Below are 71,191 nucleotides of genomic sequence, written 5' to 3'. Positions count from 1 at the left end.
ACCCCGTTCTTGGTGCTCTCGGGGATGGTGTAGTTCTCGGGGAGGGTGTTGAACGACTGCAGGTGGACCAGCATTTGGTCGGTCTGGTTGATGCTGTGGCGTGGGCGCGGAGAGGGGGGAGAAATGCAGGAGAGGATTGATCAGATGAGAAAAGCGCAGTGTTCAAACTGTGTCTGAGGGCCTGGGGGGCTGCCCAAGGTGTGTGTGTGTGTGTGTGTGTGGGGGGGGGGGGGGGTCATGCATACGACACCTTTTAAAATCAAACTCTATAAACACAAGGCCATGTATAGTGTCCTGGCTCATGACTGTTGGCTAATAGTCCATAACAAAGAACCAGGCAGACCTCTGCAGAGTGTTCCAGAAGCGCCGGATGACGGCGGTGCGGTACGGGCTGGTGATGGGCTTCCTCTGGGTGCAGCTGATGTCGTGCAGGATGTCGTAGCTGCCCTCCATGGTCACCTCCACCCGGGTGGTGCGCTTGGCCGGGTCCAGGGGCCAGGAGGCGACGGCCAGGTACTCGATGCGCATGTTGTGCTTCCACAGGAGAACCAGCTTCACCTCCAGCTGAGCGCCACCTGTGGTGAAGACCGACCCAAAAAAAGGTCGTACGAAACGGGAGACGGGATCGTGTATCTTGCGGGGGGAAGACAGGGTTGGGGCGTTTGGCGGGACCGTACCTTTGGTGAGGTTGATTTCTCGGATGGTGTAGCCCTCTCGGAGCCGGACGGACACCACGCTGACCAGGTGGGCGTGCACTTCCTTCTCCGTGTGCTTCTTCCTGCGCATCACCAGCGCCGGGTTCCCATTGGCTGACACCAGGTGCTCGTTAAAGAGCTTGTGGTCGGACACTGGAACACAGCGCGTACGCCCTGGTGAATACTCGGGCGTCAGTTCCCTTTGAAAAGCTGGCATGGCTGTCCCCAAAAACCTTTCCCCTCGAACCAAAATAGTACTTTCACATCACATTTGCTGGGAAATGTACTCCCACCTGTTATCGGTCTGAACATCAATCATTTTCATTTTGTGCTGCACTACAAAAATACATAAAGGAAAGGAGCTATGTCACTCAAACCAGTACCATTATATGGGCTGTACACATCTAAAGGCAAAGAAGACTAAATTAAACAAAAATACTTTGCAGTCTGAAGACCTGTCCAACCGGCTATTACGTCTGGCACTTTCGACATAACATGTAATCAACCTTTTCAAAAAGAAACCACTGACTGACTGGGCAAGGCAAGGCTCAAACAAGAGGTGGGCTTCTTTGTGAAGCTACTTTTTGTCTGAGCATTTGTTCAGCAAAAAGCCCAGGTAATTGGCCTGTCCTTAAGCAATCCTCCTTCTGTTTGTGAGAATGACGCACAGGCAGCTCAAACAGCTTTGCACTCATAAAGCAAAAAGAGCAATGCAATTTGTGGTGGTATGACATTCAAAAAACGTCCAATAATAATACCCAGCAACCACGCCAAACATGTTTTCTGCAATGCCGAAATGGCTCTTACTGCAGTAGTACTCTGGGTTCATGGACTCGTTGGTTTTCAGGAAGGAGTAGGTGAGGAAGGCCTTGTGGTAGGTGTTCATGTCCTGGCTGGCCGGGTCTGGCTCGAGACAGCTGGACATGTAGGAGCCAAACGTGGCCAGCGACATGAACTTCATCAGCTCCACGTTGGGGATGTACCCGAAGCTGCAGTCGTAGGAGTAGGCTCCGCCCACCTGAGGGGGGGAGGCACGGGGGAAAATGCAGCGGATCAAACGAAGGATTGATGGCCGAACTTTGACGGCGAGACGGTCCACTCATGCCTGTGCTTGCTGACTGGAGATTGACCAGCCACATGTAAGCCTGAGAGTACGGCCCTGCTATCTCTGTACCTGCACAAAGGAGCAGGAGATGGTTCCACTCTTCAGCTGGTTGAGGAGGGTCTCGCACACGGCTACGTCAGGCACACTGGTCACTCCGTCCGTGATTATGATTATACCTGCCCGAAAAGGCGACGGAAAAAGCGATTAAGCCCCCCCCCGACACTTCCGAATAGCGAGGCGGCGCGACATTTATCACACAGTTCACCGATTGACCCCGTCTCGATTGGGACGGTGAAGATATACAGTACTGCGGAAGAAGAAGAAAAAGTACGACGACAAATTGAAGAGATCGAGCGAGCCCACCTGCGCTGGAGTTGGGCGGAAGCAGCTGGAGGGCCAGGATGCCCTGACGCACCATGCTGACCAGCCCTACGTCGGCCGTCACCATGGAGACCCCCTGCTTCTTCTGCGGCTGCTCCTCGACGACGACCTCGCCCACGAGCCCCGGGCTGGGTACAGAAGACTGGAGGGAGGAAGGAGCACCGTGACTGACACGTCAGAACCCAGGAGAGGGTGACGAGGGTGCAGGAGGGGGGGGGGAGACGTCTCGTCGGAGGGACGAGCGGGGGGGCAGGTGAATGCGCGAGGGGGCAGGTGAACGTGCGTGGGCCTTGCCTGGCCGTGTTGCAGTTGGAGGACCTCGGCTATGTTGTTCTCCACCGCCCGGAGCTGTTGATAGATCTGCTGCAGGAACTGGTCCAAGTCGGTCCGGTCCAGCTGACAACCCTGTACCAGCACCTACACAACAAAATAAATATATAAGCCCGTACACTCCACACTTCAGTGTGGTTTCTTTTCCCGTTTCGGACTCTTAACACGGGTACGGGCACTTGTCTCCAGGAGAAAATGGTTCAAGCTTATCTTACTGTGCAATGTAAGTACATTGGTATACAGGACAGTAGCACGAATGCTGTACGCACCTGGTGTGAACTGAGCCCGATGATGGAGGAATACGCGAGGATGGTGATGAAGATCTCCGGCTGGAAAACGAGATCTGTACCGGGAACGTGGAAGGGTCGGACAAGGCCGGCTAAGCACCGTGACAGGGCGTGGAAGACTTCATCGAAGATCATCTCCCCTGTGCTGTCGTCCTGCGAACCAAAAGACAAGACGGCGTATGTTATGCATCTTCCTGCCACATTTATTTCCTTGTCTGAGGGAGTCAGGGAGTCAGATGGCTGAGCGGTTAGGGAATCGGGCTATTAATCAGAAGGTTGCCGGTTCGATTCCTGGCCGTGTAAAATGACGTTGTGTCCTTGGGCAAGGCACTTCACCCTACTTGCCTCGGGGAAACGTCCCTGTACTTACTGTAAGTCGCTCTGGATAAGAGCGTCTGCTGAATGACTAAATGTAAATGTAATGTCAACTTACATGGCGAATAAAACCCATTCTGATTCTGATTACAGGTGTAGAAACGGCCATGCAAGCATCATTTAAAGGATGAGTACATGACTACATCTTGGCAGTCAACCAAAATAGCCATCCCATTCGGGGGTGATATTTGTCACAGGACTGTGAAAAAGGGATCGTGGTCATTCACCAAGGTATACCCTTCGCAGTCCACACAGTGAAAACGTTAAAATACCACTTGAAAAACATCCATACACTGGAGCTGTGGTAGCGTTGTTAAAGAAGTATCCAATCTTACCACGATGCGAGTGGAGGGGCTGAGGTCCAGTTCGATGATGAAGCGGTACCTCCGGGCCAGGAAGGAGACCCGGGTGGAGGGCACCAGCAGGTAAGGGAGGGTGGAGGGAGCAGAATCTGCCAGCCATCCCTTGGGCAAGATGCTGAGCACGTCCAGCTCATTCTCTGAGTTTAACTACGTATGATGAAAGAACGTATTGGTGAATTGTACTAAAAAAACCACCAATGTGTTTAAATAACATGGCTTGAATCATGTATCACAGACTTACCAGTTCAGACTTTGATGCCGGCCAGATGACTTGATTGAGTTTGCAGAGGAACCAGGCTAGACGCACATTTCTGGAGATGCGGTACTCTTCCTTCATCAGCAGGTAAACTTGGCCTGCCTCCTCCACCTCATAGAAAGTCAAGAGTCAAAATCATCTCAGTCATAGGGTATCGTATTGAAGAATACCTACGAGGTAACTCCACAGGGTTTACATACACTGCACATGGTGAGATAGGAGCATTTGCCTTCAATGTCTGTCTTTGGGACCTGCCTGCACTTTACCTCTAAGGCCAGCTTAAATCTGATCAAACTAATATACTGTTGATGTTTCTCTTTCAACAGGGGAAGTATCATGCTCAAAAGTCTAGTTCATGCTAGACAGTTACTTTCATGTTTATACTGAAAGGCACTTTTCCAATCTACTGTATATCCATAATTCCGTGATGAGCACAGCATATATTTAAGGGTAGTATGAAAGCTATGACATCTACAACCCCGAGAAACCAAAATCAACTCACTGCATAAGCCATGTGACGCAACCTGACACTGCACAATCCTTTTCCTGGCTTGAGCTACGACCACAGACCAAAATAAACATAGCCTGTTATTCTGTGCGAATCCCTCATAAAGCATGTCACAAGCGCATGTTATCGTTGAACTGCTGTCTGTAGAGCTAACTAGCTAACCAGCTCACGAAACTGCCGTTGCATCGGCAGGAAGCATTGACAGGTCAACTAGCTAGTCAATAGGCAAAACTCGTGCACATTCAACAATGTGATTTGCTGCTAACCTCATTGTCCTGTCTCTCTGCCATGCTTTGTATGGCATAACTTGCACTTTCGATCCAGGCTCCGAGTGTATCTGCAGTATTTGGTTATGAAATACGCCACGTTAATTCGGTTTTCATTAGGGATGTGTGGTTCGGCGCTTCGTTGTTGCTGTATTTTGTTTACTATTTCTTGAGACCCGGAAGCGTCTTCGTGTTGCGTCTTCGTTTCTCAGCCGGTTGAACACTAGCTCGGTTTGCGTCCCACGATACTGGCACTGAGTGTTGTGTATCAACGGACCAGTCTATTAATACTTATTTGCATGCATTTTGTGTTCATTAAATGAACACGTAATAGCTACGTATTAATTACAAATTACATTAAACCTAAAATCGTTTTCTTATGGATACGTCAAAGTATGTGGAACAAAAATTGCTATTCCCTTTGCTCAGACAAGCGACTACTGTAAGCCTCGTTTGGTTTACTTCCGAGATCATCATTTAGCTAGCTAGCTAGTTGCTGGCTAACAATATCTGTCGGTTTACGTTGGTTAACTCATAGAGAAAAGTGGATAATAATAATAATGCAGGTGAGTGCCACTCGATTATCTAGGCTATACCTAGCTAACCTTTTATATACATATGTATATTGTCATAATAACGTTACTGAGTCATTTTAGTTCTGCTTTACGGTGCATGCAGCTAGATTAGCAACTGTATGGTAGGCTTGCTGTTAACTAATATTCTTGATAGCCAGAAAGCTACTGTACGTATGTGATCTTTATTTGATTACTTTTATTCTTTTCCGTCAAGCAACGGGAAGAAAAGCAACTGGAAGCATCGGTGGAGTCACTTATTTCTCGCGTTGCACATCTGAAAAATGCTTTACACAATTTCATTTATAAACTGGAAAATGAGTACGATCGTTTGACATGGTAAGAGTACTTGTACATATCTGGTACTGACATCCCACTGCTGTTTACTTAACAGAAACATACAATTACAAAAGCTTCAATTATAATGTTTTGTCTATCGTGCAGGCCCTCGGTGTTGGACAACTTTGCCTTGTTGTCCGGCCAATTAAACACCATCAACAAACTGTTGAGGAATGAAAAGACTCCTTCATTCCGCAACCAGGTTATAATACCTCTCCTGCTGTCTCCAGACAGGGACGAGGAACTAGCAGTAAGTATCTATATTGTGGAAGAGGGTGGCCATTTCGTATTTCCATCTCTTGCACCTGTGGTTTTCCACAAGGGCCTTTTAACTCGAGCCATTCTCTGCTGCCAATGTACAGAAACTGACAGAGCAACGCGTCCCAGTGTTCAGCCATGAGATAGTGCCGGACCACCTACGGACCAAGCCCGACCCGGAGGTGGAGGAGCAGGAGAAGCAGTTGAGTGCAGAGGCCGCCCGGATCGGCCCCGAACTTGCTCAGGTAACCTTTTCATTGGTGATCGTGGGATTGTCGGGTCAGGAGAGATGTAGCAGACGTTGCTCCTTTTTATTGGGATGAAACGATGTCAGTCCTCTCCTTTGGTCCGAACATAACTCTGTAGAGACTTACTTTCACCCCTCAATAGAAACAAATCCAGACTTTGAATAAGCTCTGTTCAAATCTGCTGGAGAAGCTGAACAACCCTCGCGACGACAGAGACGCCGAGAGTGCAGGTAAACCGTCGGCGGAAAGGGTTTCTAAGTAGCCCGGTGTAAACACGGGGAACAAACGTTTATGCTCTGTACCTCCTGTGCCCTCCCTTAGCGATACGACAGAACAAACCATCTTTCAACCCCGCTGACACCAACGCCCTGGTGGCCGCTGTGGGCTTTGGGAAGGGCCTGTCGAAATGCAGGCCCCCGGGACCTGTGGCCCCTGGGCACCCCGGACAAGGGGCCATGATGACAGGTGGCCCCACCTTACAGCAGGTCACTATTGGGGGTGCTCCAGGGCAGGCTGGTATGGGAGGACCCCCACCCCAGCAACAAGGACAGCCAGGTATGCAGACTCGGTTAGACGTGGCTGTATGAAATGTATTTAAACAACTCTCTAAGGAATGTTTTGTTTGTTTGTTTCCAAACAGGAAAAATGCCCAGCAGCATCAAGACCAATATCAAGTCAGCCTCGGGTTCAATGCATCCCTATAACCGATAAAATTATTCACGGTGGACGAGATCATGTTCTGATATCATTTAAACATTGATTAAAAGCCATTCAAGTATTATGTGTCATTTGTCTTTAAAACGAATAAACAATAGCTTATTATGTGATTGTTAATGTTATCTTCACTTAAATTGTTTATATATATACAGTACTGTGCATAAGTCTTGGGCACCCAAGATTTTTTACACAAATAATGTCTTATACTGTATTTCTTCAATTAAATGCTACAGCTTTTCTTGAATTACATGTTTCAATGAGGGCGGTGTGTACACGAGGGCAGCTTTTATTATTATTATTTAATTCGTAATTAAGAACAACACAGGAATTGCGCAATGCAGTTTATTAATTAGTAGGCGACATCTCTGGTATCTCGTCGGTGAGGAGGCAGATGAGGATACTAATAGTGATGCAGAAAGTTTTGTACCGTACCTATTTGTAGTTAAAATAAATTAGAATTATAGTAAATCTAAATTTAATGTTGCTCCATTTTTTCGTTTAAGTGTATCAGATTTTAACCCTCGTGCTGCCTTCGGGTCACATGACCCAAAGGTTCATAACGAACCATCGTTGTGTTTACCCAATTTTACCCAATACAAAAACAAATTAAAATAATTTTCTTTTAACCTTTGCAATGTGGGGGGTCTGAGACAGCCCAACGGTTAAAAGAAAATGCTTCACTTTGTCTTTGTATGCGGTAAATCTGTCGCAATACGACGGTGGGTCACAATGACTGATGGGTCAGAATGACCCGAAGATAACACAAGGGTTAAGGCAACGTTTAATCAAAGAAATATATGTAATATAATTTTTTATTTGTGCAGCAGTATAAAAGTGCAATTTTGCCAACGGTTTTGTTAAATTTTTTAATTTCATTATTTCTTAATGAAATTAAATATATATGAGTTGATTTTCAAACACTAGTGCATAGTGCCTGTGATAAAATTGGTGGCACACACACACAGATTCCTGGTATTATATATAGGGCACAGTGCCCGCGATGATGTCGGACACACAGATTTCTGGAATTATAGATAGTGCAGTGCCCCTGATGCAGCTTCTGTTGACATTTCCTCTCAATGGTTTTGGTACCTATATTTCTCAGATCACAATTTACATTTTAGTCATTTAGCAGACGCTCTTATCCAGAGCGACTTACAGTAAGTACAGGGACATTCCTCCGAGGCAAGTAGGGTGAAGTGCCTTGCCCAAGGACACAACGTAATTTCGCCTGGCAGGGAATCGAACTGGCAACCTTCTGATTACTAGCAACCCAGGGGACTTGAAGGCCCGATTCACAATGAAATAGGACTCAGACATTTAGCGTTAACATAAATTGTCCTTTAATAACAGATGTCAGGGTAAGGGTAGTGGGACACACTTTAAATCAGGATTCTTCCCGTCCGGGGTCTGTTGGCCTTCATGGGATGTGGTCCTGTGGGGGTTAAAAGCAGAGCGAGAGGTCAGTCTTTTTCCAGCGAGTCTCTTTGCTGAACAACGCTCCTCCAGGGTTGTCTCTCTGGTCCTTTGTCTCCCTGTACGGCCTTTGGCTGGCTCCCTTTATGCCCTCCCCTGATCACCTGATGGGCTGCAGGTGTGACCAGTGCCATGTGCCAAGTGGCTGCAGCATTTCAACAGGCAGATAGACTCCTTCTATCACCTCCCCTAATTTAAGCCTATGGGCCTGCCTTCTGTGCCGGACTGGCTGGTCTGATTCCCCTGGTTTGCTACAACACACACAGATTTCTGTCATTATTAGAGATATAAGACATTCAATACTATAATCTTCAATAATCTTGAAGGGAACGATGCTTTTATACTTTGACCACAAGATGTCAATGTTCTGCAATTTCCGTTAAATGGTTTGGATAAAATCAGAATAATAGTCTGTGAGTGGAGGCAGATTAAAGTGATCAAACAATGAGTTACATTTTTATCTTTAGAAATTACAATTTGTATGCCTGGATGGATCTTTACATCGATCGGCTGGTCACAATCATTTTGGTTAAAATGGTGATAGCGATGTGTCCTTTTGGGGGGGGATTATAGGATGAGTAAATCTGTCTATCGGCATTACACTGAACAACTACCATGAACCTGTCCTCCAAGCTGTTTGAGTAGCATGCTTTGGCTCCTCCTGCACTGCTCTAACATTAAGCCTATATTATGAATAATGGAGCAACGGTGAGAGTAATGTGGCTGGACATAGCTCTGTCCGCCCTGATAACGTCAAAGTGGTGAAGGGAGGAGATGAGAAAGTTCATGCTGACGCGTGGGGGGCCTCTCTATGCCCGTGGTCTGTCCACTCCAATCCCTGTCCTGCCGGGCCAGCACGGCCAAGGACAATGACCGCTGTGCTGTCACACGACGTAGGTCGCTGGATGACCTACATACACCCTCTGTCCCCAAGCGGACATCTTGCAGTGTCAGCCACGCTGGTCACAGGCTCTGCTGAGACAGCTCAAAGCTGCACAGGGTCACGCCGTATCTCTAGATGTGTTCAAACGCAAGGCCTAATGGACATTCTCCTGCCTTCAGAACAAAGCGTCTGTTAATCCACTCATCCTTACATGACAGGGAATTGAGCGGAACTGCTCTGTGTTGAAAAGATTAATTGTCTTCTTCGGGTGTTAGGTAAAAGATCGCACTTTTCTCCCAGCGGAGTTGGAAGACAAAAAGTGCTAACAAAGTGGGTTAAGGATGGGGTTGACCTCTGTAGACATCCAATTAGCATTTTATAGAGTATTATATTACGTGATAAATGAATTTCTCCTGTTAAATGTTTTAGTAATGTGTACTGAAAATTAGTCACAAGATTAATTGCATAATGTGCGGGATGTTTCCTCATGTGTAAACTTAATAAGAAAGTCTCCTGGTGCATAAGGAAGAGTTTTTTTTTGTTTAGAGTAGGCTATTCTCAGTTTTATAATTTCCTTATGTTTACTCGAATTCTTGGGGTGAATAAAAGCCTTTTAGTGTACTCAACAATGAACTCGGCAACAACCTCTAGGGCAATCGCGTTGACAGTGACAAACACATTTAACGGTGTATTTTCACTATAAGCCACAGCACATTAGCTGCAGCACATGTCTTTCTGCTCAATTGCTGACAGTAGGGTTTACATGACGGATACGCACAGTGCCTCTGTACAGAACAAGGCTAAAACTGGCCATGAGGGGTCAGCAGTGTTTCACAGCAGACTCCGAGGCCACTTCATTTCTTTCTACAAGTATATACCAATTGCCATACTGTAACTTCTTCACAGTGCTCGTAATCAAATCAACATTGACATGGCAATGTTTCAGTGTCTTTTATTATGAATAAACTACACACATTACTGTATAACTTGACATGTTATGGCATGTGTTAGTCTTACATGATAAACATGTAAACTGTAAGTAACATAACAACCTTCAAGCACAGATATCTCAGTGGGGGGCTGGGGCTTATGCATGGTTTTAGGCGCTGAGCAAACTTGCGTTTGGGGTGGCAAGTAAACTCAACATGACAGCCGCCTAACGCCCTCATTTCCCCATCATTCTCTGAAAATCACCCCAGTTCACCAGGCGATACAAACTTGGGGACACACACTCAATTCCCTCTGAACCCAAAAAATTAAATGACAAATATAATCTGCTGCTCTTTTCTAATAAATGCAATGCAATGTCTTCCCCCATGTAATGGGCACGTTTGTTTTACAGTAGGTCTATGTATAGTCCTAGTTGCCAACCCTTACCCACATAAAACATAGTATTGGCTTGGCTCCCTATACAATGGTGCCCTTTTTAATTAGTAGTTGTTTTGAATGTATTCATGAAATTGAACGCATTTGAATGTATTAACAATTTTAACGCTGAACATTCTATTCCATGGGCAGATTGTGAAGGGATTGAATGGGGGATTGCAATACTGTTGAACTACATCCATGCCCTTAATCATCGACAGAAGAAAGTGTTTTGCATTTCAGTTTCATTTCGGAGATATGTTACATAGAGATAATTTGGTTTTGATCTATGTTTGTTCTAAGAATGTCTTTGGGCACAGTTTTCAAGCAAAATTTGGCCCACATGTTTTGAAAAAAAAGATAAGGTCCATATCTGGCTCATTATGGACGCTTTGGGCAAACATCATATAGCACTCGACAACCTCTAACTCCTACACCAACATTTTAATGTGTTACACGGTTAAAGTACTTGAAAGGCTATGATGACACGCATAGATCTGTGAAATCTTTTCAAAATGTCTCCTTTATGAAACTTGGAGTGTGAGAGGCTTCACAGGAATTCATTAAAGATCTGTGGGTGGCAAAGGCATCACAAGACCAAGGCGTTCCAACAAAATTCAGCTCCCAAACGAATGCCAAACTGAACAGTTTCCAATTCTTCTGAAATTCTCTTCGAAAATTAAACCCTCGTAGCAGACTTGAAACCTTCTCGCCGTGTATTGCGACGCCCCACTGTAAACTTTCTTGAGGTACACGAGTAACACAGTTCATTTGTTTGCTCTCGAATGCAATCCACCAACATCTCCATAACGAGAAGGTGATCCAGTTCCATTCATATCAGCCCTTCCCTGCTGGATCACTGATGACAGGGCCTCCCTTAGCTGGCTCCTTTGATAGGACAAAGGAGTTCCATTATCTTGTGCCTTCCAGCCAGACCACAGTCACAGCTAGCACTGCCTCCGCTTCAATAGCCATTCCCCCAGGCCTGCATCTCTTCATGGGGAGGGATGTGTATTGTGCTGGCAGGGATTGATACGGTTGAAGCACATTATGCACTGTGTGAATAATGCCAGCGTCAATACAGGCAGTGTGTGTGCATTGTGTTGAAACTGATACAGTGCGAGACAAGACCATGGGGGTAAAGTTCATGGGTAAACCTAGAAACGATTTCCAAATCTTGGAGAAGTCACTTGTTTAGTCATATGAGCGAACTCTATTTCATTGTTACTGCCAAATCCAACATGTACATCTGCATTTTGGCATAGGTGAATTACAACACATTACATTAGTTACAGTGAATTACTATGTAGCCTGTTTGTCAATGAATAAAGCAATTAAATAGAATGAAGCGGAAATTTTCCACTCGGTATGGGATTTAGACCTTCCTTAAGGAACTGGAGAGAACCAAGTAATTACTAAATCTCACAACTCCTTTTGGTTTGTATAGCAATGGTTTGAACAAATTACCACATGCTTGTCCGGCAGTTCATCCTTTTCATCCCTGGAACAGAGCATACAAGAAACCCCTTTGAGAAATCAAGCAGGCATCCCCATGTAATTATATTTGATCATGTTTGCATGTCACTCCCACAGTATCTGTCACGCTCTACAATTTGGCAACCCTGATGCTTTGGAAAGCCCTTCCTAATCCAAAAGTTCGGTGTTTCAACCCCTTTTCTTCTCTTTCAGTTGAGGGAGAGAAGAAAAAAAAGAAGAAAAAAAACCAGATGAATTGGAAGAGTGGAATCAGACATCCTGTCTCGTTTATCTGTGCGAGAGAGATAAGTGTGCACCCCGCCTCTCTCAGGGAACGCACATTAACCGTGCCTTAGAGGGAGTGTTGGGTATGGGGGGGGGGGGGGGGCAGAGCTTGCCTGCCACGAGCACACGGCTTTCACTCACTTCAAAAAACTGAGAAAACGTCCCCCCTCACACTGTTTGGAGCTCGACCTAGAGTGAGTTCTGATGCCGTGTTAGCAGTGAGAAAATGCCCCCGATAGGATTGCAAGTTTGGAAGTGTGATGTGCATGCGATCTTGTCTAGAGGTCGAATGGAACGACAAGTCTGTAAGGTGTAAACTTGTATCCTACAGTAGCTTGTGACCCTGACCTTATATTCCAAAAGTCTGGAGGAGAGAAAAAAGTGATGAACTTATTTGTGACATGCCACATAAAGTATGTGTTCTTTGTGTGTTTTTGACATAAATATAAATGACAACACTTCCAAGTCTATGCAACAAAAGAAACTATTTATTTGGAATATGCATTACCAGTACAAATTAAGAGACCATAAAACCTACACCATGTTAGCTATTTTCTCCACAGAAAACAGGTTTTGAATCAGAATTAAAAAGACAATAGTTTTCCATTTTGTATACCTTTTTTACATATGCAGAGATCTTAAAAGTTAAAACCGGTCAAGAAAAAGGCTCCACGATTTCATTCTGAAATCCTTGTAAAAAAGAAGTAACATTCAAAAAACACTGCAGTACGGTATTTTATTGAAGAACAAAAAACATGCAACAAATAAAACATTTGATGTTTTACAAATTTCTTTAGTTTCTTCTTTCTTTTTGTATATTTCTTTTCCTTTTATATTCAAAACTAAAAGCATCATTACATGAAGCCTTTGATAATACAGTGATATTGGACAGGCAATATGAAAAGTAGAGTTTAGCATTTGAGGGGCACTGCATCACAAAAGCAAACCTTCTGCTTGCCACGTGGCAGAAATGCTCTCATCATAATAAGGAACTCAATTAAAAGGACAGGCATACTTAAACATCCCAAATTATGACAGGTCTGGAGCCCCTGTTGTGCCCTTCAATTGGAGAATGAATTCGGGGAAAAACAAGTGACCCATTTTAAACGATCGAAAATATCCACCAAAATATAATGTTGTTTGTCACGTCACACAATGTCGTTCCTCCCTGGCTGCAAAGGTTTATCAAATATAAAATGCGCTGTTTTGTTATGAGAACCATTCAAAATGGGCTTGTAGTAATCTAGAACAGGTGTTGGTAGGGAAATACGTTTTATTTCAAAGATGTTGTAACGATTCGATTGAGCTAGAACACTATCACATCACATGGCAGTGTTAACACTAACTGTTTTGCGTCCACTTTTAAAGACAGTACCTATTTTAGAAGCAGGATGGTGTCAAGGCTGGAAAAATAAGAGAACAAGCAGATGATGTTCTTAATCGTAGAGGACATCCGTCCTTCTTCATGTCGATCAAGGTTTTTGAAAATGCACACAATAAAAGGAAAGAAAAAAGGTGCATATCTACATTTATAGAGCATTCTTGAGCGAATTCACATGTTATGCTAACAACAAAAAATAAAATATATGTCCTTTAACCAAGCAATAATAAGCCACATGAAAGAAAAATAAGAATGGTGTGAGTTATTCACAACACAGAGGACATAAAAATATATCCAAACATCTTCATGATCTGTGTGCCATCAGGTTGTTCGTACCCATCTCTATAAACACTATTGTATTCGAACTGTCTTTTTTTTTTTCTTTTTTTGGTTTACAGTAGAGTACCAGAACATTCATGAGACGTTCATTGGTACTACAGATTTCACACAAAAAAAAAATACTTTTGATAAAGCTGAAACCAATGTAAAGAACAAAATATTTCTGCAGTTTTATTTTTGGTATCAAAGTTGTGTCAGGGTGGATATGCTGAAGACTATTTGTAATTATGTATACGTGTTGGACCAAATACTACAGTATACTATACATACAACAAAAATCACAAACTGATTTTCACATTTTGGATTTGTTTGTGGATTGTATAAATGTGGTTTTGGAAGTGTTCTTGCAGTGTGTCGTAAGATGCCAGATTCAAACTGGAGTCATTGTGGAACCCAAGTACTTAAGTATGAACAACTGTGACATAGGAAAATGTAAACCTTGATGACGAACATGAACACACTGGGAAATGAATACCCATATAAATGGTCTGAAATGCTGTATCAATACTGATTAAAACTGAAATAACAACAGGGAGATATTAAATACAATAGCAACGGCAAAGCACCAACTGAAAAGAAACATTTGATTTGTGTTCATTCTGAACATCAAATGGTTTTGATTATTCACTGACAGGGAGCCACCCAAATCTGTAATAAGATGTTCAGATGCATTTTTTTGCACACAAGTGGTTTTGGTTACCAGCAGTATTTGGCTATTATGAAAACACTGATGTACAGTGATAGTGTGTAACTGTATACGTTGTATGTTCTGAATGTTCATTACTTGTTCTATAAATGTATAAGGACAATATCAAAGTCTTATTCAAGAGGTTTTCTCTGTCATGATTTCTCGTTGACATGTACAAATGTTATCCTTCGAAGGTAATCACTTGAAGTTACTGTGCTTAAATTCATATCGGCTTATCATAATTTCTGCGAATGTTGTCATTGATTAAGTGTTCCAGGCCAATGTTTTCGAATGCAGGTGACTTGTCTCTGAATGCTGCGCACACAACAAGCAATATTTCAAGAGTGGAGAACTGATTCCTGGAGCGAGAGCCACCGGGAGCCATTCTTTCCACACTGACAAACCCCCCCAACTTGATCTGTGAATCCTACAAAGTCGTATATGTTTGCTAATGTATTGTTGACCACACGCTGGATGTAGTAGGTGCACGATAAAGGAACCTACAGTATACCAGTTTTCGTCTTATTGCCTGCTTAAGAGGGTCTGAAACAGAATGCCAGGAATACGGAAGAAAGCAGAGGCCGATAAAGTCGATATTGACCACTAACATGAAATGTTATTTCACAAAGCACAGCAAATGCGTGAGAAATGCAGTGTATGAAGTATGATGTCGTATCATAAAAATTCACCTCCAAGGTTGAACTTTGGCACTATGGACAAAAGAAAAAACAACAACAACAAGAAAACGGTGGATGAAGCAAGACGTTGACGAAAGATAACTTGTCACAAAGGCATAAAATTAGCCATTAGACAGGACATGGGCAGAGTGGGTGCGAATGTTAAATACCAGTAATTACAAAGGTTTAGAAAACATGGGATTTTCCTTTGTCGTTGTCGGTTGTTCTCTTGTTATTTTCAATAGAGGTAGAGTGAAAGCGTTTAGTCTACAAGATAAGGGCCATTTGTACGTGTGTTTTCGTGCCAACCGTGTTTTAGCATGAGATAAATACAGAGAGGCAGTCTGTATGACCGGCGGACGGGAGACCTATCAACAGGCTGACTGTGGCGTGGCGGTAGTAGAGACGGGACACAGGCGACGTGAATCCGTGGAGGTGGAGGCGGTGGAGCTGGCGTCCTCCTTGTTCCCCCAACCCCATAGGTCTGAACGCCCTGTGGCCGGTGTGCCACCTCCAGTCCTGGTGGAGGTGCCTGCTCTAGGGGGAGGTGATGCTGATCATGTGGGGGTGGGGGGTGGTGGTCATGGGGGGGGGGGGGGAGATCAGTTGGAGGTGTCAGAGTGAACGCTTCCGGGTCCTTCCGTGGGTGAAGTCACTGATGAGGGGGTCGTGGCGTCCTGCCAGCCGCCGTTTGCCTGAGAGAAACACAAAGACAGACTGAGTCCTGGGGAGCCATGCAACATTCCCCCTAAAGAGTTCCCTGTGCATCTTTCAACTGTGTATAATGCGCTAGTATTGAGACACCGTTTTTTTTTTTTATGTCCTGAAGGCTGGATCCGGCAGGAACTCTACTCTCGATGCATGAACGCCCCTGCAACAACCCAGGGGATAGTCCGCCACAGCCCCAAGCCAAATCTGCATTAGGAAAGCAAAGCTAACCCTCCCAGATGAGTCTTCATATGTCCAAACAAAACTGTCACAAAAATTGCACTTGTTGGAGCACAGTGGGCATCCTACCAATCACGGACATCTCTATCGCATCACATTCTGAGGACTAAAATCCATCTAATGAAGAAAATGTTGGGCAAACAAACGCCGCATCAGTCTTTCCCTCTCTTGGTTGAGCCGGGGTGAATAGTTGTCTCGGTAAATGGCATACATGATAATTGTGGAAATCAAATAAAAGGGCTCATAAAAGAACCACAAGAGGATTCAATGGAGGCAAATGATGACACTGGAGATTGAATCAAAATACAACAAGAGACTCGTAAGCCATTTCAAATCCTGGAGACAGGCTTGTGAAAGAGCTTTTGGGATATTAATAGTAAATTTCATGCCATCAGAAACTGGAAATGGTCCGCGACAGCCTTTCATTTCAAAGCCTGTTATTTAAGGCAGTAGGCAGTCTGTAATCAAAAATGGAAGGAGAAAAATCTTCGAATGTCTGACACTGGTGACACTCTCTGTCTATTTCCAAACTGTAATTACTGCCCTAGTCTACCACAAAACGCATTATGTATCTGCTCAGACATCGTCGGCCATGCAAGAAGTCTTTCATCATCTAGATAGGAGATTTTCCTGACCACTCAAAACCTCGTCCACTGTCTCTTGGCTCTCTGTCTCTGGGCTGGACAAAAAACAAAGGGTGACGTTCGATTTGTGACAGTTTTGTTTCGTCAAAGAGATGATGTACATGAAACAGAAGAAACAAATCTACTGTGACAATATTATAGGTGTATAAATCCTCAGCACACAGACTTTTCTTTTTCAGAAGGACATTTGCTCTTTTGCTTTTCTTGTGTGCGCAAAGTGCACAGAATAATCCTCAGGAGGCGGAATAAATCAAAGAATATTTTGAGCAAACTGTTCAATATAACTGGACAATAGCTTGCCATTCCTTCTTCTCTTATCATACGCCATACACGGCACAAGTGGAGAAAAAGCCGACCCACGACAGCGGTTACAAAACGCAGAAGCGTGCGACCCAGGGCAAGCGTATGCGTGAGGTCAAAGCGCGGTGTGAGAACGGGGGGGTCGTAGTTCCCCCTGCTTCTCAGGGTTCCCCCCCCCAAGCAAAGCGCAAGGAGGGGCGTCGGGACGGCGCGTCCGCGTTTTGAATCCGGGCGACGTGTCGTCTCATTATCATGTGGCCATTGAGGCGCGGAGGGGGGCCGGCGGAGGGGGGGGGGGGGGGCGGCGGTGACCGTCCTCGTCCCTCTCTCGCCGCGGCTCGCTGTCAGGGCCATTAGTGCGGCGGGAACGTGATCCGAGCAATGCGCTCGGATTGCTGTCCCGAGTCCACACTCCGCTCTCCCCGTGTCTGTCTTATCGATTTTCCCCTTTACGACACGGCTTGTCGCTGGGAATTTCCCTGCTGTTTGCCGCCGGCAGCTAACTACCCCTCCCCTTTCCCTCGCCCCCCGCCCCTGCCACACACACCCCCTCCACCCCCCCCCTCCTCACCCTCTCAGCCCCCTCCCCCCCCCCCCCCACCACCACCAACGCAAGACACACACACTCTTGTCTCCTTCCAAAATAAGAACAGGCGGAAAATAAAAAAAATACGAAAAACAAAGATGGAACCACACTCCCTTCTGGCATCGATGTGTTATTTTTAGGGCCACTCCGGGGCCTCTCTCCTGGCAGGGCCTCTGATGGCAGCCTCTGGCCCCTGGGCCTCTAATCAGGGTCAGGTGGGTCGGAGGCGAGGCGTCGCGGGAGGTGTCACCTGTTTTGCGGCGCCCCCCCCCATCCCCTCGCGGCCGACGGTGCGTTGCTGCAGGTGCTACCGTGGGAGCTGATATGACGTGACAGGCTCAGACGGCGGCGGTGAGTGCACGTGCGGCCCGCCTCCACGTCGGCATAGGGCGGGCAGTGCGCCGCCCGTGGCGAGACCGATACAGAAGCAATCAACTAGGTGACCGCAGAGCTGAGACAAGTCTTACTAAGTGGCATTCTGCGCCCTATGGCTTTGAAATAATTGGTTGGGGGAAGGAAGGAACAACAACCCCCCTCCCCCAAAAAAAAGAGATTGTTTTTTTTTGTGCTTTTTCTTACATTGATGCCCTGCGGACTGTACATCTGGTTGGCCGTGAGTCCGTCACTGTATCCGCCTGTCTGACTGATAACATGGCGAAGGGTATCCACCTGAAACACAGAGGACCACAAACAAAGCAAGGTCAGACTGAGCCGCCGAGACCAAAAAGCACAGCAGGAGACAGATAGGCAGACGAGAGGAATACAATACTGTGCACACACACACACACAGCACGCAGGGACGGCAAACCACACCACACCCAGTCAGACACATAGGCATATATGCATAACGTCCCACCCCCCCCCCCCAAAAAACAAAAAAAACAAAAAAAAAACAGTGCAGAATGACATGATGGAATTTTCAATGTGATCATATTGAGCAGTGTTCGGTTTTCTAACAACCCCCTTTTACGGCGAACACGTCAGTGGAATTCCAGCTTAAAAAGTGCAATGTCTTTCCCCTCATTTTCCCAAGACCCAGACCCATAGTAACCTAAAGGGGGAAGTGAGCCTCTACAAAAGGCCACAGTGGCGGGGGTTAGTGTGAGTCCTGTACGGGGAAGTGGTAGTGGAGGTGGTGGGGGGGGAGGGTCTATCCCTGATGGTATCTGCTGCAGCGCTGCCCCCCGGGACCCTACCTGTGACTGCACGTTGGCTCCTACCTGAGCCCCCTGGTACGAGTCCCCATTGAGAGACTGCACGCTCATGAACAAGTCGCCCGAGTTTGACATGTTAAAAGAGCCGGCAGAACCTGGAAGAGGAGAGAGGGAGCACCGATTCACAGAGAGAAAGAGCAAAGAGCAAAGCAAGGGGGGGGGGGGGGGCTAGGACTGGTCCGGGAGGGGGCTGAGCCCCGGGAGAGCAGGCATGCAGAGGGGTTAGAGGGGCTGCTAGAGGCCGTTAAGAGCCGTGCGGACAACAAGGAACCAGAAGGTGGAACCGGAACGCGGAAACCGGAGCGGAGAAGACAGAGAACGGGGAGCTGTTAGAAAGAGACCGGGCCGGCACAGCCCCATACTGTATCCTGTCAAAACACAGCTGGCGTGAGCTGAGGGTCGTACCGTCGATACGACAGTTGACCGACCGCTAATAGCACAGTCTTTTCTAAGACCCAAAAATGTATCTGGAGGTTAATAAATGAATGGCATGCTGATTTGTTACAGAGCAGCAGGCACTAGGTTCAAACATGAAAGTGTTTTAATTGAAAGAAAAAGGAAGTAAGCATGGCTAAACTTGGTATGGGGGCCCAGGTTTCTAATCTTGTAGCCACGGGCTTCTCCCGTAAATATCCCCTTCCAAGCAGCGAGAAATCAATATCTCTGCATGGTTGCAGATAACAGGGACTGACGCCACTGAGCAGTTAGTGGGGGAAAATGGACCGTGGCTGTCTCACAGGGCCTAGCGTTGGTGAGGGGGACCCCAGCACGACATGGACGTGTCGGGTAAACAATGCTCTGGCTTTGGCCTCACCTGCTGAGTTGGGAGTGGAGGGCGAGTTCGCCTGGCTCCCGTGAGAGGAGACGTTGGCGGCGGTCACGGCGGTCTTGGCAGCATACATGTTGGCCTCCTCCTGGAACTTCCCGATGTTTTTCTTGTAGCGGATTCGTTTGTTTCCGAACCAGTTGGAAACCTGCGAGCGCGATAAAAAGACACGCTCAGACACCCCATTCGTTCCGCACAAGGTAAATTCGCACAGATATTCCTAGGTTTTTTGGCACGGCCCCTCGCCACTGAAGACAAACTGAGAGGCCATGTTGAGCGAGCTACATGGACCAGTGCTGTGAATCCACATTAGTGCCAGAATGGAATGATTGCCAATAACAGTCTCATTATGTCACCATGACTGCAGCTATCATCAGAACTCATGCTAGGACCAATCAGTCAACATCCGCTAACACCCATTAAGGCTAATGGACTCCCAGATGAAGCTACGGGGATAAACCCAGTGCTAATGATAAACAACATTAAAATGAGAACCAAATCAATCCCGCAAAGTTTCCTCTCAACAGAGTAGGTAAACATGTTCCTTTAATACAGGGAGAGAACCGACATCTAACACATCATCCTGCCTCTAAGCAGGTTCCTCCACCATGCTGCATCCTCAAACCATTTTACATAAACTAATGAAAGCCTTTCAGACAACAAGCCATTACAGGAGGATGAATTCCAAACACGCATTTTCGGTTGATCTTGGTATCGTCTGTGCAGCGGTAATCGAATCGATGCCACAACCTAGCCAGGACACGCTAAGGTCAAAAGTCCATTTCAAATCATGTATTTTGTATTTATTTTGAATTGACGCTGACGCTTCTGGCTGGTGAGTGGATGTGCTGCGGTCCTCCAGCAGGAAGAGGGCGCTGTACTGTACCTGGGAGACTGTGATGGAGCACTTCTTGGCCAGCTCCTCCTTAGCCTCCTCGCTGGGGTACGGGTTGCTGAGGTGGGAGTAGAAATACTCATTCAGGATCTCCGTCGCTTGCTTGTTGAAATTCCGTCTTTTCCGTCTACGAAACCAAAGCACCACCGGTTAGGGACAATAAAAATCATTCAGAGTATGGCAAATCCCAAACAAGTACGCGTCGTCAAAGCTAAACCATTCACAGACATTCCAGGGAAGAGCTTGTATTACTGCAAACAGAGAGGCTCAGAACAATAACAGAACCGTATCAGCTGTAATCTGCTTGAGAATGATATCCCTTTATCAAGATTCACAAACGGAAAACGAAAACGCAGCGGATCCCCGGGTAAACGACATTACGCTTTCTTATCGAGGGAGGGAAAACAAATGTCCCGATGCCCTTGGGCTGACTGACCCCTCAATCTCCATCACCTCTCAGGTCGCGCACCGCATGTGCACGCATCTCCTGAGGGCTTTACATAAGCTAGCAAAGGGAACCCTTGTAAATTCTCCTTTCCACGCATCAGCTGTCGGGGAGAGATTTGTGCTGGAAATCTCTGGCCCCGTACTCTGAAAAGCCTGCTTGAGAATATGTAAATGTGCACAGCATGGGTTTAGGCAGCCAGTAGATTAATCAGTGGAACTGTGCATGGATGTGCCTCACTCTCACCCAGTCAAAGCCCTTCCTCTCCCTCTCCCCTTCCATTCCCCTGCACCAGCGCAATCATTTGCAAAAGAATGGATTGGCAAGGAGGGGGCTTTGTAAGGGAGCAAAAGCCTCATTTAAATGTTATGCCTCCAATCTGACCGAGAGTGAGATTTATCCTCGGAGAAATGTATGCAAATTTGAAACATGCATCAAAAAAGGAACAAGCGATTACATAAAATAAATAAAAAGGGGAAACATTTAACGTTACCCGACATGGAGAGAACGGTTAGCGGCCGACCGGCAATGTTGCCCGTTTGTGCATGCGTGTGTGTGTGTGTGTGTGTGTACGAGCCCAAATGTGGATACGCGGGGTCATGAGTGGATTTTGGGGGAAGATCAGCCGTCATGTTTGTGTTGGGCGAACCGTCCAACAACACGCTCCGAGCTTGCAAAACAATGCTGGGAGTTCCGACAACGTGTCAGCAATTCATGTCCTCTCAACTTCAGCGTCTGTAGCTACATCACGGCGAGCAAATACAGTGGTTAATCAGCTGGGTTCCCGGGCACACATATGGTTTACGTCTAACGAACACACACACACACACACACATGCACGCACGCACGCACCTGGCGTCCAGGAAGCGCGAGCGCAGGATCATGACGGCCTCGCAGGTGCTCTGCTTCAGCTGCATCTGGATGGAGGAGAACTTGCGGTGGATGATGCCCACCATGCGCTCGATCTCCTTGGGCGAGATGGGCCGCGTGCGCGACTGCTCCCTCAGCAGGTTCATCACGTGCGTGGTGAACTCGTTGCACGCCTGCCACGGGGGAGGGGGGGGGGAGAGAGAGAGACACAAGACACACAAGAAGGGAGCCGTCACGACAGAGATTCTTCCGGCACTTTCCACTGTATCTACATGGTCAGCAGAGGTGAGACGAGTGCCGGTGAGGTGAGTAGGGCCACGTCCACAGGCGAGCAAGGTGGGCCGACACTTGCGTCATTAAAGCAAGCGAGCTCTGCACGCCAGACAGGAGGCACGCGAACGCGGCGGTTTCTAAATTTATCAAGGCCTTTTTTCCCCCCGCGCACGCCGAGGAGAGAGCGGAATGAAAGTATAAAAGTCGGGCGCCTGTGCTTAATGTCGTTCCGGAGCACGCATTGTCTCAGCGCCATGGGGGAATAACAATATTTTTCATATTAAACACAAGTTGTGATGGCAAGCGTCATCTGTCGGAGAGGCAGACTTGACAGGCGCTCCCTTCTGACGAGCACACCTTTTCGGTGTCGCCGGGAGAAGAACGTGCCATGATGTTACACCCATCCTCCTGTGTGGCACCAGGCATGAACCTGCCACGATATTACAGTCTACCCCCCCCCTCTATCCTCTTTCTCCAACCCTCCCTCTCTTTCACTCCCTCTCTCCAGTCTCTCCCTTTCATTCCCTCCCCTCCCTCTCCCTCTCCCTCTCTCTCCCTTTCCCTCCCTCCCTCTCTCTCTCTCTCTCTCTCTCTCTCTCTCTCCCTCTCTCTCTCTCTCTCTCTCTCCCTCTCTCTCTCTCTCTCTATGGGTCTGTCACTGCCTGCCGGTGTGTCCTTCTGTCATTTTGTCATTCACCTCAAAGGGACTTCATTGACGTAAAAGCAATAGTTATCAAAGCGAACACAGGCGAGTGAACAGAGACCGAAGCAAGGAGTTGTGACAGGGACACACGGCAACAGTAAGAGAGACTTGTCTGTTCCATTCAGATTTAGTCAACACAGTGTAAGGTGACTAAATGATATTCATACTGAGTTAAAGTAAGAGGCGGTTGCAGAGATTGTGACGTGCTATTTATGGGGAAGAGTTAGATCTATCGGGCCAACATACAATGCATGCTAAAGGGAGCACACAGACTTGAAAAGACTGATATCTTTTGATTTAGAAAGAAATGTAGAAAAGCATACAGCCAAACTGCACAGTAATCTGGTTCAATTAAATGAGTTTGCGTATTCTTCCTCCTATTCGACTGAATTTCAAAGACTGGGTTGCCATCCAAATATTGATCCTTAAATTAGGAATCTTTACGAGGTTTGAACGATAAGTGTTCACATTTGGAGAATTTAGGATTTTAAATCATAGGGTTTCCATTTGGAGACAAGGATAGCCACCAAGTGAAAACACGAGGTGAATTGATTCAGGATTCAGTTACTTCCCAGCTGTATAAACAGACACACGTTTCAAAAAAAAGAACAACAAAATGGCGTGATTTAAGACACCCTGGACAGGGGTCTCTGGAGAAACTACCCAAAGTAAAATAATCATGTTGTTTATGATCTGACTAGGGATAACAGTGTATGGTAGGGTAGCGTCTGCAGTGGAGAAGTACCTTGATTCCGTTGCCATGACTCCCTGTGTAATTCTCCCTCCATCCGCACTGGGATACCATCTTAAATACAGTATATACATTGTCAGCATATGATGACAGAACAGTTACCTGGCCTTCTCCGCACTACGTCCCTGACTATGTGTCTGAGGATGGCAACCCTGTCTACAAACTCACATCACAACACACTGGCTGGCTCTGGGAGACTGGGGAGTGTGGGGGGGAGATTGGGGGGGGGAGGGGGAGGGGGTGGAGTCAGTAGTCAAGGCTACACGGTCAAAATATATTTGCATTTCATCGAACAGAGCATGCATTCATTCCATAGCCCCTGTGTTTGACTATGTGTACTCTGGTTAGTAAACAGACATAAAGTTAGGCAGTAAAATCAACGGATTTATTAGTGCGGGGTGGGGAATGACATGGAGGAGAGGAGGGTGAGACTGTCAGGAAGGCCACCACGGGCACGAAAACACAAACAGTCCAAATGGGGAAGAAAATAAGGAAAGTCAACATCTGTAGATGGAAGCTGTAATTGCAGAGAGCCACTTCAACTGACATGTGATGAGAAAAGTATCAGGGGATGACCTTGTCAGCCTCACTGGAGTTACTTGACTCATAGCCTTCCATGGAAATGAATTTAAACCTTGAGATTTGGTCTCGTAAATCGAGCAAATACATTCCGAAAGCAGCGTTTAATGTCAACCTCATCAACATTTTCCAAGTGGATTTTTTTTCTCTCTCTCACTTGCTACAGTGTGTGATTAGAGCGAATCTGGAGAAATGCGTGTATGCGAGTCGAACACCGAGCGTGTGGTGCTAGGTCAATGCGGTGTTTACGTGAAGAAATGGTCATCGTGGAATCGTAATGGAGGAGAGCTGGACATTACGTGTGTGTGTGGGGGGAGGGGGGGTCAGTGGGTCACAAGGCGCTCCGCGGGCGAATCTTACCTGTTCGTACTTCTCCAGCTCAGTGTGGTAGATCTGCCGGATCTGGGACAGCTTGGCCCTGTAGTCCGAGTGCTCCGCGGAGTTGTCCGCTCCGACCCCGCCCGAGGCCGCCGCCGCCGCCGCGGCCGCCGCCGAGCCGCCCCCTTTCTCCGGCCCGGACACGCCCTCCGCCAGCAGCATGTTGTCCAGCCGCATGAGCTGGGCATCGGGAGGCTCCTCCTCCTGGGCGCCGCGGATACTCAGCACTGCAACGACAAGAGGGGAGAGCGCGGGGGGGGGGGGTCAAGAGGTTGTCGGTACTCGGGTTCCGGTCGCGGCGGCGGGAAGAGTCAAGCAGCTGTCGGCTGACTCGGAAAGCGCCACGCGCCCGACACCTCCTCTACCGCTGGGTTGGCGGCCGGCGCGCGGCGTGGCCGTGCAGGCGAGCGGCGCGGAGGTAGAAGCCCCCAGCCAGGAGGAACAGAAAGAGTGAGGGGGGGGGGGGGAGTACAGTGCGTGTGTGTGGAGGGGAGCGGGCGGTGTGGCCAGGCTGTCTGGACGGGGCTCATCCGTTTGATAAATCACCTGCCTCTTTATGGCTCATCTCCCTGCCAGAATAAAGGCTACGGCTAAATGGGCTGGCAAGACGACAGCTAATAAAACTCCATCAATCTAATTTCATTAACTTAAAATGCAACTTCAATAAATAGCGGAGGCGAGCCCCTGTTTGGTATTCAATACTTTCATGAAACTGTTTAGATACGGGGGGAGAAAAAAACAAAACAAAAACAATAACATTAAATGTGGTTGTCAGCTGGAACTACAGTACGACTGAAAAGGCAGATGTGGCTGAACGTGGGAGGTGCTGCACACAACCGCTGTCACTCGCGTCAGGGTGGACCGCTCGGACGAATCCGGGCCGCGGAGACAGCGAGCAGCCGTCACGCCTGTCGCCCGCCGGACAAAGCCCCGGAGGGGACGAGCCCAGAGCAGAGAGGGGCCCCGCAAACCGAGTCCCCTGTCGTTCCACTAGAGGTCTCCCTCGCAGTACCTAAACGAGCGCCGGCCCAGCCTTCCATTTCCCCCCCCTCCAAAGTGAACACCCGGGCTCCGAGACTTCCCCCCACTCTCCCATCCGACAACCATCTATTTCAATTACAAACACCCTTCCTCCCGCCAATGTGAGGCCTAGAACAGATACCAGGGCCGACGGGCAGCGTCAAAAAGCAGACATGATCATTACTTCAGAGGTTCCTGCCACTTATACAGGCTATGACTTAGTGACTTTAAGGCCGGTGTGTCGATAGTCATTTAAAATGTTAACACTTATCATGTGTCTTATTGTCCCCGAATGAGAAGGGACAGCCAGGGGAGCCACTTCATTAATCCAGAGACAATGGGAGCGCTCGGAGTATTAACCCCCGCGTGGGGTTGGCGGACGTGGGGGGGGGGAGGGGGGCCACTAGGATGAGAAAGGGGCCTGCTGTACGCCCCCCCCCCCCCTCCTCCTCCTCCTCCTCCCCACCACTCACTCCCGCTCCCTTTAAGTGGACCGAAGATGCAAATGCGGGCGACTGTTGGCGAGTGGGGACAGGTCGGGAGGTCAGGTCGCGGACACGGCAGGGGGTAGATTGAGTGGGGGGGGGGGGGGGGGGTGGAGGGTGGGGGGTGTAGGGAGGGGGGAAGGGGCTCCTTCTGGGACTAGAGCAGCCGTGCAAACATCCCGCCTCGTTACAGAGCACCCCCCTTTCATCTCCGCTGATAAGGCGTGGATGAGGCCTGGAACGGGGGGGGGGGGGTGATCCAAATCCTCCCTTCTACACATACCCCAGGCTTCACCCTGGCCTCTGAGCGTGGGCTAGCCGCGGCCGGCGCATCGTCCGAGCCAAACGAACGTCACCCAGAGCAGCTCCAGACCTGTCCGCACTAGTTCATATATCTGCTGAGGTCACGGTCCTCGGAGCACAAAGCGGTCAGGACGGCGGGACAGTCTGTGCTTCCTGCGGTTATCACCTCATAAATACCCCGGTTAAGTGGGTGTGAATGTGAGTACATACCGCAAAACACGGCTCGGGCTGTGGCCCATCATAAAAAAAAAGGATTGGAATGATTTGAACACATAATTGTCGGGATCGAATGTCTACAAAATGGGACCGCAGGAACATGCGTGCTGGTGAGAACTTCAAACCTGCTTTGACATGAGATGTAATATCGCGCAGTGGAAGTTTCAGTTCTGGGAAATGAGCGGGAAAAAAATGGGTCAGGCCAAAAAAAAGAGGCATAAATGGTTTGGCTACGATGCATCCAGTTGGATGAATAAATCAAGCTTATTGTTGTAACACGCTGCTAATACATGCGACCCGACCCTTTGGCTATGAGGAGGAAAAGGAGAATTAAGTATACAATACAATTAAATCACACAGTTACAGTAACAGTACGCTTGGATTCAGAGAGCACACACATGCTAGGAAAGGAAGTCTTTCACAACGTTTCGGCCGAAACCCGAGGCCTTCAGTTTTCTTCCCAAACTCATAAAATGTCTAGACTGTCAAATGAAAATGGAACATAAAAATTCCCCACGTCCGAAGCAATGATTCGATCCTCGCCTGCCAAGTCTCAGCTTAGCATTCACCGAGTGTTTATTTGACTTGGCTCGGCGCGCCTCCACCATCCGTCTTTCAACAGGGCGACCACTCCAGCGCAGGTCATTTCTTTGAAAATCTTCAGAGAGAAAAACAACCCCCAAAAAAACAGGGGGAAATCCCTGATACAGAACTAGTGACAAAGGTCAACAAGAAAAACAAAGCGGGAGAGATGAAACAAGGGCTGGAACGGTTGAAAATTCGAACGCAAGCCTTCGTCGAGGGGGGGTTACAGGCGGGATCCCGTTGTTGTTTTTCAAGCTCGCTGACTTCCCCCCCAAACCCCTCGGTCTCCATCCATGTTTGGTGTGTTGTGTGTGTGTGTGTGTGTGTGTGCCGCGCAGTGTGCCAGATCTGAGCCTGGTTCTTGGTGCTGCTCCAGACGTCTTGGAGAGCATCTGTCAGGAGGGACCCTGGGAGGAACAATGCAACGCGCCATGTTGGCTGTGTACTGTCATTCTTCATTGACAGCAGACTGTCACCCACAGCCTCGTGCTCCTCCTCTGAGCTACCCACCACATTCAACCCTGCGGTACCATCATCTGTTATTAACCGTTTGCGCCATCCGATCGGACGGGGGAAAGCGGATCGAGCGCCAAGGATTCCCTTGTGTTATTTTTCTTGCACTCTGTGGTGTTTTGTACACGATACTGGGGAACTGTGCACATGCAAATCACTTGGATTCCAATAAATATGGTCCTTTTTGTAAAGCTGTTATTCTTAAATAGGCGTCTTTTATCTGGTATTCTTTTATAAGGAATATTGTGGAATTTGGTATTGGATACCCTGCTTACATAGTAACAGGTTGGTATGGGTCCACTGTGACAATGCTTAAGACATGCCCCTAAAAAGCCAAACCCAAAGTGAGTCTGCCTCTTCTAAACCGGTTTGCCTGATGGCAAATGATGATTTATTTATTACGCCCTGAACCTAAAGCACATAATTAAAACCACGGAACGGATTATCTTAAACAAATAAAATTAATAAAGAAAAGAGAGGCAGGGGGGAGGGGGGGTACTCCATAAAATTGGCTTTGCTGTGGGTCATAATTACACGACTCAGTGCGGGCCACTTTATTGGGTAATGGCAGGCTAATTGATTCATCCTAATGTCTCCGAGCTCTGGGTCTGTTCTGCTATCCCTGTCCAATAGTGCTGGTGAACTTACTTAGCCACCCACAGACAAACATTGAAGGTTCTCTGAGGGATAAACAATTATCTGTGTGTGTGATTTCATCCCCCTCCTCCTCCACCCCCCCCCCCCCACACACACACACACACACGCACGCTCACCGCCCCCCACCGCCCCTCCCCCTTCCCTCCAGTGAGTAGCGTGTTTGCTGTGGGTCTCCGATGGACGCCATTTCCCTTATGGAGGCGTCTCCGACGATGGCTTGTTGTCAAACAATGCCTTATCCTCCTCTCCCTGGTTGCTGACATGCAATTCCCTCAAGGCAGCTGATAAGCTTTTGCTTTATTTCCCGTACAATATGAATCCACGGCACGGAATTATCATACTGCCATTGCCGTTTGCCAGCTGATGAGTTTATTGATACCACCTAGCATTGCTTTCTATATCGCGGAGAAGTGTCACTATCACAGACAGCACTGAGAGAGCAGTGTGCGGCACAAATTGATTTCCATTTGGGCATATTGTCTCTCTTTCTCCCTCTCTCTTCCTCTCTCGCTCTATGCCTGACACATCAGAGTGGATGGATGCATGCTGGAGGAACAGGTTGGGGGGTGGGGTCAATAGATTGGACCACAAAGGCCAAAATGTGGAGCCTCAGCCGGTCTTGTTATCATTGCCCGGCAAAGAGAGCAAAATGTCACACAGAGGGGAAAAGCAAAAGAAAGGCAGTCAAAAACAATATGGGAGAACGTGACATTTACTCACGCTCACAGCATCTGGCCTTTTACAAATCAAATCGATATTTAATAAAAAACCAGGGCAACTGGCTTTAGGAAGCGGTGGATTTTTGACTGTCTGGTCGTTTATCTGGGAATATTTATTTCATTTCCACGAAGCAGCTCTGGAAAGTACCGTGTTCTTTGAGGATAAGCGGGGGGGGATATTAGGCATGGAGATGATTTACGCACCTATTTGGAAGAGGCTTGCTTCCCTAAACCCCTTTCTCTCTGCTCCCTTGTTTTGAAACAGTGGCATGTGTAACAGACTCTGCTGCCTGCTTTTTCCATTAGCCAATCATCCCACTTGCCTCAGAGCTTTCTGAGGGAAACGACGATGGGTACTGAAATATTAAGTGAGCCACCGGGAAGACACAGGGATGTAGGTCTTGCTTCACCCTGAGTTTAGGGTGAGCCTTAATTGAACTGGGACAAAAGGGAGGGGGGGGGGGTCTTTTTCTTTTTCAGGCTGGAAGACGGTATTGCTGTTCACGGTGGTATGGCGGAATCTTCTGGCAATCTTATGGCATACTGTTCCACCAAAACAAGGATTCCAACCCCCGTTAGCACAGCTTTAGAGAATACGGAGAGAAACAACACTCTGATTGAGAGGTTTGAGGCAAAGTTGAATCGAATAGCAAATGACAATAGCTAATATATATATTTTTTTTTAAAGATAAAAGAGATCTAAATTGCTCCGAAAATATCCCAGCTTTGTGGCAGTGTTCGGGCAGTGACAATATTTGGGACAGTATCAAAGCCTTCTCGAAGGATTACGCTCCCTTCCAGGACATTGCCCGCATTCTCAGACCGATTCAGCTCTCTCTAAATGCCGTAACAATATCAGTCACAGCCCACCACGTACTGCGGTCCAGATATCTCGTCCTATCGGATTAGGGGAGACAAACGCGCGGCTGTCAAAATCCATTACCATATGTAATCCCCTTCTCGATTTTACAGGCATGTCGACAGGGAGCGTTGGCATGGCGGACCGTCACGGCAATCTGATGACGGGAGGAAAACGCTGATGTTTAATTAATGATGTAGGGTCATTCTGTCACAGTTAGCGAAGATGTATGGCCGAGCACAGTGGGGGCTCCGCCCTGAGCCCTCTGACAGGGATGATGTTTTGCGTGCGCGCTCTGGTTGAATCCGGTCGACACCTTTGGATTCCCGCCATCTTACATTTGGGGGCGGTGTGAGGCGATCCACGGGGTGGCGGCGGGGACGAGAGCACGGCGAGCCGGGTCGAAAAGTGACACGCGACACCTGTCTGGTGACGGACGTCCTGTACAGACACACACAACGCAATCGGGGACTCATCCCTGCTCGGTCCTGCCACTCAAAAAGCCCTGCGATCAGATTAGCGGAGGGTAGTACGTGGAGGGTAATACGGGGAGGGCATTGGAAGCAATATCGCTGAGGAAAGAGGACGTTTTTGCCGAGCATTTTGAAGGGAGAAATATATTTTTGGGGGGCGTTGATTTCGATGGTGTTATGCGTAGGCCTATATTTGAAATCAGATATTCATGAATTCGACAATTCCACCGACCAGCCAGAAGCACTGCTCAACATTCACAAACAACTCGGCCTATTATAAGGTCACCCATAAAAACCTGGTGGACTACGTGTGGAATAAGCCCAGCAATTTTTGTTGTTTTTTTTGGGGGGCATAATTAACCCTTTCTGTCCGGGCTGCGGTCGGCCTTGTCTGGTTGAATTTACAGTGACAGCACCGGCCCTATTTGTTTGCATTTGTGATTCAGTGGGCACACTTCATTGTGGCTTTAGCAGTTAATAAATCACAGGAACCCCCCCCCCACCCCCATCCCCCATCCCCTCTCCCCCTCAACGCGGTGTGTGCTGCGGTGGTCCTGTCACGAGGTAGGCGCCAGAGCCGAAGCGACAGCTACATGCTAATTCAACATCGGCATAATTCATTATACAGTCGCGAGTGTACTGGAATGGAAAGGGGGACCAACACTCACCGGGAGGAAGACGACAGGCATCAAACTGTTAAAACCAGGCCGCCCCTTAGCCCCCTTCCCGCTCCCCTGATCAAACCTGAAGCCTCTAAACCCCACCGCTTATCTGAAAAGCAAGGCCACAGATCCCGAATTATGCTAACAAGGGAATCCAATGATTGATTATGGATCTAATCCAAACTGCTCGCGTCCATACAAATAATAGGCTGGTTAAATTGGGTCCTACGGCACGGTTTGGGTAGAACAAGTCCTATATTTTGTGTTCCGCTGGAGGCTAATTCGCCAACCGATCCGGAACCAAAGGAGAGGATTCTCCGCCAAAAGACGCAAGACAAACACATCGAAAGAAATGAGAAATTAATAATCCGATAAAAGGTCAATTAAAAAGATAAGACCCTGAGCTCTTCAGGAGGTGACAAGCGGCGGAAGAGGAGCCGACAGGCGTCACATTAACCCGCTTTGGTGGCTCTCCTCGTCCCCTCACCCTCCTCTCACACGCTGCCCCTCGACTCGGGGACCAGCAGCTCCACAGCGCGCACGGCACGGCACACACACACACACACACACACGTGGTTATGGAACTTGCACTGGCTCCCCTCCCCTGGAGCCATATCTAATAATGGTAATTATAATCATTACTAGCTAAGCCAGGCCTAGGGGCTACGAGTAATGATGCAGGCTACTGAGTGGAGACGCTGCCTTCCTGCTAGGTACCCTAAGTGAAAGCTATTCAGACGAATGAATTACGTTCATTATTTTAAAGAGACAGTGCATAAGGGCTTCGAGGCAAATGCCTTTCTTTCTATCTCCAGTCCGACGAAGAAGGTTAAAATGCATAGGACGTTTTGACCGGATCGAAATTGACGCCATGGGTGCTAACAGCAATGGGGGGAGTCCCGAGAATTTCCTGATATCTTGCGGGAGTTAGATCAGTCGAGAGATCTCAAGAGTGAAAATGCCGTCCAAAACACAATGGAAGCGAAGGGTAATGACTGTAACTGCTTCGAGAAAGGGTTGTCACTGGACTGGTCTGTCACAAGCTCGCACCGTATATAATGATGGAGAAAAATCTCTGCAGCCGGTGAAATTGCCGCGTATCTCTCTACGTGTGGACACGTCACGTCTGTGTGTGTGTGTGTGTGTGAGTGTGTGTGTGTGTGTGTGTGTGTGAGTGTGTGTGTGTGTGTGAGTGTGTGTGTGTGTGTGAGTGTGTGTGAGTGAGTGTGTGTCTCCACTCAGATCTGTTGAGTGGTCTACATGAGTCCAGCAGGCTGCAGCAGACCAGGGCCAGGGGAGAGCCCGGGGCTGTGGGTTGACTGGCCCCTGCCATGTCATTAACATGACCCCCCCCCCTCCAATCACCCCCCACCCCACCCCTGTCACCTTATTAAAGCCATTCCTTCAGGAGACTGGATGAGCATGTCACTGGGCGAAACCAGGCCAGGGTGCGGATAAGGTGATCACACTGCCACCCTCAGCAGGGTGCAGGGTGAGCGGGAGATGAGGGTGTGTGTGTGGGAGGGGGGGGGGGGGGTTGGGGGAGGTGTTGGGATGGGGGGGTGCATGGGATTCAAAGTGGCTTTGTTGTCAAGCCTCTTCCAAGGCCCCCTGATGTCCCTGTGATTCCCCTGTCAGTCTGAGTTAATGGAACTCTTGGTCCCCTCTGCAGCTCCACCCTCCCTCTCTCTCTTTCTCTCTCTTCCTCTCCCCACCTCTCCCTCTCCCCCCCCCCCCCCCACCTTCCTCCCTCTACCTCCCTCTCTCTCCCTCCCTCCGTCTCCCTCCCTCTCTTTCTCTCCTGTGGCAGGTTGGCCACACAGCCTAACAATGTCCCTTTGACCGTGGCTGAACAGCAACCTCAGAGAAAAAAAAAAGCATGCTTCAAAATCATTTGATGTCTCCTACAAAAACACCCCAACATGTTTGAGACAACAGCTACACACAGACATACTACGTCATAGCCTACGGCGAATGACAGTGCTACTGCATTAGCAGTTTGACCAAAGTGCCCATAGGTAAAAAAAAAACTAAAAAACAGCCATTTAAACTATTTAAAAAAAATCTCCCAGCAGGCTAGTCTGGCTAGCCCTTGTTCCACCCCATTCCATCTCTCTGACTGTGTTCACTTGTGTGGCATTTTTCATATAGCACAGCTCTCCTACTGCCAACTAGTTTATGTAAAAGTGATTAACAGTAATTAATCCTTAATCACCGTGATTAGCCAAGTCGCAGTAAATTAGGCCACATCTGGAGCAGACGAGAGCTCGTGAGTGGCAGGGGGGCCGGGCGCAGTCGGCCCCCCTGCCGTGTTCCGAGGCGGTACCTGGCACGCGGGCGCGTCCTGCAACGCCATTGGACGTTTTTGTAAGACACGGGGTGGGTTGTCTCTCCCGTGGCGATCCTAAATTCAGACCCGCTCAAGAGGCCAGTGATGTGACACCTCTGTGATACATGACGTACATCGGGGTGATGACAACAGTCTGGCCTGAGATGACACGTCTCCTGATATGAGCACGTTTTCCCACCAACAATTCAAATAAACCCCTTTTGACTGACCTTCAACTTCCATAACAAACACAAACAAAAGCACATACATTATTGAACAAGGACAGACACAAACACACACACACACTCGCCATTCACAAACAAACAGACAAACCCACGCGCACACACTCACACACCGCCCTCTGTATACCCATGTTGCATTGATGATTGGCCGTGCGTGCGCTCGCCGAGTCTTGTCTCTCTCGCTCCGTATATCTCCCCCCCTCCCCCCCCCCCCCCCTCGTTCTCTGTGGCTATACCCAAAGAAATAAATAATGCAGTGTGCATGGTTGTTTGCTGGAGGAGCTTGTTCTCTCGCAGTGGGGGCTGGGCATGTCCCGCCCACCCCCCCGCTGTTCCTCCTGCGCTCCCCTGGAGAGCTCCCTCCCCGCACCCCAGTCTCTGCCTGTTACACCGCTCTGGATTAATTACACACTTTAATGAGCTGAATTATTAATGGGGCTCTTACTTGGCAGTTTAAGGGAATGCAGCGCAGAAGTCAGTGTTGAGCATCGAGCTTCTAACTCTCATTAAAACATCACACGACAAGCCTGTGGGACCGGTGTTATTTAGCCGGGGGAAATAATCGGATTTGGTATTTTACATAGCGGAGGGTGAAATGGTTGTAAACGCCATACAGTCACAGAGGGTCTTTCTCTGACATGATGTCGTTCTGATTGCAGACCCAAGGTAAATGAAAGGCTGCCCAGAGCCGTAAGGAGAAAAGGTTCTATTTCCTCTTTCTTTTTTGAAGCTCACACAGAGGAACATAATTATCTGGCCTGGACTACGGCGAGAAGGAATGTTTTCAGGATGACTGAAGTATAGTGTGTTACCATTATCCATGTTCTGGTAAATTGACTTTTTGTTCAGTCACAGGAAGGATTCACATAACCAGGTTCACACTTACAGGACAATAGACTGTTCATCTATAGGTGTATGTGATATGTTGAATGGCGTGATTGTTGGTTGTTCAAATCATGGTTGTCTGATGCCGGTTGTATGTTAAATCACCATAAAATGCACCCAAACTTGCGTCCTTGGCAACAATTCCAACCATCTGAACTAGGAAATGAAGGATTTCAATGTATCATGCGCTTCAGAACATTACGTCAAGGCAACTGCTCCATATTTACATCTTTATGAAGGTTTTTCTTTTTTATAAAACGTATTAGTACAACGCAGAAGCGAATCGGAGAGGGTACTGTGGGATTGCTGCTGGTTTTCCGTGTCTGAGGCGGAGAGATTGAGATGGCTTTCACGGTTTGCGGCAGGATTCTACAGCGGCATCCCCATGGGAAACCTTCTCCATTTGTGGACAAGATGCTGCCAATGCTGACTTTGTGCCTCGCATTCAGTGGGGAAACAATAGAAGCCATCAAATAGCGTCAGATTCCATTACAGCCCAGCACTCAGGACGACAACATTCTTCCTGTGTTCTCCTTCTCGCTGGGTCCTTTGCAGGGCTTCCAGACGTCACACACACCCATACACACTCACCTGGCAGCCAATGTGAATGGTTCCATATCGAGATTAGAACTGACTCTACTATTCATAAATATGAGTTCTGCTGAATGGTTTTGGCCAACGTGAGAACAATAGAGGGCCTTGGCTGTGGGTGTCCCATGCAATTCTGTTGATAAGTAATTCCCATAAATAGTAATCAGATGACCCTGAATGGCCCACGGCCAGCTTGGCAGGGAGGTGCGTCCGGATGGGAACCCCACTCTCTGGTCCCCCAGAGCCCAGACAGACATAAGGCCCTGGAGACACCAAGACTAATTCCCTCTGTGGATAAACCCCCCCACCCCCCACACACACACACCCCCCCCCCCCCCCCACCCCCGTGACTCCCCCTGGACACAGGGTGAAACCGACACAAGTAGTCAAAATTCACAAACGGCCGGGCAGTTCATTACGGGGGGAGGGGGGGGGGGGGGGGCGACGGCGACCCCGTCTGGGTCGCGCAGCAGATGCAAATGTGGGTCAGGAGGAACCCCTGTTGTCAATCAAGAAAGCCGAGGAGAGGAGGGGGGGGGGGGGGAAGCCACTCTGGTGAAAGATCACGCCTGTTGTACTTCACAGACCATCCCCAAAGGAGAGGTGTACAAAAGAATATGAATATAGTGCCCGGGGGTGGGGTGTGTGTGTGTGTGTGTGTGTGTGTGTGTGTGGGATGGGGGCTGTATTTGAGGCAGAGGGCTGGTTGTGGGGTTGGGGAATGGGGCCAAGGGGTGCTTATGGCCACAGGTGAATGAAAGATGCATGTGGAGGCGCTTGGCTCTTTCCGAAGGGATTGGTGGTCCCTGAGCATATCACTTCGGGTTGAAACTTCCAAGTGGACAACAAAAAAAACCTGGACGTTTAAAGACCAACTTGAGATAAACCTCCTGAAACCCTCAAGTATCTGTCAACTCCCCTGTCCAGTACGGCCCAAAAAGTGTGCAGCATCGAGTACGTTCTTGCCCAGTCATCTACAGAAGGGAAACAGGCACTATAGTGCGGTTTCACCGACTCCTGCTTCGCCTTTCTCTGCTGGCCCCATGGTTTCTGCAGAGTGCTTCTCTCAGCAAACTGGCTGGATGATAAAAGAAAGGGGAAAAAAAACACAACAATGTGACCTAGATGCCGGAGACCTCCAGAGACCGCCGGATCCAGCTCGTCTCTGCACACGGCTGGCCGGGCCGGCACTGCCGAGAGAGAAAAGCATCGAAGACCGGATGGAAGGGCTCGGCCCGACATCGACCCAGAGAGGTCCGCAGAGCTGTTCTCGTGCCACGCGCTTCCCATCGATACAGTACCTCCAGATAATACGTTAAATATGCTGATACCACCCGTTTTTTTCTACTTTTATGTTTAAAAAAAAAAAAAAAGGAAGAGAAAGATCTTTCCCCCACACGAGGACACGCAATTACCACACAAAAAGGCTTTCGGTGCTCTTGTAAAAGTCGGCTCCCCACTGCTAACCCACACTCATCCACTTCCCCCCCCCACCCCTCCATCCTCCACTCCTCTCAATCACCCCACACTGTGCTCGATGCAGTGCTAACTGGCTAGAGGTTGACGTTTCTCTGAATAATGTTATGCTAATGCTTTAGGGTACCTGTATTTACCCCTAAGTGCAGCAAGCACTCTGTTGATTGCGGGAAAGCAATTTTCCTGAAAGAGAGTAGGTGAGTGTGAGAGAAAAAGAGAGAGCGAGAGAGCGAGAGAGCGAGAGAGCGAGAGAGAGAGAGAGAGAGAGAGAGAGAGAGAGAGAGAGAGAGAGAGAGAGAGAGAGAGGGAAGGAGAAACAGGAACAGAAAGATCTTTAAGACACGGGAAAAGTACAGGCAATTTTATGGAGGATGACAATTTCCCTTGCCACCCGAAAAGAGCGTTTTATAATTGTGCTGAGGTTGAAGCGCCACAACAGCGACTGCGGTGCCAGGTGCTGCTCTCATAACACTTCTCAAACATCTGGGAAAAAAACAGGACTAACCCAAATGCCTCTCTCTAAGCCCCATAGAACACTATATTATAGCACACATTAAATAATCAAAGCATATAGAATTTTGGACGATGGAACCCAAAAAAAACCACACACTTAAAATAGATTTGAGTGGCCCAGAAAAACCTTTGTTGCCTCTCAGCACAATGACGAATGAGTACACGGCCCTTTTAATTTGTCTGGTGGTCTCTCCAGGTTGCCTCGGAAGGCAGATGCAGAAATTGATCTCTCTTTCCGTCAGGGGATGGGAGTTTGCGTGTGTTGGTTGGGTTGGAGGGGGGGGGGGGGGGGGGGGTGTAGGAAGAATGGTATGTGTGTCCGTGTGTGGCTCAGTGTGTGTGTCTGTCTGTCTGTGTAGGAAGGGGAGAGAAGCAAAGGTGTGTGTGTGTAGGGGTGGGGGGGGTGGTGGTGGGGGGGGGGGGGGTTGCTTCTAAAAATAAAACGGCGTGTGTGTGTGGCGTGCCAGAACGAGCCTCGCTGCCGCGCTCGCCTCTCCCTGGCTCGACTTCTATCTGCCCGTGTGATAAAGCCCCTAACAGGCCTTTATCGGGGCGCGAGGGGAAATATGCTCCTGCCAGATTAGGCCCCGGACTCTGCCAAGGTTATAAACAGCCTGTTATCTGTGTCCCAAACAGAGTAATCCACGCTCTATCAGCAACCAAACATATGGGCCACACAGCGCAGAGATAGCCTCAGACGGACATTTGGTTTTAATTGCGGAGAGAGCCACCATCCGGGAGAGGGGGAGAAACGCGGCACAAAGGAGAGTTTTTTTTTTTTTCTTTCTTCTTTTTCTTTTATTGTGGACTTTCTACCCACCGGCGCAGCCTGGCTCCACTCACAAAGACCCATCTCGACCTTTCTGCGACGCTGCAACTGTTCCCCCCCCCCCCCCCACCCACCCCCCCCACCCCCCCACCGTGCGCCACAGAGATACGGCGAACGGGTGGCCGGACACCCACTTCGACGTTACGTTTTCCCGGAAACCAATTAAATCTCCCGCTGGATGTTTGTTCCAGGCCGCATCCGATACTCGCTCCCTTTCATCCGGTGTCACTTTCGCGTCGCTTTGTTTTTCGTCTGCGTGGTAAATTAGATGAGGCCACCGTGAGTATGCATGAATTCGATTAGGCGTTGACGGGGGATGGGGTTTTTTCTCTTCGCCCCCCCCACCCCCCACCCCACCCCCCTCGATTCTGAGCCCAAGAGCCTCGTGACGGCTCTTCCGAAGAGGCCTCTCTTCACAAAACAACGACAACACTCCCGATAATCAATAACAAACTCGAACATCCCCCCCCCCCCCCCCCCATACTCGGGGAGAGGTAAACAAGAGGAAAGGAGACACACTTCTCAGTCTCTCCCCAAAAACAAAAACACTGTTGGAATCGTCGGACGCGCTGGACGCTTGGTGGAGAGGGGTGGACCTGGGGATGATCTGTTTGGTCCCGGGATCACGTCGAGCGAACAGGTGTGTGCCCCTTGCCCAATGTCTCACTAGAGATGGGAGGTAAATAATACGTGTCAAATGGAACACTATGATGAAACCTGACGAGCGCTGAAAGTAAATATAGACCGTGTTCCTGGAAAATCGACATTGCACTTTTAAGTTCCCAACGAAACCCCGCGAAGTTATCCGAAGAGAGTGCGGTTTTTCAGTTCATCCTTGATCAAAGATGCCTTTGACAAAAGCAGAGGTGAGTGTGACTGTCCTGCACTAGATTCATGAGGTGCGGGACGTGGACTTCAACAGAAACGGGAAAAAATAAATAAAAATAGCGCCTCTCCAAAGATTAATGACACAGTGGGGGAAAAAAAAACCCCATGCAGTCCTTCATACCAAAGGACAACACAAGATGTACGGAAAGTCCACACACATACAACTGATCATGACAGTGATCAAGTCAAGGGACAAACTACTGTCCGACTTCCAACACGCTGAGCAATATCACTTCAGTTGTCACCGTGAAATGTTCAGCCGTACGGAATGAGACAGGCACGCGGCAGCGAAGCAGCACGCGCGGACTGTAACCAAAAACAAGGGAGGTGAGACTCCCCGACATCTTCAAGCACGACGGGGAGAGGTAGCAATCTGACTGTAGCGCTAATGAACGCTGAGGTAAATCTCCAAGAGAATTGGTCTCTCTCCTGCTCTTGCCTCTGTCTCCTTATATAAGCAGCAGGGCCCCTCTCTCTGTCAGAGGAGCTGTGATCTGAATATCCCTGCCTTCATAAAAGATTCAGGTCTTATCGACTTCCTACTTTGGTTTTCCCCTGCTGAGCCTCTACCTCCACGGCTCCTTTGAAATTCCACTCTCGTGGACCCACACCTGCCCCAGGAACACAGAGCTGACTTAACAAAGGCCTTTTATAGCCTGCTCGCAGGCACCTCCAGCACACTTGGCACTGTGGTACAGCGTATCTAGAACTACTGGATAGGGCTGCGTCACTACCGCGAGCAGGTTCGCAAACGCTTGTCTTTGTCTTGGTCTGTCTTCCTGTTTTAAGGGCTGGTTAACAGGATGTTTAAAGAACAACAAACAATAAATAACTCCGGAGATGTATCCCACAACCTGGTTCCTCGCCATTTCTTGACAAGACATTGGTTGTCTAGTAGGATGTTCATCAGATGTTTGATACTTAAGGGGTCGATAGGGAGATTATTGGCATTATAAAATACCACACGACATCTGCGATGCTAAATATTGATATATCATGTTCAGCTTGTCAGAGCAGCTGTGAACAGATATTCGCGGCACATCATTCGGAATGAATTACTTATCACAGCATTAGCAAGTCACACAGACTGTCTGCAGCTGCATTGAAGGGCACAAAACCAAATAAATTCTTCATTTTATATACTTCCCACATATTTGAGAGTCTTGTCTAATAAACTTTTAAATGTCACAGAGGACTTATAACATAGATAGTATAAACCTGAGCTTGGAAACCCATAGAACATGCTTTCCATCCCTCCTCCAACCAATAAAGTTTTATATCTTTGAATCAACTATAAAATGGTTTAAAAACTGTCAACTGGGGAATAATTGGCACACTATACTGATATTATGATACGTCCCAAAGGACTCTTCTCAATCCAGCAATCTGATATGAATAGGTCACCTGAAGAGTATATAGTATAACAAAGATGTGATACCGGCTATCTCAATGTGATATAAGCTGTCAAATGTTCATAGGCCACAATTAAGAAAAACACACATTTTCAACAAAAAAGACCTAACACGAGAGAAACCGCAGAGCTGTCGGATCGCAAACAATAAACTGGACAATCCAGGATCCTAAAAAGCATCGGAAAGCCCTCTGTCCAGGGTTTCCCGTGCGGCGACACGCTGGTCGAGCAAACAAAAGCAGACCAGCCATCTCCTTGGCGCCGCATTTCACACTTGGGTAGAGCCAAAGGACAGCCCTTTAATGACACCCAGTCCCCCCAGTCACCTAGAATGAGCGCACATCGCTGGAAATAGACCGGAAACTCACCCTCCTCACAGCCCAGGAACCCTGTGATGCCTGCCTGCCTGCCTGCACCTTAGAAAACGCACGAGAGAGGTAGAACACTAGGAGACACAACCTCTCCCCTTCTCTCTCGGAGAAAGACAGATACGCTTGTGCTAAACCCTAATAAATAATCAGAAGAAGTGTCGCTGGTACCCAAGTGAAAGGGCAGATCTGATGCTAGATCATGTGAAATGCGAGGAATGTGAGTGCTTAGCAGATTATACCCACGGACTTGTTAACACACCTTACTGAACAAGGCAGAATGGCCATTCATGGCTTCTCAGCCTTAGTTAATATGTCGATGATGTATGAATGCACTTGTTAGCAACGGAAGGTCAAGAGCATCCCATAGAAGCGCACCCATCCACCGACTGTACACAGTCTGTGCACCTGCACACGGAGACGTTGCCAGCGTACACACGTCACAGACCCACGCGCGTGCGCGCGCACACTCTCCCACAACTCCACAATAAGACCGTGACCTTTCAAATGCCCTTGGCAAAGCGAGAGAGGCTACGTGGGAGCAGCGCGCTGAGGCGCACGCACCCCCCCCCCCCCCCCCGCAGACCAGTTCACGCAACAGGAACACGGCCGCTAGCGAAAGCGCTCAAATGCTTCCTCACTGGGCCGCCGTCCGTCAAGGACTGAATGCGAGTCGTGAAAATCCCCACCCCCGAGGAACATAGCACACCTACAGTACAGTACACCGTTCTTCCTCTGTGCTGAACCCCCCCCCCCCCCCACACCCCCCCACCCTGCTCCTTCCAATGACAGAGGAGGGATGAAAAACCACTGGGGTTAAGTCTCCAGTCTCCTAATGAGCTCTTCTGTTCCAGCGTGTTGCATAAAAGCCATTACCTCCCTGCACATTACCTCATTCATTTCTTATACGCGGATGGCTCGCCTTCTCCCAAGAGCATTGGATCTCTAGACGGAGGGGGGGGGGGGGGGAGGGGAGGCCACGGTGTGTGCATACGCGCGCACACACACGCGCGCATGCAAAGACACGTGCGCCCACAGACGCACGGCTCCCCTCCCCCCTCCATCACAGTTAACACTCCGACAGTGAGAGGCTCTAATGTTTCGGTTTCACAAAGCCATCGAGTCGACCCTGAGATATCAGGCAAAGATGGAGGAAAAATAGAAAGGGCTGGCCAAAGGCACCGGCAGGAGATACATAATTCACAAGAAGGAGCGAGAGAGAGAGAGAGAGAGAGAGAGAGAGAGAGAGAGAGAGAGAGAGAGAGAGAGAGAGACAAAAAGACAGAGGGAGACAGACAGAGAGACAGACAGAGAAAGAGAAACAGAGAGAAAGAGAGACAGAGAGAGAAACAGAGAGACATAGAGAGAGAAACAGAGAGAGAGAGAGAAACAGAGAGACATAGGGAGAGACACAGACAGAGAGACAGATAGAGAGAGAGACAGACAGACAGAGAGAGAAACAGAGAGAGAGAAACAGAGAGACAGAGAGAAACAGAGAGAGAGACAGATAGAGAGAGAGACAGAGACATAGAGAGAGAAACAGAGAGAGACAGATAGAGAGAGAGAAACAGAGAGACATAGAGAGAGACACAGAGAGAGAGACAGATAGAGAGAGAGGAACAGAGAGACATAGAGAGAGACACAGAGAGAGAGACAGATAGAGAGAGAGGAACAGAGAGAGAGCGAGGATGAGAAGAGGAGGCTCCTTGGAGCAGCTCCGAATCCCCTCCGAATGTGGCAGTTATTGCCGCGTCTCAGGACAGACTAAGTGCTACGAGGCAGATTTTCATAAAGACCCAGGGAGAGACATTAAGAATAGTCTGCGGCTCATCTTCGCTCCGTAACCCAGTCAGGGCCAAGAGATAGTGTGCGGATCCCATCACTTTGCTTCACACATTTTCTAAATGTCGCTTTTTTTCCAAAGCTCCGTATGGTTGATTTTGAACTCAAATGCATTTGCATTTACATTCAGCAGACGCTCTTATCCAGAGCGACTTACAGGAAGTACAGGGACATTCTCCCTGAGGCAAGTAGGGTGAAGTGTCTTGCCCAAGGACACAATGTCATTTTTGCACGGCCGGGAATCAAACTGGCAACCTTCAGATTACTAGCCCGCTTCCCTAACCGCTCAGCCACCTGACTCCCAGCCTGCAGACATTTAGAGCATATTTTCAACTACATTGATGAGTAGTGAGCAATCAAAGACAAACATGTCTTTCAAATAACAAACCACTTCTTGGAGTGTTGTGTTGATTGATTGTGGATTCGGAATACATCTATGGTGTCAGTTATACCACCCTGACTCATCTATCTTCTTCTGAACTAGGGAATAATTATGTCTGGAGAGGACAGTTGAATTATTGTACCAAACATATTTGGTGTGCCTGCACATACTCTTGTTGGATTTCACTTGCAGAGGGCTTTATTCAAATTCTGACAGTTTACAAGGGAACCCATTTCAATCATTGTAACACTGTTGCCACCATCATTCAGTAAAGCACAAATCAAAAGAGACAATCAGCCTATTTGTCAATCCAAGTCTGAGAACCGTGACCTTGAATAAACTCCTCAACGCAGCACGACTGTTTACATGGTTATTAATATTTAATTGCAGTTAAGAGGCCGCCACAATTCAAAGAGACAATGGATGGCGTTTATATAACTGTTGCTGCCTCAAGCCAAGTTTTTTTTTAATATTCTTTTTTTTTTGTGAGAAGTCCTCCGAGCTTTAATGAAAAAGTAAACAATTGTATCAAATCCAACACAGACATGCCTATACCCTGCAGACCCAGCGCGTCCAAGACGGGATTACATTGGATAATATTGCGAATAATGATGGGAAATAACGTGGTGTCCTGTCTCGCGTTCGGTCGCCACATCGCTCAAGTGTCTCGCGCGCTGCGCGCGCGTCGGCCGGGCCGAGCGCGGCGGCGGCGGCCGTCGGTAATGTTAGTGTTTGTCAGGCCAAGTCAATAAGCAACGTTTCAATCAGGCCCATTTGGACTTCATTACGGTTGAAACCGCGGCCCTCACACATCAATCAGAGGCAACATCACGGGGCAAAATGTGTCCCCCGTATAATTGTTTGCACACATCATTTTTTTCCCCCCACTCTGCTCTCCCTGACATCCACTGACGGGGCTCGCAGTGATGGAAAGCCACGACGCAGACCGCAATACATCATTCCGTTTGAAGAGGGAACGTCTGCAGTATGAGATCCACATGAATGTTTCACGATGCTCTCCAAGTTTCCAAACGAAAACGACGATCTCCCCCAATGCTCCCAAGTTTCCAAACGAAAACGACGATCTCCCCCAATGAGCTGGGAGAGAAAGCGGAAGGGGAAAACATTGTCACCGTCTTTCGGTTCTGTCACAACTCCGGGAAGGGAGGCCAGGCCAGGCTGAGGGCTGGTTTACTGTCCTCTCTGTGCGTGCGCGCGTCTTCTTTTTCCTCGTCTCCCAAGGATAAGTTAAAACAGAGGCAGAATCCTTTGCTTTAATAATGTAGGGGCCAGACTGCAGGGTACTCTGCCCGAGCCTTTCGGATGCGCAGAACCTTTAAAAGATGCATGGATGCTTCCCCAGGGGGCGAGTAAGGGCTTCGCCAAGCACAGCCTCTCCACGCTCAAAGATTATGTGTGCATCCACTAAAGCGAGATGACCAGGAAAATGCTCAAAGGACCATTATCCTACCCAGAGCACAGCTGGGATGGTAGCATCGGCCCGGTGAGACGGTGTCCACGTTTGTTTTCGCCCCCAAATCAATTGTATCGACGTTGGAATTTGAATGCGAGGGATTGGGCCGGCGCATTTGACCAATGCGGCCTTTTCGCGACGGCCTTTCGGACACTTGATGCACCTGGCGCATCCGGGATGGAGGACAGCCAGGCAAACGGCAGCACGGCTGAAGAGCCTGCGCACTGCTGCAATTGAGATTCCGGAAGGTGCGAATGCGTCCGTTCCTACCAGCGCATGCCCAGCCTACGCTCTGCGGTTGACTCCAGCCTGTCTCACTTAAGGTCTGGGCTGTGCCTTTGAAAGGTAATCTCTGACTCAGATGTATCGGTTTCTCCTCACCCCGCCATTAAGGCTGGGGGCCTAAATTATTGATCCTCCCCCCCCCCCCCCGCCCTTCCCCCCCCCGGCCTTCATCAGCATAGCGGTCACGTTCGAGCGCAGGGGGATCTAACTCCGGCTAGGTCCCTGTGCTCCAGCCACTGAAATAATTAGGGGCGAATTCTCATTAAGGGAGAATGAAAGGTTCAGAGAGAGAGAGAGAGAGAGAGCGCGAGAGAGAGAGAGAGCGAGAGAGCGAGCGAGCGAGAGAAAGAGCGAGAGAGAGCGAGAGAGAGAGAGGAGAGAGAGAGAGAAGAGAGAGAGAGTAGAGAGAGAGAGAGAGAGAGAGAGAGAGAGAAAGAGCGAGAGAGCGAGAGAGCGAGAGAGAGAGAGAGAGAGAGAGAGAGAGAGAGAGAGAGAGAGAGAGAGAGAGAGAGAAGAGAGAGAGATAGAGAGAGAGAGAGAGAGAGAGGGGGGGACGAGGAAGAGAGAGGTGGGCGAGTGGCCTGAGGGGCCTTCTGGGTGTTTAATGTCTCCCCTTGGGCCCTGAGATCTTTCTGATCCAATCCGGAGACTGCGCCTAAAGACGACAGGCCTTACCGCAGAAAGATACACCACGCGCACACACCCGCAGTGTGGACACGCGGCTCGGCACGAATAATGTATCAAGGCAGCCAGAGAGGGGAGCAGCGCATAAATAAGATGTTGCGCAGAGCTACCAAATTAATAATGAATTGTGAGGGTTGAGATCAATAACATCAGCACATTGGCTGGGGGAGTATTGATATGACAGTGCAAAGGAGCCTTCCAAATATATCTTGAAAAACAGAGCAATGTGGAGAAGAGATTTCCCCCTTACCCCCCCTCCTACCCCCCCCCCCCCTCCCCCCCAACCCCATCTCTTTTTATTTAGGAGAAAGCGGGAAACCACACGAGGCTTGGGAATGCCATGGATACATCCCTCACGTGCATGTTTTAAAAAGCATCGGAATGAAACAACGGTGAAATATTGGCGCCATCTCCGCGAGGAAACATGGGGGTAAGTTTACGGGTGTGTGTTTGTGAGCGTGTCTGCGTGTACGTGTGTGTGTGTGTCGGTCGAAAAAAAACACTTGAGGTGCCAACCACCAAAAAAAAAAGAAAAAAAACAATGAACGTAAAGTAGCTAGCTTGTACAGCCCTGCTCGAAATGCCACCAGACATACACGCTGACCAACACTGCAAGGTCAAGATAAAGGGCATGGGGGCTTACACACACCTTGCCCCTTCGCAAGAAAAAAAAAACACCCGAGCAAGAAAAAAAAAAAAAAAAACACTGCGGCGGCGTTTCGCCGCGAACGCCACGAGTTTCCCCCCCATCCTCTTTCATTGTCCTCCCGAGGGCCCTCGCCTCGCAGCAGGCGAAACCGCCGCCGTTTCCTGACTTCGCTGCTTCCCGAAGGCGAGGCCACACCCCCTCGTTAGTGGGGAGGGTTCATTATGCAAATGATCCTGCTGGAGCGGTATCAACGAGGCGCACTCGCTCCGTTATCGCTCCCTGCCGTCGGGGCTCTTCCTCTCCCAGATCGCTCATACGGAATCATGGCCTAATAGCATCCCATTAACATAATTGCCAGCACAACTAGTGTTCCATGTCTCTCGGAGACACTCTGCTTCTGCGCCAGCCGAGAGAGGGAGAGAGGAGGGAGGGAGGGAGGGAGAGAGAGGGGGAGGCTGGGGAGATTGGGGAAGAGGGGGAAAGGGGGAGAGGGAAACCAAGGGAGGAGAAAAAAGGGGGTTGCAGTGAGGAGGGAGAGGGAGGAGGAGGGAGGAAGAGGAGAGGAGGGGGGGGCGTCAGAAATGTAATTAAGCCAAAGCAGAGCCACTCCTTCTCTCCCGATGTATCTGTTTCTTACGACTGAGGAGAGGGGGCAACGTTTTCTTTTTGGCGGAGGGGGGGGGGGGGGGGGGGGGGTAGTTGTTTGTTGTTGTTGCAGACCTTGAAAAGCTCCCCTTCCATCTCCTGGGGAGGCTAGCACGGAGCGATGTTCCACTGTAGAGCACAGAAGCCAGCTTCCCATCCCAACCCAGTCTGCCAGGCAAAATGAAATCCCCATTATTTTTTAATTAATCCTTAATTAAAATATATTACGCCGCCGATTCCGCAAATCTCTCTTAATGTGAAAATGCAGGCCCATTCAAGGATATTTACATATCTGTAATTAACGCAAAACATTCTCCCAGCCTAACAAGCCATGGGTTGGGAGTGCCAAGGTGATCCTTGGAGGTGGTGTCACAAGGTCTGCCTCAGAACAGGGGGCAGAAAACACAACCAATTCAAACGCAAAAATGGATCTCTTTAGGACCCACGGCAGGAAGACACAGGATCACCGCGCCACCCTCGCGTACATCAGGCCCATGGTCAATCCGCCCTCTGCAGGGACGGTGTTAGTGTCGGTGACCCAGGATTTTGTACGAGGTTCGGAGGCGCAACCCGCACCCGCCCCCGCCCCCCGCCCTCCCAAACAGCAGTGAGACATCATCATCTGCTCTGCCCCTCCTCTGGGATTTCATTAACACGCCCCCAGCCCTCCTCCCAGCAGAGTCGAGCTGCACTGATGAATTGATTGACACCATTTTCCATCTGCTGGTGCTGTCACAGAAAGAGAGAGAGAGAGGGAGGGAGAGAGAGACAGAGAAAGATTTGAGAGAGAATGAAAAAGAAACACACAGACACGTACACGCAACGCACACACACACACACACACACACAGGGAGTCCTCATATTCAGACACCCCAGCATCGACGCCGCCATTTCTAAGGGTTACTCCACAGGGAAATGTACTGCAGACATCACAGCGCTAGCCTCATTTAGCCACAACAAGAAACGCAGATTGTTATAGCCTAGCAACAATGCTTGTCTTACTGACTATCACAAATATGATAGCAATCCTCGAACCTATATTGCAACGCTAGCTTGCCTTTCCCATACTCTATTGTAATAAGCACTTACCCCCGGGAAGTGTTGCATTTATTCTTTTGTTTTCTCTTACGAGAAAAGCCCGTTTTCTCCAGCCTCCCAGCTCCCAGCTCAATAACACGTCGACTCTGGTTACGCTTATCACAATGACAACTAAATAAGCACAATTAGCAATTACCCGGGCAGACTCATTGCTGATGATTTCATTTGCATAAACTATCAGAGAGAAGCAACTGTTGGGTGCAACTTGATACTTTTCATCATCAATCCATCGACTCTAATGCACACAATGAACAATTTAAGTGAAACTTGAAAGACTGGGTTTGGCGTGTGAGCTCAACCAGCGCTCGGTAACGGCACGGCCGTCGCTCGCATCAAAACCGGCTGTTGATGGTTTAGCGTATTCACTTTGCCAGCTTTTGACTCTCAGTAGATTTATCCTGGTCTACGAGCACAGCCACCGGGAATCCATCTCGTTTGGTGGGTCCCTCGGGGGGGGGGGCCACCGACAGCACTACAGACCCTCCCTCCTGCACTCTCGCCCTCATCGCCGGCGAAACAGCCCTGAGAAAAAACGTCCTCCATTCCCTCCCTCTCCCCTCCCCCCCCCCCCCCCCTCCCCTCCCAGACACCGGCGACGCTCTAAACAATGTCGAAAGTGAATCTTCCGATGCGAACCCGCGTAGCCGACACGACCGCGGACCCCCACTCGCACACACACACACACACACACACACTCCAGCCCCCCCCCCCGCCCCTCTCCCTCCCTCTCTTTTTTTTCCCAGGCTGTTTTAATTTGACACCTTGAGCTGGGTAACGAGGTGGGGAGTGTGTGGAACCGCAGTGGAATTCATTAGGCGCGCCACTGCAGGGTCCTGGCTCCGAGCGTTAATGACATCGGAGGATAGGGAAACGAGACAGGCCAGACGAGGGATGAAATAAACATGAGGACTGTCAGCTCTGACAGGCTCGGCTAAGGGGACAGTGTCATTCGGGCCGAAGACCTTCAGCCCAAAGATCACAACAGACGGCCCACAGACCCAAACAGTATGGAATAAAAGACGATATATATATAATATATATATTTATTTTTTTTTGGGGGGGGGCACTGGTACTAAAGTTCGAATGAATGGGGTGTGTGTGTGCGGGTCTCAGTGTGTGTGTGTGACATTGATCCAGTCTTCCTTCTTCATTCGTACCGTGATAAAACAGCCTTGGCTCTGCTCTCCAGCAGCATTTTGATACACGGTTGCAAATTCAATAATTAATGCGCCCGATACGCCGTTCAAACTGCAATCTTAATGTGACTGCTCGGTGAAAGACATCAAATATACAGGCGATCTTTGTCTGGCGTGCACCACGGATCAATTCAAATGACTACTAAAATAATGTCTGCTTGGGAAATGGGCCCCAGTCGCAGTGAGAGTCAAAAGATGTGAGAGTCTGTGTGTGTGTGTGAGTGTGAGTGTGAGAGAGAGAGAGAGAGTATGTGTATGGGGGGGGGGGGAGGGACATTAGTCATTATGGCGCTTCGTATTTCATGTCACCACTCCTTTGAATAAAAGTGTCATGCTCTGGCAGTTAGAACAGCAGGTGAATGTGGACAGAAATTGCTCTGGAAAATGACGACGGACCGTTAGAAGTGCATTTCCCTCCGTGGAAACAGGACGGGGGCACGGATACGTTTCCAAAAATCCACATCCATGCACCCAAAAATGGTTTCAGACTCTTAAGTGCCAATTCTCACAGACCAGTCTTTACCTGTAACTGGGGTTACTGTCACAGGTAGGATAGAACACAATGTCCACCAGGTAGGTCTTAAAAAAAAAACATGAAAGAAAAGGTTCACGATGGTATATCTATGCAACCACTTATGTCTTGGAACCAGTATGTTCAGCCTTTTCATTAGAGCGCGACCTTTCAAACCCAATTCCTTCAGACGTGAAACCATCTGCAAAGACAAGCCAACCAGTCCGTCAGCTAGTCAGCCAGTCAGTCATTCCAGCCTGTAATGCCATTGGACTAGAAGAGCCCCCCCCCCCCCCCCCCCCCCTCCTAGTAGGTGCTCCGTATCTGGCGTGAGACGTCCCACACGCCATGACGGACCCTCGACCTCTCCCGATATGGCGTCCGCCCACGGCGGACGGAGATGACCCTGCTTTTCCCAGCAGCTCAGCCTCAAACGCGCGCCGCCGTTGCGGCGGGCATCTGCCCGGACCACAGCGGGGAGGGGGTCAGGGAGGGGGGGGAAAAGGGTGCTGACACCTGTCTCTCCCGGGACAAGCCCCCCGTCCTCCCCCTCCCTCTTTGTGAGGCGGGGGAAGGGGGGCTGGCCCGGGCTGGCTGTCGGGGCCTGCCCTGAGACAGATATGACAGGGCTGGTGACAAGGTCCGGGGCCCCCACGCTGGGCGCTGAGCTCGGCTGGGCCCGCTGCCCAGGAGAAACACGGGGGGGCCTCCGTACTTAACCTGGACCGGCAGAGCGCCGAGTCTGCCACCGGAACGGATCCCATAGATCTTCTAAAGTAATACCTAGCCACGGTTTGCTGCAGAGAGATACAACAGCCCCGGCATTCCCCTTTCCAACATATTTTCTTCCCCCCTGTTGTCATTAGTCTGGGTGTCCACCAGCCCCTACACAGAGCTGGAAATGAGCCAGAGACGTCCCAGTGCTACTCTTTTACTCCCGCCCTCCAGCCCCGACCCAACCGCCCACCCCTCCATCCTCCTCAAGTCGGAGGTCTCCATTTTGACATCCCTTCCAAATATTGATATTGTACGCGGGCCACCTTCGTGTGACCTGACGGTCGCCTCCTAATTGCTTCCAGGTCGGTGTTAAGACGGCTATATATGAGAGCTGCTGTTCACCAATGTGCTTCCTCAGGCCACAGCCTTGTTGCTACACTGACTTGACTCGTCTCTGGGGTCTCTTCCGGAAGCGTCTGCTCGACCGCGGCAGCCGCGTCCGAGCTCCCGTCCGCGGCTGCGCGGGTTCGGGGGGGGGGGGGGCGACGTCGCGGGTGCGTCCTGCGGGGAGGCGAGGCCCGCTAAGCGTTGCTCTCCGACCACCAGTCTGAGGGATGTGACGACTTGGCCTCGTTTTCCTTTGAATTCATCGGGAACTTTGCCGACAGCTACCTGCGAGGAGAGGAGGGGCACGTCCACACGTGATAAGATAGGAGGATACAGCTCGTTACCTCATTTTCCTCTACTTATTGCGTTGACTCTTTTTTCCCCCCCTTCTTTCTTCACAGCAACACAGTAATCACAGACACAGTATTTGCCGGGGCCGCAGTATCATCACAGCGTGTAATTTGATTTGTTTGGTTTTGCATAGATGAACAAGTCGGTCTGAGGGAGCACTTTACATTGAAATTGTATGACGGAACCCGCAAAGATCCTCTGAATGACTTGATATGAGTGACAGTTTTCCACTATAGAATATTACCTTTGTCCAAATGGAGAATTGGACACGATTTTAAATATTGGACGTGAGAGCGCTAGCTAAACCATGCATATAATTCTCCTTTCACATCCCTCACATGATGAACCTACTGGATGGCTAGCACGACGGGGAGACAACCGCCAGAGAAATGCACTAGCAACAGAAGTCATTCAGAAGCCATTGTTCCATCCCGACCCCATCAAAGAACAGCTCCGCTCTCCAGAACTGGGGAAGGCCCCCGCCTGTGATTGACAGCTCCATCTTTGTGGGGGAGGGGGTGAAGGGTGGGGGCCTTCGACAGGGGAGGCAGATGAAGAGACCATCCCCGCCCACCGAGGCAAACGTGCTCGGAGACCCGTCATGAACCGACGAGGTGCTAAATCAATCATCTTAACGCGGGCAGATAAATCTATGGAGTGCGACACCGCCTCGACGGTGCCTCGACGGAGCCTCGACGCAGCCTCGACGCAGCCTCGACGGAGCCTCGATGCAGCCTCGACGGAGCCGGCACGCCCCCCGAAAACAATCCTTCAGACCACCACCGCGTCATTTTGTTATGCTAAGTTAATATTTGCCCACTGCTCTCGTGCTCCACTTTTAATTGGGCTCGTATACTTGTTTAGCGTGGCCATTAAAGGTTATGACTGAAATGATGTCAAATCCCATCTGTTCGATACAAGGCGTGCCGTTTAGGACACAACGACTCGGCCATCACAGGATAAACTAAGGTGATGAACGCCCGCGATAAACGCATATCTGCAATCTCAAATGGCCTAGAATAGGCTATGATTCGAAACCATATTTATCCGACGGGTTCGGGTAAACAGAAGTGACATATGATGTGCGCGCATAGCCTTACCCTTGTCATTCTCAATAGTGGCTGGATGTTGCAAGCACAACAACAGGGATATTTACTATGCTTGAATGAAGAGATATGGACAAAGTGGGCACTAGTCCATTTACATTTACATTTAGTCATTTAGCAGACGCTCTTATCCAGAGCGACTTACAGTAAGTACAGGGACATTCCCCCGAGGCAAGTAGGGTGAAGTGCCTTGCCCAAGGACACAACGTCAGTTGGCATGACCGGGAATCGAACTGGCAACCTTCGGATTACTAGCCCGATTCCCTCACCACTCAGCCATCTGACTCCACCAGCTTAGAAGCACGGGGGTGGCTATCACCCTTTCAAGACATACAACGCAACCTACAGTACATATGGGGCGGGATTCCAACAGGAACCCATGTTGAGAAAGGATGTAATATAAAAAAGCGCCAGGAAATAATATATGATAGTGAGAGACAATGGCCTCGTAACAGCCAGAATCCAAACAGACGAAAGGCACACAAATAACTGCTCCCCAGCATGTGCTGACATAGTTAAAAATGAAGAGGAATGTGCCGATGTAAAATTTCTCTACACGCTGTTAATATTTTATGAGCACCCGTTCTGACACAGTGCAGTATCTCTAATTTGTACTGCGAGGATGGGGAGGTAGAGGGAAGAGCAAAAGGGAGAGAGAGAGAGAGAGAGAGAGAGAGAGAGAGAGAGAGAGAGAGAGTGACGGGGGTAGGGAGGGAAAAGACAGGGGTAGAGGGGAGAGAGAGAGAGAGAGAGAGAGAGAGAGAGAGAGAGAGAGAGAGAGAGAGAGAGAGAGAGAGAGAGAGAGAGAGAGAGAGAGAGAGAGATGGAGAGGAAGATAAAGAAGGAAAGAGAGTGAGAGCTGGCAGAGGAAATCACTTGAACATCTACGGAATTGGATGGTGGTAAATTTAGAAGTCAGCATGGTACACAGAACATTTGAAATGGCCCATTTAACAGCACTGTACTGTTGGTCCCAGACGATGGTGTTATTTGCATACTTCATATCAGATGAAGATGGATGGTGGAAATCAATGTCATTGAGATGAGCATTTTATCAAGGTTACGCTATCCCCCAAACTCCTAACGTCTCTTTATCTCATGTGTTGTCAGAATATTAAGTTATCAACCCAATCTCTTTGGATCCGAAATTGGAAACGCCGCAGTAGAAAGGAGAAAGGAGCTACCAATGATAATATAGTCCACTATTACCTTGTCTCACTTGAAAAACGGCATTAGCACTATGTGGACAGATCAAATTATTCTCCCGTAAAAAGAAAAACATTGTACAATGACAGATTTCAGACAAACTAGAAATGCACCATTGTGTGATGTGCGTCTCGGAAAAGCCTGAGCTTGGAAATGACACGGCGCTTCATAAGCAGCCTCTCTGCCACCGGGAGTTCATGATCAGGATGTACAGAGTGTTCAGCCTTCCATCGATGACGGCTTGCAGCTGATAAACATACTGTGGTGCCCTCCTCCTTCTCAGTCTCCCTCTCTCCCTCTCTCCCTCTCTCCCCTCTCTCCCTCTCTCCCTCTCTCCCTCTCTCCCTCTCTCCCTCTCTCCCTCTCTCTCTCTCTCTCTCTCTCCCTCTCTCTCTCTCTCTCTCTCTCTCTCTCTCTCTAGGGAAGGAGAGTCATTTCCTTTGTCTGTGTGATTAGCCCTTCTTCGTCACCGGGTGGCGTGTTGCTCAGGCTCCATCTCCAAGCCAGTGACTCTCACCTTTAGTTCATGCCGCCAGACATAAAAATGCCATGCCAGCTATAGCTCTGGAACGAAGGGGGCGCGGGGAGCGCGACCAGGATCTAACAGGAAGCCAAGCACCCAAGGCCACATGGCCCCGGGGAGGGGTGGGGGGAGGGGTGGGGGGATGGCAGCAATTTGGAGATGGGCCAGCCAGGCGTCCTCCCTGCGTGTGACCCGTCACGATGTCGCAAGCCCTTGTTTTTTTTTTTCTTCTTGTTCGCAAGTTGGAATGTGACTCCGGTCATCAATCGTCCATCCGTTGTTTACGAGCACCCCCCCCCCCTCTCCCCCCAAAGACGGGGCACTGGCGTTGCAGCGAGGCAGGCACGGCAGGAAGATGACAGCCATTTATAGAAAAGGTGGGACTAACTACGGCGAGGAAGTAAGCAACTATTTCGGGAAAAAGGCCCTGTGTGGATCCCAAAGAGCTGTCAGCAGTATCAAACAGGTCCGAGGTGGAACGAAATCACAAGCTAGGAGAAAATGCAATCAGACAACAGCTTGTTTTTGCACTAGGCAGAGCTTTCACCAAGCTTCGAAAAAGATTCCACATACCAGGAAACTGCTTTCGTGCTTGTTTGTTTGATCAATCACTTCACTTCTATTTTGTCCAAAGCGGTGTTCGCAAAAAAAAATATGCCCAATATGGATAAATGAAAATGCTGCGCCGTACTTCTGAGTCGAATCTACAAGTGTAACATGTGTGTTTTACATGTCGGATGAAACCAGGTGACGCTTTAAATAACAATATGAACTCTGCCCTTGGAGCATGTGACAATGTGAACGCGAATGCTTCGGCAAGTGTTTGAATGCACTCTCAGGCGCAAGGTTGGTGTGCCTCCGGTGCCAACCTCCCCTGACCCCTGCTGATGTTACAGCACACACCCCACCCCCCCGTCCCCCCCCCCCGCTCCGCACACCAACTTCCCCCACAGTGTCACTGGTGTCTGCGCTGGGAAGCCATCCAAAACCAGCGCTCAGTTCGGCTCCGAAACATTTGTTTCCTTTCAAGGGGGGCCCGCAGGGCCCAACATGCTCCTTCTAAACAGTTTCCCCTTGGCATTTATTGTAGCAGGCTGGGTTATTTTAGGTTGGTGCAGATTGGCACCTGGGACATATAGCTGACAAAGCACTTGGTGCTACTCCGGTGGTGCCAGTTGATTAGCCCGACCGGCCTATGGACACACAAGCCCTTACTACAGGCTGACATGGGCAATGTCTTGTCCCTATGATATGCTGGGTTGGGGATACTGAATATGTATAGTGATATGTGCGGGGAGGGCTAGCGGGCGAAACTGAACGGAATGAATCCAATGCAAATTTCTTTTGTTCTTTGACAAAGTGAAAATTCACAATAAAGGACTATTCCAGACATTTGTCTTAATAACTGTCCCTTGGAGCAGTTTGTCAGAATGACCCAGTAGGGAGACAAGGAGCAGTAATGAGGAACAGCAGCTGATTACCTCCATACATTAGCTTGGCTAATTATCAGCTATTTGCATAGACGGGTAGCTTCACCGTGATATTTAAGCTATTGTCCTACAGGGAGACTCACTCCTCAGTTATCCTTGTTTCTGGGGAGATAGATAACTCACTGACTACAATCTGTGTTAGCGATAACTGGGAACTAGTGATTTAACATCATGTGCCAATCAGTTGACAATATTGCTGTTTTACAACAACTCCCTCTCATTCAAATGCAGACAGCTCCTCGGCCTAGAATGTGAAACACAGAACAATCGAGGGCAGCACTCGAAGGAACAGTAGAATCATAATCTGATAACTTCACAGGAATTGATATTATATTGTGTTTCTCAGAAAGGGACACAGATATGCAATTGTGATTGCCTTGTTTGATTTTTCCCCCCCCACACTGAAGGAAACGCAAACCCTTTTGGGAGGATGAGAGAGAGAGAGAGAGAGAGAGAGAGAGAGAGAGAGAGAGAGAGAGAGAGAGAGAGAGAGAGAGAGAGAGAGAGAGAGAGAGAGAGAGAAAGAAAGAAAGAGAAAAAGAGAGAGAAAGGTTCTCAGTTTCTCGGTAATGGGAAATAGGAATATATAATGTTGTTTTCAGGAAAATCCACTTAAATATGCACGTACCGTAATGCACACACCAACACAATAACACACAACTTGTCTCTGATAATGGAACAAGAGAGTGAGGACAGATAAGATCTTTGACCACTCCGAAAGATAAAAGTACACACACGCACGCACACAACCCCGCACACATACACACCCTGGTGTACTGTAAAGTGACAGAGCAACTGCTTTACAGTGTTAAATATCAGATGCAAATGAAAAGAGAAAATCTATCATGACTCTAACGTGGCCTGATGGGAGGGGAGCGCCGGCGCTCTCCCGCGAGGAGCCGAGCGGCGTGAGGAGGGTGATGTATGGAGGAGCTGGATGAGAGGTGAAAAGCGTAGCGAGACAGACGGGGGAGGGGAGGGGGGTGCTGGGGGGGGGTGCTGGGGGGGGGGGCTGGTGCTGGGCGGGAAGGAAGGAAGGAGGGAGGGCGGGCGATGGGTGCAACGCAGTCCCCCCCCCCCCTGCCAGACTCCTGAGGGCCGAGGGCAAAAGTAGAATAAATGTTGATTAGTGTTGATTTTGTCCGACGAGCACCAGGCGACTGACAGTGGGACTAAGCTGGAGCGAAAGGCAACCATTAATCTTGGTCTGGTTTAAGTAGTGTATATTAATTTGTGTCATTTCCACTACGTGGAGAAAGAGAGAGGGCCACTCCCTCCCTCTCTCTCTCTCTCGCCCTCCCTCTTTGCCTCTCTCAGAAGCCACGCTGTTTGAACGCCCCGGCTCTCACGGGCGTACAGTGGAAGGCTTGGAGGTGGCGCCTACATTGAGCTGCGGGGGGGGGGGGGGGGGGGGGGGGGGGGAGGAGGGGGAGGGGGCAGAAGAGGAAATGAGATTCCGAGCCCTGCATTAAGGAAAATGAACTCCTGGGGGGGTTGGTATGGCAACCGCATTTTGAAAGTGCCATTGCATGTTCAATTTAATGTACATAACAAATTTGTGGACTTGATTAAATTCGTAACATATTAAGGAGGCGAGCAGAGAGAGGCAAACCAAACCTACGGGGATTGACATTACAAATAAAAGCGGTAAAAAGGACTTGGAGAGCCAGAACAGTGACATTTAAGCAGCCGTATCCATTTCTAAAGCAGTGAGCTCTGCAGTCAGTTCACATTCAGATTGTGGAGAGTGCTATACCACCTAGCCATCCATTCCCCTGCATTCTGTAAGGCAGTCTGGGTTTGTGCAATGTGGAATTTAAATGAGAATTTCATGAATAGCATTGTCTTGATCTTCGGTTTGTTATTCCACGTCTAAACCACATCTGTATATCCTATAATCTGGCCAAATCTCAGTCATGGCTGGCACAATATGGAAGTATTAAGGAAAGACAAACTCATCCTGGAATAACTGGATCAATTTCCCCGCAAATGTGATGTCGTTGTTAATTACCGAATCGCACAGCAGTAACATTCCTATAATTAAGCTCCTTAATATGATTAACATGTATCAATTAGGCCACTGACAAACTGCATAATTTACAAAGTCACCACATTGCGCTCTGGGGGTGTGAGCATGCTGACAAAGTGTCACTAGTGCTGGTGCCGCCCGTGAGCCCACCTCTTCACCTCCCCATCCCGCACCCTTGACTCCACCAGCACAACCGCGGAAGACACTGTGACGACGGTCGATCTCCACCCCACCCCCCCAAAAAAATGCCCGTTCTCACATTTCCCCACGTTGCCTCCGCCTCTGATCCTACTGTACGTGCGGAATTAGGCTTCTGAGGATGGGCTGCTGGGGGCGATTAAGCAGCGGGATAGTGAAAACAGCTGGGGGGGGAGAGGCTAGCTCCGCGTTCCTCTCCTCCGAATGCTGCTGCATCAGCATAGAGGAGCCGTGGATAAGGAGGGGAGACAAAAAGCTGCACGTGTTAGCGTCGACGCTGCGCCCGCCGGGAAGGCCCGCGAGACAGGGACGGGAAAGCGCAGCCCTGTCGCACGGGACGCGACAGGACGCGTACGTCTCCTGTACGAACGCGGGGATTAGCGGTTTCAGGCTGCTCGCCTGCGTTTCCACGAGGGCTGAACAAAGACAGGCCCGCCGTCCTTGTAGGAGGAAATAGGCTGGCTAGAATGGAGACGATGGCCACTTTCAAAAGAAGATTTGTTTCCCCGGTACATTTGTGTGTTCACGATGGGATTTCAAGTGCAACCCAGTCCCGAAAATGGCACCGTTGAACCTACACACACTTTAGTTTATGACTAAAGCTCAGCCTTAAATTGAAATTGGTGTGCATAACCATCATAGCTGAAGTCGGAGTCCGAAAGCACAAATAACTGTTTCTTTCCAGTCGTCATGACGGTTGTTGTAAATTGTTTACATTACGACATGCTACAGAGTGAGCACTGAACTCCAGGGGTAAGAATAGGCAGATACCAGGTATGCAGATGTACTGACAACTCAATGTACAGTACACCCCTCCCCCCCACCCCCCACCCCCGTAATCAGATCTCTGGTTCATTTCACCCCTCTGCCATCTGTAAAACACTCAATTTTCACCTTCCAAAAAAACAACATGACATCACTCGGCTAGTCATTTTTATAAATGGAGGATACCCCAGGCGTGAAACCTTACACTGTTCAAACACAGGCCATGAGAAAACTGGCCTTTTGTTGAGGTTGAGGGAGAAAGGAAAAAAACGAACAAGGAGAAGGACCGGCATATATACCAAGGCTCTCACTCAAGGAGCATGGTTTGTTTGACGCGGGTGGAAATTTATGATATTGGTGAGGTGTTTACAGAGGTCATGTCCGATCATTTTCGAGACAATTTTGTCAAGCACTTGCTTATCTGAAGAGGCCCTTTTCATCAACTGAAAAACCAGATGTTGTCAGGAGACATAACTCACTGGGCATAACCTGGGTAGACAAGGGAAGCAAATAATAGAGCACTGAATGCATTGAAATACGAACGCATGATTCCAATTAGCATTTTTTAGGAATGAATGTTCCTTAGCAACCTACTCTCTTAGAATATTTTTTTTTTTTAAGAGCTTGGGTATAAAAATACTGTATTCAAGTTCGGATTGAGCTGTGTCACATTTATATGATGTGTCTCATTACTGTATATGAGGATATACAGTTATATATGTAGAGCAGCAGCACATGGTTAAGGTTTCATTGCCTAATAGCATTGGAGTCAATTTGTTTGGATGTATTTTTGGAAAGTCCCCGATGCCAGGCCCTCTTATAACACAACTGTTGCTGGTGGACTTCCACTCATACACACTACAGTTCCAGACTTTGCAAGCAAAGTTGAATATAATAGTCCATAAGGTGAAGTGAAGTTAAGTAGTACTATATATGTAAATACCTTTTCTACAGAGACAGACAGAAATTCCTTTCAGTGAAAAGACAACCAAAATATGTCTGGAAAGAAACTAAACAGTCGAGAAAGACCCCCCCCACCCTCCCCCCAAAAAAGAAGCCAATGTGTAAAGAAAAGAAAAGAAAGGTGGCCGGGTTTAAATTAAGTGTTCCTTCCTTCTCCTTTCCTCTCGGGTGTAAACACACCATTGTGCTTGTTTATACTGGACAATATTTCTGTTGGCCACTTCTCACTGCGTCCTGGTTCAGATTCAGCGAGCAGGTCAGGAGTTCAGGCCTACTCAGCACTGGGGCTCTGTCCTACAGGTGCTGTCCACTGCTCTGGGGACTGTCACGGATGTACCCAACTGAGCAGGGACTGGGAAAAGGGAAACAGGCAAATAGAGTGTACTGCCTGCGACAGGCAGAGCATTTGCAGAAAGGTCAAATGTTCAGAGTCGCACCTTTGGAATTCAAAGCTGCTTTATATTTTCTGAATGTATTTTGTAGGTATTTTAATCCACGCACGACTGCCTTTGCGTGTATGGAAAAATGACCCACTAACTATGTCTCTATTAGAGTTTGTCTACTATTCAATAGGCCCTCAAACCCCGTCCAAATGAAATACAACAAATAAATAATCCAGTGCTTAAATCCCACAGTTATTACGACGACACCACACGAAATAAGTGTGGAGGGAGAAAAATCAGGACTGAATTAGCCTCACACACGCGTAGCGTCCAAGCTCTCGGAGAGGCTCACATTCCGAAGGCAGGCCAGAGGCCTGTGCAGTGTGCTCGCTCCTCTTTATTTACATAGAAAACCCGGCAGACTTTTCCTGACTGAACTTGACATGGCTTCCTTGAGTCCGTACCGAGGTGGGTTTTTTAAAGAGAATTTTACGGCAGGATGCATCATAAGGCTTTTAACTATTTGGCAGCTGGCCTAGACGTGCAGTATTATAGATCATTCGTCAGAGGTGTTCGTCCACACTAACTGTTGGGAAAAATGCTCCAATTTTATACACCACGGCAACCTTATGGAGCGGGTTTAAAAACTGACCATAAACGGTAAACCTTGGAGTAACTTGGCATCCTAATTAGGACATTATGTGGATGCTGACGTCATGAAGACACATTTGTTTTTCAACCGTCAAAGAGCGCGCGACTTTTCATGCACTTCGATGGAAGCTATGCTGATGTACTCGTGTTGTCAACAGCAACATCCCCAATCCCGTCGCCGAGGGGACCTATAGAGGTCACCAATGGAGAGAGAAAAAGGAAAGGGTGCACAGCAAGGAAGAAGTCCAACTTACTTTGTACTCTGTATGGAGCCGAACTTTGGATGAACTCTGTGAAATGCCAGGGAGTGAAACACTATGCATAACAGTGTCATCCCTCCTCCAACCCTCCCTCCCCCAACACACACACAACTTACAAACACACACACACACACACACACAACCCCCCTTCAAAAAACCGACAGAGACAACACAAAAAGAAGAGAGTGCCAGCAGGCCTCAAAAGGCCCCCTGCTTTCCTGAGACAGTGGCCGATTCAGGGTGAACAACGTGGGGGCTCACGGTCTGACAGTAGGGGGTTGAACTTCAATGAAAACATAACGCCAGAGCAAAATTCCACACGAGCAAGAAAATAAACAGGATAGGCTGTCCACAGACAACACTTCCACAGTCTTGGAGCACAACCGAAACTTTATCGAGGATACAAAAGAGGAACTACTTTCTCGTCAGTATATTTCATGCACTAATGGCTGTGAAACACACTGGAACGTCAGCCTTCCACATTAAACCACACAGCGATGGCATCTCAATATCTTCCAAGTGCAAAAACCTGCCAGAGTCCGATTCCACACTAGCCTTAGATAAGAGCCGAAAGGAGAGGATGCACACAGCCTATTATTCTGCACGGCCCTGACTGCTATGTCTGCCTATTTAAAAAATGTCAAAAGGGGAAAGGGGTTTTAAGAAATATGACTTCCATGCAATGTAATTGCTCTTACAGCAATTATTCTAGTGACAGGGCCTCTAACAACATAAATGAGAAGTCACAACTGAACTACATACGACACGTTCTTCAGATTAGACAGGTTCCACAAAAAGGGAGCCATTCAGATATGGTAATCTGCCTCAATACTCTCCATCATCCCACAAAACTATTACATGGCTTACTCACATTCATATAATTGTGCTGTACAGTCAATTGGACAAGGGCAAATTAAAATCTTGGTACAGTATGTCTCTTGAGGTGATGTGATTCTGAAAACAACCTGCAACAGGTTTTGCAATGTGAATGTAGCTGTAAATGAACAATGTGGCTTGCTTAGACTACTTCCCATCCTTTAACAAGGGCTTCCCGTCTACAAACTGGGAACTCCAAATAATTGTATCTTGTCTTTTATGCCGTAACTGGTTGTCATTTGAAGTGAGGAAAAGGGGCCTACCTGTTTTTTCTTTGATTTCACACAAAACGTTGAAGAGAGCTGGCTTCATTCTGTGGCAATTCAAGGCGTGTTTCCTGCAACAAAATATAGTGACTTCAGAGATCTCAAATAAAACCAGTCAAGATATGCTATGGTTTTATTTCAGCTGTCTGGCTGCTATGCTGTGAAGACAGTCCATGTCACGATAATTCATTATTTAACAATGTCAGTAAATTACATACATTTATTCCAAAAACAATTAGAGCATTTGTGCGATTGTTTTGCTACTCGTCGTGTTTTTACTCCTTGGATAAGATTATTCAAATAAAGGCCCGTGAACGATGCGCTGTCTTTGTGAGTTTAATATGTTAAAATACTGAGTTTTTCTTAAGACCATTCTAGAGGTAATTTGAGTCTTAATCGGTAAATTATGAACTCCAAATTATATATCTTTAAAAGTGTCATTATAGTTTAGTTATCACTGGCACAAAGATAAATAACCAAACATTTGTAAGACAATGCCTTCTATAATTAGGCCCAATAATATATTTTAAAAATGGTCTTCTAAATGGCATCTTTCCGTTAATCAATGTACGGCGGAAATAACAGAAGTTCTTTTTAGCCTATTAAGAGAGAGTTTCGAGATATTTTGACAGATTCCTCTCCTCCTGGTCATCCACGTTGTAAACACTGCCTTCGAGCCTTGTGTAGACTGCAATACCTACGCCTGAGCAACTATTGATTCTGTTGATGATAGAACAGGGATTTTATGAGATGTCTGAATTTGTCAATGTGGAACATATTGATGTTAAATTGCATTCCCGGTGTTACACTTTCCCAAATTATTTGAATGTTACAAATGAATGAATTGTCTACTTCGCATTTTTGTCAATATTGCTTTCATAAGGTAAATTGCCATTCTATAGCCCATATGCTATACTGTGCTAAATGATTGACCTGTTATCTTTCTATCCCTTAAAAATAGTCATACGAGTACTTCATAAAACTAGTATTAGTGCAGTGGTAGAAGTAGTAGTGGTAGTAGGTACAGTGTCATTTTATTTCCCGAAAATGTGTTAGTCATGTTCTGAAGTGGACTTATTATGTGCACTTGTGCGTAATTCTGTTCCATCAATATTCCATCATTTTGCGCTGGTAACCTCAAAGACGTGCGAGACTTTTTTTCGTTGTTGAATGCAGTTTTCCCTCATACATTCACTCGCCGTCACTGTTGACAAGGCTACAGTCTTATGGCGAACATCTTACCTTGCTTGAGCTTCATCCAGACTTTGGTCTGTGATGGTCATTATTTGCTGTAAAATGTCTCCAATGTCCTGTTTTCGTCCATCGCCGTCGGTTCCACCAGTGCCTTCCTGCATATGTTGTGACAGGCCAGGGTGCCCAGCCATACCTACACCCGCATGAGAGTGCATCAACCGCGGCTGCTCGTCCATCTCTTCCGATCTAATGTGTTGCCTCACCTAAGAGTCAATTGCGAATATTTACGAAAATCCTTACAAAATTCCGACGCGAAGCTATTGCGCACAGCAGATTCTTTGTAGCCTACGCTCGTTCGCGCTGTTGAGTTCGCGACCAAGATCGGATTCGGAAAGGAAGAGAAACAAGCCCTCTCGCTCTCTCCCAGCTGGTCTACGCTGAATGTGAAATCTGATCTGAAATGCTGCCTTGAGCAGAGCAGGCAGTGCGTGGAAAGATAAGCAGAGCTCAACTACAGCTGAATTCAGACCTGTTCTCCTTTCATGTGGCGCAGTCAAAGATCCAGAGAGCCAGGACCTTCTAAAGAATACAATGTGCCGTGACGAAGGTGGGTTTATGGGTTATTTCGACTTATTCCATCGGCTTGCTTTTGTTATGTACAGTATGAGGCTGGCAAGCACATAGCGAGAGTATGAGAGCCAGACTCCGCCTACGCGACATGATTGGGAATATAGTCCATTTAGCCCCACCTTGAGGTGCCTCTCATGAAACGTCAATCATGGCACTGTAAGGTGGGATGCAGTAGTAAGATCGGAGACGTGGCCAGCGTAAGCACCGGGACAGTTCGGAGTGGCAACTCCGTGATGGATAGAGCCTGAACTCCAAATAAATAATAGTAGCTGACACGAGGGGTCTGCTGAAGTTTCCCCCTCTGACCAGAGAAAGCCCCCCATTTTCTCTAGTAGACTCCATTTAATTTTCCTGGCTATTGCCAAGAAATAGATTTATCCCATGGAGGAGAAGAACACCAATCAAAAAAAATCGACCCCCCATTCCATTTATTAAAGTTATTAGATAGATACGGTGCTTATTAAAAGATTAACGGCTTCGAAATCCACACGCAAAACTGATGAATGCAACACGGCTGAAGTTGAATCTCCTCCCGCCAACAATCAAATTCCTCATGACACAATATCCTATTCATAAGATCACACAGTGACAATTATTTTTGTTTATTACCCCCGGAGTTCATACGGCCTCACATTGTTTATCTTTTCAGGTATGTCGGAGGGATTCGCATGGCTGGGCTTGGCTGGGTCCCTCCTAATATAAGCCGGTGACCCATGATGTGCAGTCAAGCAGGAAGGGCCGTCTAGAGTGCTTGGCCAGGCTGAAATGTGCCCTTCAGCTCCAGCTAGCCCAGTGCCCTCCACTACTCCTGCTCCTGCCACAGTGGGCAAGGGGGGGGGGGGAAGCTCTCTAGAGTGGAAATAAAGCATGATCAAAACTAGCTTTTTTCATGCAAGACCACTAGCCGTGAGGTAACCGACTCTGTGTTCCTACACAATACCACAGGGCTCTTTATTGCGAGTACCGAAATTAGACCAGTTATCCACCGTTAAACTGACACTACTTTAGGCATTTTCAGTCGATATTTTGATGTCTCATCTGTTTCAGATGGCTGTACCGACAATGGCATGGGTTTGAAAACAGGCAGTTGAGATGTATCTCCGGAATAGCGTTCCGAAGCTGCTTTGCATACAGGTTTGAAGTGTACTGACAGTGACATCTCACACCGTCTCCTGCAGTCCCAGGTGAGGCTGTTGTTGTTCTTGAGCGAGGTGCGTTTCCCCCCCCCTCTCCACCCCCATCTCCCCCCTCCACCCCCCCCTCTCTCTCTCGTGCACGCCTGTGAAACACAGCCTATGTAAATTGTGAGTGGAATATGTATGATGTATACGGGTGGTGAGTGTGGCTAAGTTTCCCTGCCATCTGCTAAGTGGTAGAATAATGAGAATACCTGAGGGGGTCTCTGTTACACCAGACATTCGTACAGCTCGCTAGCATCTGCCGAGCGCTGATAGCAGCCAGCGCATTTTCAAAAAAGGGAAATACGTAGGAAGGCTTCCAAGCTTCAAAGCAAGGTGACCATGATAAAAAACAATTTGAGGTTCTTGAATTCTCCTACATACCTGTACAGTAGGAGTGGCTGATCAAATCAAATTGCCAAGACAATGGCAATGTAAAGTGTTCAAACGGTCCCGTTTGAGAGTCATGTGCTTGTTCATTCCCTGTGGACAAATATGATCCACTCTAATGTGATACTCTCTCTGTGATATTGTCCCCGTTATTAAAAGTAACAATAGAAACTTCTATCACTCCTGTCAAATATTACACCAAGGTGGAAGAACCACTTCTCTATAAATTACTGCACTGGATATCTCTGTAGGATCGAGGACAGCCTAGCTACTTTCATTGTCAAAATACGCTTTTTCCCCCCATGTAAAGTACAGTCCCTTCCATTATATGTTCTGTATTTTAAGAGTAGAGAGTACATTCCAGTACATCAAAGAAAGATTGATCCATCAAAAACAACAGCCTTAAGCAAGCTGAAGTTCCTATCAATATCAATGATTACATAGATATGCATGAGGTCGCAATTCTCTTTTCTTGACGTGGGCGTGAGGCACGAGTTTTGACAGGCGGCGATTGACACGCCGCAGAAGATGGGGCCGAGCGTTTATTTGGCGACACATCAAACGGAGACATGAATTAATGCCCAGCCTTATATCACGTTTCTCATCTATGAAAAAGGCTCCGGCGTAATCACTTAAAACGCTCACGCAAGACAACAGCATAGGACAGCAAACAGTCTTTACCACCAGGATCAACTCTGTGTACCATGTACAGGTCACACACACATACACACCCTGTACAGGGCACACATACACACCCTGTACAGGGCACACACTCATACACACCCTGTACAGGGCACACACTCATACACACCCTGTACAGGGCACACACTCATACACACCCTGTACAGGGCACACACTCATACACACACTGTACAGGGCACACACACACACATGCACATACTATACAGGACACACACATCCACACCCAGTACAGGGCACACACACACATCCACACCCTGTACAGTGTGTGGATGTGTGTGTCCTGTATAGTATGTGCATGTGTGTGTGTGTGCCCTGTACAGTGTGTGGATGTGTGTGTGTGCCCTGTACTGGGTGTGTATGTGTGTGTGACCTGTACATGGTGTGTATGTGTGTGTCCTGTATAGTATGTGCATGTGTGTATGTGTGCCCTGTACAGGGTGTGTATGTGTGCCCTGTACAGGGTGTGTATGAGTGTGTGTGACCTGTACAGGGTGTGTATGTGTGTATGTGTGACCTGTACAGGGTGTGTATGTGTGTATGTGTGACCTGTACAGGGTGTGTATGTGTGCCCTGTACGGTGTGTGGGTGTGTGTGTGACCTGTACAGGGTGTGCATGTGTGTATGTGTGACCTGTACAGGGTGTGTATGTGTGCCCTGTACGGTGTGTGCGTGTGTGTGTGTTAAGCAGGCCTTCACAGCCTCTCACCCTGGTGCTCTGAGCCCGCGAGTGGCTGAGAGTGACTGGAGCTGACAGGGCAGCGGTTGGAGGTGGATCATCGTTCCTCCAGAGCTAGCAGAGACAGGGAGCTCCTTACTGCAGGCCCCAGGTCACCACCATGTGATGATGGGGTTGTGTTGTGCAGATAAAAAAAAAAGAAAAAAAAATCTCCCTTTTTTCCCCCATCCCGGATGCTCCGAGGGCCTCTTTCACGAACGACGCTCGAGACATCGGCTGCTGCTTCCATCACGGTGGTTTCCCGTGTTGATGATATGCCTGTGAAATCAGGATGGAATAACTGCAATAACGACCCTGTCGTCATACTTGTGTGACTGATTCATGGTTACCTTGAGAGGGAATATTCAGTTGTTGGACTGTTGTCAAAAAGTACTTCTACATCACTGCTGCTTACTGTCTCTCTCCCTCTGAATGTCATTTTTTGTATTTAGTATTTTTGGGATCAGTAATGTAAATGAGACGGCTCCTGATGGTATCCTGGATTCGCGACACTAGAACAATGGAGCAATGATAAACCCTCTGAGGACTGACTCCCTCCTGCTCCTGGCTGTGGCGTCCCCGCTGTGCGTTCCCCCCACAGCGGGGACGAGCCGGATCCATCCGTCAGTCGGTCAGCCAATCGCGTCCACGGAGCCGCGTGTCCCGCGCGTCAAAGCCGCAGGCGGCGGCTCCCCTCCGTGGCACGCCGGGAGCCTCTTTTAGCGGGCGACCACGCGGGGGTGGGGGGGGGGGGGAGCGGGGGGAGAGTTTGGGTTGCGGAGGGGGTGGGGGGGGTGGGTGAACACGGGCGAGGGAAGACGCGCAGCACAAGCTGGGGGGAGCAGACAGTGGAGTGAGCGGAGTCCATCGGGGGGGTGGGGGGGGGGGGAGACGAGGTCTGAATGGATCGATACATCACAGAACAAAGGGGAACTGTGCTTCAGCGCCCCCCCCCCCCCCCCGCCCCGCCGATCCAGACAGGCCCCATTGCTCAACACCGCTTGTCACGGCGCCGGATCGCGGGCGTCTCTCTCGCACGCACCCCCCCCCCCCTCGCCGGGGCACTGCCGCCGGGCTACGCAGCTCCGGAGGACAACAGACGAGCGGCTGAGGGAATGAGGCGAGCAGAGCCGTGGATGCGCCCGCTAGACCTGGGGGATAAAGCACCCGTACTGTCTGACGCCTCGCATTCATCCACACTTGGCGCGCCGTGCATACCTTGTCACAGACCTGGCGGCAGGAACGGTAATCCACTTGTTGTATTTAAAACGGGGGGATACTTCCTGGCCGGTACACGGAGCTTCCTGTCCCACCGTGTCAACATTGTACTATCAAGTACTGTACTTGAAATAGGAACGAATGTCAGCGTTCTAGTTGGTGCCATTGCAAGAAACGTAATGTGAGGCAGATGGAAATAATTATTAGACTACATTACAATTCCAAACGGTGGAAATGGACCGTATTTCATCTCTTGCCGTGGCGCCGTCTTAAATGGTGCTTTAGGCAAACCCCAGATAAATTAGGAGACAACCGTTGACTCAGCATTTTGTCGCCCCGGCGATCCACTGACCCTGAGGGCTGGCGGGGAGAAAATGGAGAAATGCTCGTTTTAATGCCTATCCGATATATACGGCATCTACCTCGAGATGGGGACCGAGCAATCAACCACCAATCCATTAGACAGAGATGTTTTTCAAAGATTGACGCGTTATTGTGCCGTCGCCGGTTCTGGCTCGCGTTCAAGGTTAACCTTTTAGAGACGCCTGATTGTTGCGAGAAGGTTAAACAACACATTAACATGCATTAAAATATTAAATTATGGCTCCATTTGCTATATGAGAGGGGAAAAAACAACAACATAAAAAAGGCTTTTAAAATTATGAAGGCAATTGATGAAGTGGCGCACGGCAGCGGCGTTTGCCGCCGTGGCGGAGGTGGTGGTCGAGGGAGGGGTGGGGGCGGGGGCGGGCGAGATGGTTTTCAGATGGGCGGACTGGGTACTAGCTTTGGCAGGACAGGGGGCTTCTTTTATGGTCAGGTTAATGAACTGACGGCGGGGGGGGGGGGGGGGGGGGGGTCAAGTATTCAAGCCTTTGCAATTAAGCGGACTTTTCCCCGACGCGAGGCTGCCCGAGACACAGGACGAGAAACGGACGCGGCCATCCGTCACACACGCCGGCGCGGCAGCCTCAATTCCGGCCTCAGCCAAACCCTGACACCCAGTGTGGTCACAGATGAACTATCGGTCTTGAACACAACCCACTCCAGCACGCACTGAGGCAGCCTCGAGGTCCAGCTCTCTGTCTTCCGGCATGTTCTATTGACCGAGTCAATTCTGATTGAGTGAAGCCTCATGTCTCTGAGTGATATACGGCCCTCTACCTTGTTGGAGAAGATAACCAATTAACCCATCTGAGCGTTCTAGGATAGCTACAGTGGCAGCAGAGGCTCCCAGACCATCTCGTCCATTTAGGTAATTGAAGGATTGGAAAAGCCATCCCGTCTTCTACCGGTAGCAAGGGAGCAATCCCATGATGCACATCTTCACCCTCGGCCCCGTCCCCGCGCTCGCGCCGTCTCCCGTCACACGGCCGCCGATTGACAGCCTTCTGTTTTCTAACGATCCCGCAAGCCCACCGGGAGTTCAATTAACGTTATTGTGATGGGAGTGGCCAGGGTTGGGGGGCGGGGGAGGAGGGAGGGGTACGGTCGTCTCCCCACACAGGGGGAGGGAGGAGAGCGGGGGGATGAGGGAGGAGGGGTCAGGGGGTGGAGGGAGAGGGGGGAGGAGGGGAGGAGGAGGAGAGACAGAGGGAGGAGAGACAGAGAGGATGGATGGAGAGACAAGGAGGGAGAGAGGGGCCCTGTCACTTGTTATCCCCATCGCAGAGCAGGTGGGGAGAGATAAATGTCAAAGGACTCTCGGCGAAATAAAACAACAAGTCGGCTGCTATCGCGCGGCCCTGCACCACTCATCCACAGCCATTCAGCGTCTAGCCCTTTGATTCAAATACAGACTCTCAGACGAGACGTGACAATAATACATGACAATATAATACACGACAATTTTACTTGACTTTGACGCTAGACTTTTACAGCACATTACACGGACGATAAAACCCTTACCGGAGAGGAAAAAAAACTTTGTGTAAAGTGTTTAATACAAAGAAAAACTGAAAATTGCCTGAGGGGGGAAAAAAAACAGTTTGTTCATCACATTCCCAAAATAGTATGTTCCAGAAGGGCAAATGGCACGTTCCTCCTCTGCTGTTCTAACCAAGCTACCGTACTTGCAGGAGAGGACACCTGAAAGTGAGAGGAAAGGCTCCAGAAGTTGCTTTCGCCGTCCGTGCGGCACAGCTGCAGAGTGACAGCTTCTCCTGGAAGCCCCTGCACACAGTCACTCTCCAGCCCTGCTTTTATTAAAACTACTCCCTGGAAATAACAGGGAAATATCCAGGAGTCTGGAGCCAAGTAGCTGTTGCTGGCATTTTTCGGGCCTAATTTGCATTAATAAAGAGGCTGTTCCTTGTCGGAATGTGTTTTATCCGGCTCAAAAAATCCCAGGGCGATTCCTCTCCGCCGAGCACTGGGAGAATCTGACTGTCAGAGCCGACAAGACAAATGAATATCGGTGTCAATGCCGACTGGCTCCGCGATGACAGATTGAGAAGAACTGTCCCTCTGTCGACGGGCACGTTTCATTTTCAAATTAATAAATCTGAATAAAATATTTTACCCTTCATTATGAGTGCCGCTCCATCTGACAGCTCTGCTGACTAGGGGTGTGGGGGGGGCGGGCATGCGGGGAAAAGTGAACTGCTGGTGAAAACAGCTTGCTCCGAATCCACCTGGGCTTCAGCTGCATGTTTGTAAAATCTGTGTGTGTGTGTGCGTGTGTGTGTTTGCGTGTGCGTGTGTGGTGGTGGGGGGGGGGGGGGAGGGTAACTGAACGAGACCACACCCCTTCCATCCTGCCAAAAGCAGCAGGACAAACACAAATAACTGATGTCACTGTGGACTGGAGGAAAGAGCGCGCCTTCCATCTCGCATCCCACACCTGCATCGCCATATGGAGACGTGTCAACACGGCAGATAATAACTTCACTAGAACGCCTAGGTGAGGAGCGTGCCCACACCTTCGGTAACTAGCATCGCTAACCAATTAAATGGACGCAGCTGGGCAATTTAGGGGTTTGAAACACCTCCGCTTGTTTGCAAAACTGCGACACGGCGTCACGTATTCTCTCGGATCGTAATTGGTCATTACGCGGGTATTGTTTGCAAACAACTCGACGATCTACAGGGTCGACGCTCGTCAGGCGTCGGACACACCCTAGTCGACCCCGCAGGTGCGCACGCACACGCTTGTGTACTTGAGGCGTCGTTTCCAATTTGTCATTTCCAATCGGCCGTTTTTTTCCCCCCACCGTAATTACCGCACAGATCTTTCCGGAAGCCCTGGGACATGATCTACAACATCTACTATGCTAAGCGGCATTGTATGAAATGAAAATGGATTGATTATAAGTCAAGTGTTTAACAATGGATCAATGAAGGCCCCGCCACTTATCCCTCGCCTACGACGGAGTCCTGGTGCACGTCGGGCCACATGTCAACACCCATAATCACTGCGGTGTGGTGTCAGTGTCTGTTGTTGAGTGACAGATTAAAAGGGGCAAGGTAGCGACAACCCAGGGGGGGGGCCAATGGGCAACTGAGAGAGAAAGGAAAGCGATG

The 71,191-nt window shown here is 48.7% G+C and overlaps 3 protein-coding genes across 5 annotated transcripts in view; 1 reads left to right on the top strand and 2 right to left on the bottom strand.

The window, feature by feature from the left end:
- Positions 1–4,738, bottom strand: part of szt2 (SZT2 subunit of KICSTOR complex) — a 45,299-nt gene extending 40,561 nt beyond the window's left edge. The window contains exons 1-11 of the mRNA XM_062452236.1: positions 4,566–4,738; positions 3,777–3,902; positions 3,509–3,682; positions 2,781–2,951; positions 2,476–2,598; positions 2,164–2,323; positions 1,870–1,976; positions 1,503–1,713; positions 678–848; positions 344–575; positions 1–93 (exon numbers count right to left, since the gene is read on the bottom strand). The exon at positions 1–93 is cut by the window's left edge and continues 37 nt beyond it. Coding sequence (XP_062308220.1) covers positions 1–93; positions 344–575; positions 678–848; positions 1,503–1,713; positions 1,870–1,976; positions 2,164–2,323; positions 2,476–2,598; positions 2,781–2,951; positions 3,509–3,682; positions 3,777–3,902; positions 4,566–4,589 — 1,592 coding nt within the window. The 5' untranslated portion in view covers positions 4,590–4,738. The remainder of the gene's footprint in view (positions 94–343; positions 576–677; positions 849–1,502; positions 1,714–1,869; positions 1,977–2,163; positions 2,324–2,475; positions 2,599–2,780; positions 2,952–3,508; positions 3,683–3,776; positions 3,903–4,565) is intronic.
- Positions 4,739–4,857: 119 nt separating this feature from the next.
- Positions 4,858–6,809, top strand: med8 (mediator complex subunit 8). Its single transcript, XM_062452380.1, has 7 exons — positions 4,858–5,131; positions 5,355–5,476; positions 5,582–5,726; positions 5,839–5,979; positions 6,125–6,212; positions 6,304–6,537; positions 6,623–6,809. The coding sequence occupies exons 1-7, from the start codon at positions 5,126–5,128 to the stop codon at positions 6,691–6,693; spliced, it is 807 nt and encodes a 268-aa protein (XP_062308364.1). The 5' UTR covers positions 4,858–5,125; the 3' UTR covers positions 6,694–6,809.
- Positions 6,810–12,650: 5,841 nt separating this feature from the next.
- On the bottom strand, positions 12,651–63,519 carry pbx1b (pre-B-cell leukemia homeobox 1b). 3 transcript variants are annotated; one of them, XM_062452481.1, is made up of 9 exons: positions 62,885–63,519; positions 61,640–61,713; positions 24,664–24,908; positions 21,980–22,170; positions 20,674–20,809; positions 19,776–19,935; positions 18,944–19,056; positions 18,327–18,416; positions 12,651–15,964 (listed from the first exon to the last, which is right to left on the bottom strand). In XM_062452481.1, exons 1-9 carry the CDS (start codon positions 63,070–63,072, stop codon positions 15,872–15,874), a joined length of 1,290 nt encoding a protein of 429 aa, XP_062308465.1. In that variant the 5' UTR covers positions 63,073–63,519; the 3' UTR covers positions 12,651–15,871. The 3 variants fall into 3 exon arrangements, with proteins under 3 accessions (XP_062308465.1, XP_062308466.1, XP_062308467.1); XM_062452482.1 differs by having other exon boundaries at positions 18,968–19,056; XM_062452483.1 differs by lacking the exon at positions 18,944–19,056 and having other exon boundaries at positions 62,885–63,518.
- Positions 63,520–71,191: the final 7,672 nt, after the last annotated feature.

The sequence above is a fragment of the Osmerus eperlanus genome, chromosome 26, assembly GCF_963692335.1.
Source record: "Osmerus eperlanus chromosome 26, fOsmEpe2.1, whole genome shotgun sequence".
Taxonomy (NCBI): Eukaryota; Metazoa; Chordata; class Actinopteri; order Osmeriformes; family Osmeridae; genus Osmerus; species Osmerus eperlanus.
Note: the sequence above shows the minus strand (reverse complement) of the source record. Positions and strands in the feature narration are given on the sequence as shown.

What these genes read in the sequence shown, in the direction of transcription:
- pbx1b (XM_062452481.1), bottom strand. Translation starts at nt 63,072, where the DNA reads ATGGACGAGCAGCCGCGGTTGATGCACTCTCATGCGGGTGTAGGTATG. An exon ending in CTGGATGAAGCTCAAGCAAG is followed by an intron (nt 61,714 to 62,884) that starts GTAAGATGTTCG and finishes ATTTTGTTGCAG; the next exon opens with GAAACACGCCTTGAATTGCC. An exon ending in TCGCGCTTCCTGGACGCCAG is followed by an intron (nt 20,810 to 21,979) that starts GTGCGTGCGTGC and finishes TTGGTTTCGTAG; the next exon opens with ACGGAAAAGACGGAATTTCA.
- med8 (XM_062452380.1), top strand. An exon ending in ACAGGGACGAGGAACTAGCA is followed by an intron (nt 5,727 to 5,838) that starts GTAAGTATCTAT and finishes GCCAATGTACAG; the next exon opens with AAACTGACAGAGCAACGCGT. An exon ending in CAGAGACGCCGAGAGTGCAG is followed by an intron (nt 6,213 to 6,303) that starts GTAAACCGTCGG and finishes GCCCTCCCTTAG; the next exon opens with CGATACGACAGAACAAACCA.